This window comes from Lissotriton vulgaris, chromosome 5 (genome assembly GCF_964263255.1).
Source record: "Lissotriton vulgaris chromosome 5, aLisVul1.2, whole genome shotgun sequence".
NCBI lineage: Eukaryota > Metazoa > Chordata > Amphibia > Caudata > Salamandridae > Lissotriton > Lissotriton vulgaris.
In genome coordinates, this window is record NC_141693.1 from 1,310,082,002 (window position 1) to 1,310,154,090 (window position 72,089).

A 72,089-nucleotide genomic window follows, 5' to 3' on the forward strand; every position below is an offset into this window, starting at 1 on the left:
TCTGATAACATTTCTTATGTTCAAAGTGTTACCCTGCACTTACTTTTTTCTTTTCACTACCTGAAGTGCTGCGCTTTGAAAATCACACGCGCGCACACTAGCAGGTGAAATGAATCTCCACCCAGCTCTGTCAAGCACAGCATGACGGCGAGTATCGGACATTATTTAAAAGAGCCCTGCTGAATAGCTCAGCTGGGGCTCTGATGGGCGGGAGGGAGCTGCAGAAGCGGCGACTCGGCTGCCAGTGTCATGTCCCACTCCGGCTCACCAGCACAACCACGAGCAGACCTTTTCATGAGTACCGGTACTCTCCTCGGGCAGTGGAGAAGTGCCGGTACTCAAAGTGATAAATTTAGGAAGTGCCGGTACTCAGTACCGGTGAGTACCGGCCCATTTAAAGCACTGCTCATGGGCTCCCAGGTGCGTTCCTCGGGGCCATACCCCTTCCATCCCACAAGATACTGTACCCCGGCTCTCACCCTCCTAGAATCCAAGATTGCCTCAACCTCATATTCGTCCTCACCATCTATATCTATAGGGCCAGGTTATGTTATGTTATGTTATGTTATTGGTTCATTTTTATAGCGCACGGCTACTCAAAAAGAGTGTCCCGGCGCTTTTATTGGAGAAGGCAAGAAAACTGCAACATAACAACATAACACCAAATGAAAGACTAAAAGAGTAGTGAGCCACAAATACCAAAAAGAACGGCTACTGAATAAAAAGCCACGTCTTAAGGCCTTTCCTAAAAGCCAATAAGCTAGTGGCACCCCGCAGGGCCAGCGGCAGAGAGTTCCATAGCTGAGATGCCAGCAATCCAAAAGAGCGCCCACCAAGGCGCGCTTTCTTTACCCGAGGGACGACAGCAAGGTGCAGGGATTCCGACCTCAGAGACCTGGTCGGATGATAAAAGACCATTCTCTTTTGGAGATACTTAGCTCCCCCCTTGTGAAGAGCTTTATAGACCAAGGTCAGAGCCTTAAAGGCGATCCTCTTGCGAATGGGCAACCAATGTAACGTTACCAGCAAGCCCGAGGCACTGGAGCGCCTACTAAGGCCGAAGATAGCCCTGGCCGCGGCGTTCTGCACCACTTGAAGGCGCTGCAGCAGGTACTCTGGAAGGCCCAGGTAGAGAATGTTGGAATAATCCAACCTGGACCCAATCAGAGCCTGAACTGTCAGCGTCCTATGTTCCACGGATAACAAAGGAAGAAACCTCCGCAGCATCCTAAGGATGCCAAAGCACATGCCAGACACCCCCAGGATCTGCGATTTCAAGGTTAACCTGTTATCCAGCTTCACCCCCAGATTCTTTGCAACCTGAGAGGAGCAGGATGGAGGGAACATATCCTGTGGCCACCAAGTCTGCCAGTCAGGCTCGGTGTCGCACCCAAAGAAAAGTACTTCGGACTTGTCGGAATTGCACTTGAGGCTGTTTAGATGGAACCAATGAAAAACAGCCCCAAGGCAATCCCGAATACTCTCCCCATCAAAGTCGCCTCCTCTCGTACAAGAGAAGAGGAGCTGGGTGTCATCCGCATAGGATACGATCTGGGCACCACGCGACTCCACCAGTGCCGCCAACGGGGTCATAATGATGTTAAAGAGGGTCGGGCTCAGAATAGAGCCCTGAGGGACCCCGACTCCCAGAGGCGGCATCACGGCGGAATCAGGCGGGGCCCAGATCGTTTGCCGGCGGCCGGCAAGAAAGGAAGAAAACCAGTCTCACAAGCACTCTGGACCCCGGGAGGCACGGCTTAAGAAGGGATACATGAAACACTGGATGTATCCGCCAAAGGGAAGGAATCTTCAACTCCATAGCTACAGGGTTGATAATCCTAACAATGGGATAGGGACCCACAAATTTAGGCTGAAGACGTGTATTGCCCTTAATCCTCAAATGATTAGTACACAACCAAACCCTGTCTCCCAGTTGATAAAGTGGCTAGGGTATTCTCTTCCTATCTGCATTAGATTTGTCTCTTGCCCTGGCTGTTTCCAAGTGTGTTTTAGCTTCCGTTAAAACCACTGTCAAGTGAACATGATGTTCTTGAATAGTGGGATTAACTGATGCTTCAGGCAATTCCAGTGGCATCATATTAGGATGATAACCATTTATGCAAAAGAATGGGGAACAACCTAGTGAGGAGTGCTCAGCATTATTATATGCAAACTCAGCAGTCCATAGTAATGTTCTTCATTCCTCACCATGTTGCAAGGTGAAGCATCTCAGATATTGCTCTAGGGTTTGGTTTAACCTCTCTGTTTTCCCATCGGTTTGTGGGTGGTAGCTGGTCGAGAGTCTAGCGTCTATTTTCAATATGGCGCGCAAGGCCTTCCAAAATGTGGACGTGAATTGAGACCCCCTGTCTGTGATAATAATGGCAGGAATACCGTGTAGTCTCACTATGTTCTGTAACACTACCATAGCTAATTCACCTGAAGTGGCGAGTTTCTGTAACGCTATAAAATGACCCATTTTAGTCAAATGATCCACCACCACCAGGATATTAGTATTACCAAGGCTGAGAGGCATTACGACTATGAAGTCCATAGAAATGGTATGCCACGGAGCAGGAGGAATAGGTATAGGCCTCAGTAAACCACTAGGCCTTTGATGTGAAGTCTTAGCTTGAGTACAAACTGCACATTCCGAAACGTACTTTTCAGTGTCTTTTCTCATAGAGTCCCACCAGAAATACCTTGACAATGATTGTAACGTTTTCTGTTGTCCTAAATGCCCACCCAGGACTGAGTCATGAGTCCATTCAAGAACCTATTGTTGTAAAGCTCCTTTTGGCACATAAAGCTGTTTGTCATAAAACAACAAACCGTCCTTGCATGAATGATGAGTGGGATTCACAGCAATCCAGGTGTCGGTATCTTGCAAATTCAGCTGTGTCTTCACTGCGTCCAGAAAATCAGTGCTCGAAATAACTGCCACTGGATCTCTCCGAAAGAATGTCTCTGGCAATATTAAGGGAGGTTCCTGTAGCACTGTAGTCTGTTTCACTGTTGTTGAGGGATTCCGAGACAATGCATCGGCCTTGCCATTTTTAGGCCCTGGTCGGTACTTAATCAAGAAATCGTAGTCAGCGAAAAACAAAGACCAACGCAATTGTCTTGGTGTTAACGCTCTGGCACTTTTCAGAAAGAGTAGATTTCTATGATCGGTATAGATCTCAACCGTATGTCTGGCCCCCATTAAATGATGTCTCCATTCTTCACAGCCTTTCTTTATAGCCAATAGCTCCTTGTCTGTTATGCTATAGTTGACTTCGCTTAGAGTCAGTTTTTTAGAAAAGTAAGCTACCGGGTGAAGTTGTCCCGTGTCCGGATGTCTTTGGGACAATATGCCTCCCACAGCATAGTACGAAGCATCGGTTTCCATCAGAAACGGTTGACTTACATCCGGATGCCGTAAAATAGGAGCACTCGTGAATCTGGCTTTCAATGCTCGAAATGCTTGTTCCGCTAACTCATTCCATCGAAAAGTAGCTCCTTTTCGTAATAGAAGCGTCAATGGCTGAATGATTGTTGAGAATCCCTGGATGAATCTCCTATAAAAATTTGCAAAACCAAGGAAACTCTGGAGAGATTTCACACAAGAAGGGGATTCCCACTCCACTATCGCTTGAGTTTTCTTCTGGTCCATACACAACCCTTGAGGACCAATTACATACCCAAGAAAGTCAACCTCAGAGGTATGTAACAAACATTTGTCTATTTTGGCATACAGGGTATGTTGTTGTAGCCATTCCAGTACCGCCAGCACATGAGCATGATGTTCTCCCAAGGTTTTAGAGTAAATAAGGATATCGTCTATATAGACGATGCATGAAACATCCAATAGTCCCTGCAAGACATCATCCATAAAATACTGGAAGGCAGCAGGGGAATTGCAGAGACCGAATGGCATCACCAGATATTCGAATAGCCCAAATTTTGTACGGAACGCTGTCTTCCATTCGTCCCCTTTTCTTACCCGGACGAGATGATATGCGCCTCTAAGATCCAACTTAGTGAATACCTTGGCTCCTTTCAACTGGTCCGGTAGGACTGGAATTAAGGGCAATGGGTACCTGTTCTTCCTGGTTACCCTATTGATAGCACGATAATTGATGCAGGCTCTCAATCCTCCTTCGAGTTTCGGGATAAAAAATAAAGGCGAAGAAGCAGGGGAGGATGAAGGTCGAATAAACCCAGCTTTTAGCATCTTCTCCAAATATTGCTGTAAAAAGGTGTTCTCATTCTCTGTTAAGGCATATATTCTACTGCAAGGGATATTAGAACCTGGTTCAATATCGATGACGCAATCATAATCTCGATGCGGAGGTAACCGGCTAGCTTCTTGTTCACAAAACACATTCCGGTACTGTTGATATTCCTCTGGCAGGGTAGAAGTAACACAAACACTGGGAGTACAACAAGCACTAGCCAGTAGCTTCACCGGGCTGTCTTCTTGGGCTTTTTCCTGTAAATGGTCCTGATTGCAAAGTTCTACACGATACGAGGAGATTAACTCTATGGTACGAACTGCCCATTTCACCAACGGATCATGCAGTGTAAGCCATGGCATTCCTAATATCAGTTGGAATGTTGGAGCATCAATTAAATCAAATTAAATATATTCACAATGATTTGTTCCAGTTTTCATCATTATAGGAAGTGTATGGAAAGTCACAGGACCCGATGTCAGATCTGTTCCATCTACAGCCTTCACAGGTTCGGGTATAGTCTTTTGTATACATGGCACACCAATGTGTTGGGCATATTTACGATCCATGAAATTGCCAGTAGCTCCTGAATCCAATAAAGCGTGTACAAGCACAGGAGCGACAGCAGCCCTTTCCAAAGTCACACAAACGTTCATCGTGTTAGCCAGGGAAGAAAAGACCTCTTTATCATATACACTCAGACAAGGGGTCTCCAACTTGTTTGAGAATCCTCGTTTCCCGACGTTTCTGGAAGACGTTCTACCACTGACACCTTATTGGAGTCCTTCACTTCCTTATACCTGACACTTGTTTTGCTCTTACAGTCCTTAATAAAGTGCCCTGGTTTTCCACAATACATACACAACTGATGTAAGCGTCTTCGGTTCCGCTCTTCTATACTCAAAGGGCCACGTATTCCACTGATTTGCATGGGTTCACTTATTGGTGGAATTTTCTCCATTGCATAAACAACAGACGTAATTCACCATCGTTATTTCGGTACAAAATGTTACTGTAATATGTATCACCTTTTCTGAGTCTTTTAGCTGGCACTGTGCTTTTATTTTCTTCGAGTGTCCTTTTATTTTCATTAATTTGTGGCACGCATTGAATTTTCTTGTCTTCAGATTCCCTCTCTATCTGACTTGGCCCAGGGCATATTATCTTTGCTGTTTCTGCCTGGATGTGTTCTTCTATACTAATCTGACCCTGTTCAGGAATTTGTTTGTTTTGACTTTGGCTTTCTTTTTCTTTTTCTTCCTGAACTTGTTTTTCTTTACCTATCTGGTCCTGCTCATGTCTTTCTATTTCTTGATTGTCTTCTGCCTGGGCGTTTGCTCTAGTGCCTATGTTGGCGCTGCTTTTCTGAGATGTGAGTTTTCACTGTCTGTACTCACCCCTCCTTTACAATTTTACCTCAGCTACACATCCACTGTCTCAACCAATCCCAGCGCGGCTCTCTGTTACGTCAGTGCAGCACCTGCGACTGACCCCTCCATTGCAAGGTAATATGACAACTGAAATTCTTTCAATTTTAAATGCACATTTCATCAATTAACAACATAAAACATTTGCTACTGTGCCTGATTGACTAAATTCAAAGGAAAGACAATTTCTCTCACAGTAAGTAAAACCTTTCCATTTACCCTTCACACACTGCGAGTAAAACCTCTTCCGCATACTCTTCACTTAAGCATCAAAGAACCTGCTACTCCTTCAGACTTACCCTTTCTAGGTGATATAAGACCAAAGTTTCACCAGCGATCTTCTTTGCTATCAATCACTCTCACTTTTATACAACAAAAATAATCCCTAACCAGTGCTTCAAGTTCTACCTAACTATCTGCACTTACTTCATCAGGCCAGTAACCTCACTGCAGTGTGGCTTCCATTTACCACCCGCTATTCAATATCGCCGGGGAATTCCAGACAACATATAACAATACAAACGGGTTTTGGTTAAAACATAAATCAATATAAAATCAATACGTAATTAACTACCTATCTTAACTAAACACTAACACCATAGCTCTGCTACTAAGAAAATATTGATGGCACGAGATTACCAGTTCAGAATTATTTCTAAAACACCATAGTCACCTGGGCCCATACACATTCACACTTTGAACCGGTAATCTATTTTCCTCTGCCTAATTAGCAACATAAAACATTCGCTACTGTGCCTGATTGACTAAATTCAAAGGAAAGACAATTTCTCTCGCAGCAAGTAAAACCTTTACATTTACCCTTCACACACTACGAGTAAAAGGTTTCTGTAGGGCCCTGAGCCGGAAATCAGTAAATCCAACTCTTCGTACAGTGGCGAACTGCACAAGGCAGCAGTCCTTACTTCGATTGCTCGCTGAGGCGGACTGAAGCTGTGCCAATAATTTGATAGGAGAAACAGATGCAAAAGCAGACACCAGTAACGCTCCAGCCTGCTTCTAGAACGGGACCACTTGACACGCCCCTGGCTGGCATGGAAATATGCAACGAACCCTCCATTCACGAAGGAAGCAGCCACACGGGGAAATTCCATCGCATACGTTCCAGCCTCTTTGAGCAGGATATATATATATATATATATATATATATATATATATATATATATATATATATATATATATATATATATATATATATATATGTATATATATATATATATATATATATATATATATATATATATATATATATATATATATATATATATATATATATATATATATATATATATATATATATAACGTGGGTGTGGTAACAACCGGACATTAACGGCATCTGAGGAAGGCTTATTTTAGCCGAAATGCATCATGCCCAGCTAATTGTCCAATAAAGTGTTTCCTGATGGAATTTCCCCGTGTGGCCGCTTCCTTCGTGAATGGAGGGTTCGTTGCATATTCCCACGCCAGCCAGGGGCGTGTCAAGTAGTCCTGTTCTACAAGCAGGCTGGAGCGTTACTGGCGTCTGCTTTTGCAGCTGTTTCTCCTGTCAAGTTATTGGCACAGCTTCAGTCCGCCTCAGCGAGCAATCAAAGTAAGGACTGCTGCCTTGTGCAGTTCGTCACTGTACGAAGAGTTGGATTTACTGATTTCCGGCTCAGGGCCCTACGGAAACCTGCTCAAAGAGGCTGGAACGTATGCGGGGACCAGAGGGAACACCACGGACACTCACCTGACCGGTCTCCTATCACCAGGACACATCGCGTTCAGTCCTGCACAGCACACGTCCATGGAGACGTTTATTTCCAACGAGGGTTCCCCGCGCAACATCTTCCCATCAAGGTGAACTCTGGGAGTTGTAGTCACCACCTGGCTACAGCAGATGGGCGATCATATGACCAGGGGCTAAGAGTGCTGGCACTAATGGGAGCACAGCGGGACTATTTTAAACGTGGGTGTGGTAACAACCGGACATTAACGGCATCTGAGGAAGGCTTATTTTAGCCGAAATGCATCATGCCCAGCTAATTGTCCAATAAAGTGTTTCCTGATGGAATTTCCCCAGGTTCGTCGCATATATATATACATATATATATATATATATATGTATATATATATATATATATATATATATATATATATATATATATATATATATTCTTTACCACACCAAACTTCCAATCAAAGAAGGCGCTGACTCCGTGAATCTCAGTTCAAACGATTTATTTCATGCTCAGTTTCTGCTCAGACGCGTTTCGGCGGCTTACTCCCGCCTTGATCCCTAACATCTGTATTGCTCAATCATAGCATATATATACATGTAAGAGTTGTCATGTGATTCATTAGTAAACCAGTTTCAACTGGCTGTTACTATGGTAAACATGGTTACAACCCGTGAATTAACATAGACAAGTTGGTGACTTGCACATTTCAGTTTCATGTTAGTCTTTCTTCACTTGTCATCGTTAACATACATTTTCCATTCGATTTGTAAAGTTATAAAATTAAATGAAAATAAAATAAACCATGTACTCAAATAAACACCTTATAAAATACGTGTAACTTTAGTTGCCATTTAAACGTCACCTCTTGCGATAACAAATTCATTAATCTGTGTACATAGTGTCTGTTTACAGAAACATGGCCCCTGGTACCAAAACATGTGCATAACATACGAGCCATGATTGGCTTATGTCTGCTATGTTGGGAGTATGTGGGTCTGTAATTGGGAGCTCATACCGGAGGTGAGAGCACAAAAGTTTCACTGATCGAGGAGGCGGGTGATTTGTTTGTTTCAATTCGGCCTGGTAACTCGTTCGTGCAGCGCACTAATCGCGGTAAATGTTTAATCAGTTTACACCTCTCTACTATGTTATTAGCGATTTATGGCCAGTGCCTAATCTTGTGTGTCACATCTGCGAGCTGCTCACTGTTATATGATATATATATATATATATATTCACTGAAAAAACCATAGGTTATAGACCATATATAGTTAGGAATTCGCATTTACAAAACCTTATTTTACTCACACAAAACCATTGAAATTCCATATATAGTTAGTTGCACTAACTATATATCGCGCACCCGCAATCCACTGCTGATGATGTCACATATTACATCATTCATGACATGGTCAGTGACATCACTGATGACATCACTGATGACATCTCAAATGACATCACTGATGACATCTCAAATGACATCACTGATGACATCTCATTTGACATTACTGATCACATCACTGATGATATCATTCATGTGATAATACGATGAACCTCTTCAGACTCTAATATAACCTTAGATACAATCAGTGTAAACAGACACTCACAGACTGTCACTCATCCATGGAGTTACTCACACACCTAGTCAGTCATGCAAAGAATCAATCACACCTCCATTTCCTCAACTATACAGTTATACAAACTTTACTTATTCAAACATATACTAACACATGTTTACTCTCTTATACAATCCCTGATACAAGTTCACAATGATCCATACAGCCACTCACACATTCACTGGCTCTTATGCACAGTTATTTATATATGTCAACTCTCACATGTACTGTGTTTTACATATGTACTTACTTTGACATGTAGCACTGAGATATCCATTCACTCAGCAATACACTCATGCACACAGTCAACCGCCCATACAGCTGTTTCCACATGCACTTTTGAAACCATACATCTAGTGAATCAACTGCTCACACATCTATGCACAGAGTCATAAACCTCCCAGCCACCCACACACACACTCAGTCTCCCATACAAATACTTGGGCAACCAATCAATAACCCATATAGTTACTCATATAGCTACTTATCAACACATGCAACAGTTTACAGAACAACAGACACAATGATGCACAAATTAAGACAGTTTAGTCACTAACCCATGCACTCAGTGAGACACATTTAATCACTCACTCATACAGTCAGTCATGCACCTACTAAATCCTTCATCCAGACACTTATACATCCACTCATTCTTCAATATGTAAGACATATTTTAACTTTACAGAAACATACAGTCACTGGATGTTGTCATCAGTGATGTCATCAGTGATGTCATTTGAGATGTCATCAGTGATGTCATCAGTGATGTCACTGACCATGTCATGAATGATCTAATATGTGACATCATCAGCAGTGGATTGCGGGTGCGCGATGTATAGTTAGTGCAACTAACTATTATATGGAATTTCAATGGTTTTGTGTGAGTAAAATAAGGTTTTGTAAATGCGAATTCCTAACTATATATGGTCTATAACCTATGGTTTTTTCAGTGAATTTTCAAGGTTTTGTAAATGCTAATTCCTAACTATATATGGTCTATAACCTATGGTTTTTTCAGTGAATTTTCAAGGTTTTGTAAATGCTAATTCCTAACTATATATGGTCTATAACCTATGGTTTTTTCAGTGAATATATATATATACATACATATATAAACATATATCATCTGTATATCTATATAAATACAAACATAAATGCATGCATACATATACTTATATGCATACAGATGCATGTTATTTACATGAAAGTTGAAAAAACACTAATAAAAGCAAAGCTAAAAAGCCACCTCATTACAAACAGAATGGCTTTAACTTAAACGAGGGCGAGATCTATTGCATTTTCAATGCTTGTTTACTTTGGTTCCATCAAGAAGGCATTCAGATGTGTCACACATTTGCCATAAATTCTGAATGTTAGCACTCTAGTTGCACATTAGATCACTGTAGTAAAGCTACTGCTCACCAGGGACGTCTGCTGCTGGTATTCAAAGTGCATGTTTCAGTCTGCATGTCAGAATTTTTTTAATGAAATTGAAGAGGGTTTGAGAAGTCACTCAAAATGTGCCCTAATTTTTCTTTCTGCAGCACTAATCATAATTCATATGGCAAAATATACCCCCTCATTTTGTTCCTTTTTAAATTAAATGTTTTAAGAGTTACCACTTTATTCCAATCAAGATGGCTTCAGGTGTGCCATACCTTTGTAATAAGTAGGACTGTTAGCGCTCTAGTTGTTCTTTAGAACACTCTGGGACATTCTGTCATTGGGCTATACTTGGGCTACATCTGGGTGATATTTGGGCTACATTTGGGCTCTTTTGTCTCTGGTGGCCATTTTGGGAGACTGCATGTCAGAATTTTTTAATGAAATAGAAGAGGATTTGAAAAGTCACTCAAAATGTGCCCTAATTTTTCTTTCTGCAGCACTAATAATACCTTCTATTGCATAATATACCCCCTCATTTTGTTCCTTTTTAAATTAAATGTTTTAAGAGTTACCACTTTATTCCCATCACGATGGCTCCAGGTGTGCTATACCTTTGTAATAAGTAGGACTGTTAGCGCTCTAGTTGTTCTTTAGAACACTCTGGGACATTCTGTCATTGGGCTATACTTGGGCTACATCTGGGTGATATTTGGGCTACATTTGGGCTCTTTTGTCTCTGGTGGCCATTTTGGGAGACTGCATGTCAGAATGTTTTAATGAAATAGAAAAGGATTTGAGAAGTCACTCAAAATGTGCCCTAATTTTTCATTCTGCAGCACTAATCATACTTTCTATGGCAAAATATATCCCCTCATGTTGTTTCTTTTTAAATTAAATGTTTTAAGAGTTACCACTTTATTCCAATCAAGATGGCTTCAGGTGTGCCATACCTTTGTAATAAGTAGGACTGTTAGCGCTCTAGTTGTTCTTTAGAACACTCTGGGACATTCTGTCATTGGGCTATACTTGGGCTACATCTGGGTGATATTTGGGCTACATTTGGGCTCTTTTGTCTCTGGTGGCCATTTTGGGAGACTGCATGTCAGAATGTTTTAATGAAATAGAAAAGGATTTGAGAAGTCACTCAAAATGTGCCCTAATTTTTCATTCTGCAGCACCAATCATACTTTCTATGGCAAAATATACCCCCTCATGTTGTTTCTTTTTAAATTAAATGTTTTAAGAGTTACACCTTTATTCCAATCAAGATGGCTTCAGGTGTGCCATACCTTTGTAATAAGTAGGACTGTTAGCGCTCTAGTTGTTCTTTAGAACACTCTAGGAGGCTGCAGTAGAACACAAAGGAATCAACTGACAGTCTCTGTCCTTGTTGGATGTACATGTTTTACTGAGAATGTCAGACTTCATTTTCACATGACTGAGAAAGATAATGTGAATTTACAGAAAATATGCTTTCAGTTTAGCTTATAGATCCCCTTCCAAACCACTGTGGGAAAATCATGAGATATTAGTTTTCTTTCAAACAATATTCATGATATCACAGCAGAAGGTTTCTTCACATGGTAAAATCACCTTAGAACCCACCACAATTCCTAAAACGAGTATGGTACCATCAACAAATGATTTATAATGTAACTAAAGTCCTAAAACCCTCTATTAACTACAATGCTTTTTAATGAGGTGCTATCATGTATATTGGTCCCAAGATGGCTGCCAACACTTCTTGGATGAAGTGCTGACAGCCAATCAGATCAGATGTGTGGTTAGGCTCCGCCCAGATATATATCTTTTTTTGAACCTAAATTACTCAAAATCCACTGGAGCACATATATTGAGACCTAGCAAAGGCACATCGGGCTAACAGTCCCTACAATTTTGCCAAGTTTCGTGCAAATCCATTCAGCCGTTCGAGCTAAAAGTGAGGCCAACCGCCCTATGGAAATGAACATGGGAAAAACGCGTTTTGGGACCCCCCTTTTTTCTCATCCCCCCCTTGATGAAACCCCCCCAAATTGTCAGGGGCTGCTCAGAAACAAAATGTTCCATTTTCCTGAAAATTTCAGCCAATTCCGTCCACAAACGCCAAAGTTATTAGACATAGAATTTTCAAAAATCCCATAGAGAAAAAATCCTAACTATATATACCTACTGGCGACCACCAGTAGGTAATATATATATATATATATATATATATATATATATATATATATATATATATATATATATATATATATATATATATATATATATATATATATATATATATATATATATATATATATATATATTGCCACAGCTTCTTTTCTCCACTTCTTGTAGATCAAAGGACACGGCACAGCAACAGATGGTTTTAACGTTTTTTATTTACACACCAGTGCAAATGTAACGTGCATCAAAAAAGGACGGTCTACGCGTTTCGGCTCCTGCCTTCCACATATATATATTGCAGCCAGGGTACTTGTTCAAGCCTTATTTAGTTACTGCTTCACCCCACCAACGCGTTTCAGCCACAACTGGCCTTGCTCACGGTCGGTTAGTCCTTCCACAGTGTTACTTTTTATACTATCCCATTTTTGCCATTAGGAGGCATTCTGGGAATTGTAGTTACAAACATTTTGAAAATAATATTAAAAAGAAAAGAAAGAAAACGTGTGTGTTTCTCAGTTACACCATTTGTATGTCGTGACTTATTGTTCACTGTGGCATATACATTAATGCTTATCAATGTCAGAGTATTGGGTATAGTACCCATATCGTGATTGTTACAATTTTAAGCATTTATTCCAGATGAATGTGGAGGTCTTCCCCAAAGTTCATTCCTCTGGGGTGTTTTGTTCTGAATCTGATTATCATCCGAGACTCCATTTGACGGAGCTTTCGTATTGCGTCACCTCCTCTTTCCATTTTATCCAGCATTTTTGCTCCGTAGAAATGCATTTGCCTCCAATCGCCATTCTGGCACGTACTTAGATGTTTGGCGGTAGCGTATTGCATGTTCAAATTTTTTACTGCTCGAATATGTTCCAAGATCCTCTTTTTCAACATACATGTGGTGCATCCAATGTACTTCATGCCACATTTGCATTCCACGATGTATACCACATTTTTGGAAGTACATGTGATGTGTTGGTCTATTTTCATTAGTTTTCCATCTGGTTCTTGAATTACTTTCATATTTTTTCCAATCTTGCAAGCTTTACATGTGTTGCATGGTTGAAAGCCTTTCCGCTGGTCTTGCAACCAGTCTGATTTTGGTTTTGCTTGAAAGTAACTTTTGACCAGTAGATCTTTCAAAGAGGTATTTTTCTTGTACGTTATTGATGGTACTTCGCCAATTATTGCTCCAATGTCAGGATCCCCTGATAGGAGATGCCAGGGAGCTTTGAAAATGGGCTCTCAGTGGCACAACGGACTCTTTGTGTAGAAATTGAAACTGTAAACATTTCCTTTCAGCCTGGGAACCATTACAGACTACAAAGACCAGGAGTCTCAGCAGCCATTGGGGGCGTGTCAAAACGGAAAAAGTATGAGAGCATGGTTTCCATCAGCTGAAAGGACAAGGACTCACGGCGCACCTTTGAAAAAGCTCGAAGGTCGAGCGAAACATGTCAGGACTGCCGGGTGAGAGAAAGTACTTTTAATAAAAACACAAAGGCTCCGCTGTTGGTGTGCGGCTTACTTTCTTTCTTTGTGGAAGATGTTGGGGAATATGTAACGGCGTGGTTCTGCCGTAAAGCGACGCACCTCCAGCAAAGAGCGCCATGCCTGCCCGAAGGGAACCGTAGGTGGAGTTACAGAAATGTCAAGGGCAGTGCGGTGACCGCCAAAGACCGACTTTGGTAATGGACCACAGGGAGCTTTGAAAATGGGCTCTCAGTGGCACAACGGACTCTTTGTGTAAAAATTGAAACTGTAAACATTTCCTTTCAGCCTGGGAACCATTACAGACTACAAAGACCAGGAGTCTCAGCAGCCATTGGGGGCGTGTCAAAACGGAAAAAGTATGAGAGCATGGTTTCCATCAGCTGAAAGGACAAGGACTCACGGCGCACCTTTGAAAAAGCTCGAAGGTCGAGCGAAACATGTCAGGACTGCCGGGTGAGAGAAAGTACTTTTAATAAAAACACAAAGGCTCCGCTGTTGGTGTGCGGCTTACTTTTTTTCTTTGTGGAAGATGTTGGGGAATATGTAACGGCGTGGTTCTGCCGTAAAGCGGCGCACCTCCAGCAAAGAGCGCCATGCCTGCCCGAAGGGAACCGTAGGTGGAGTTACAGAAATGTCAAGGGCAGTGCGGTGAACGCCAAAGACCGACTTTGGTAATGGACCACAGGGAGCTTTGAAAATGGGCTCTCAGTGGCACAACGGACTCTTTGTGTAAAAATTGAAACTGTAAACATTTCCTTTCAGCCTGGGAACCATTACAGACTACAAAGACCAGGAGTCTCAGCAGCCATTTGGGGCGTGTCAAAATGGAAAAAGTATGAGAGCATGGTTTCCATCAGCTGAAAGGACAAGGACTCACGGCACACCTTTGAAAAAGCTTGAAGGTCGAGCGAAACATGTCAGGACTGCCAGGTGAGAGAAAGTACTTTTAATAAAAACAGAAAGGCTCCGCTGTTGGTGTGCGGCTTACTTTCTTTCATTGTGGAAGATGTTGGGGAATATATATATATACATACACACACCATGACTTACCAAATTCTTGTCACTTTAGGTCTAATTCTTTAGGAAATTGGATCAGAAAGTTAGAATAATAGGTAGTGAACAACAATATACTTTACTCATGGAATAACCACAGACTCTGGAAAGTTTTAAACATTTTATCAATGCAAGATTTTTTGAGTCAATTACCAGATAAGAGCGGTTAAAGACTTTTTAAGCAGAAAAATAATAGAGACTTTTCAAAAATATTTTTAGACATTGGTACCTTGGAAGGGTGAGAAAAGGAAACGGTACAAGGACATACCACACAGATTTATATTTATCTAGAATGGTGCGAGGACCAACCCCTGGCCAAGGGCTGGGATAAGGAAGGGCTCCTGACTAATCAGGTGCCAACAGGCGAGGATAGGTGCAGGACAGGAGAAGTACCCTCCGCTAAGTGTAACACATGCGTCACACCCCTCTCTGCAGCTACTCTCGTTCCTTTCTAGATAACAGTCTTCTCCTTCAGCAATCTCCTGATTCTTCTTTCAGAGTGCTCGACCAGCTCTCTGAGGTCTGTGGCATCCATGATTCTTCTTCAGCATACGTTGGGTCAGTGACAGGTCTGTGACCAGTCGGACAATCTAACTGACTAAACCTACCTTAGTTATACCAATTTCCAGGGTATATACCACCTCCAAAATGTTGCAAATTTGTGTATTCCCTTCATTTGATTGGTCAAAAAGATGAGCAGAGGTCATCACACCATACCAGTATGAGATCATTGTCATTTGGTGTAATTGATAAATGTTCCAGCCCATATTTTACTTTCTCATGATTTTATTCCATCCAACATTATTTCATTTCATTTTGTGTGCAATGTATAACTTTTCATTCAGTCTCTGTTCTTCTCCGGGTCATAAGGTGATTTTCCCAAGCACATATCGGGTAAGATTGGACTTGGCTGCATTTCAATGACAGAGTTTCAAGGGGTTCAGTGTTCGAATGTGCACACATACCAATTCAAGATGGAGTTTTGCGGCACCCTTTAGGCCCAAATACGAGCTATTAATAAAGTCAAAGAAAGACACATTAGAATACAAAAATAAATGAATGCACTGTATACCACTTATTTCTACACTAACCTCATTACTTTATTTTAACTATAGCATTAATGGATGAGCATAACACATGTGGTTTAGGTTAGGCAAGAGCATATGCATTAGTATTGTCTTATGAGTGTGTTGCACAAATACTTTACACATTGCCTCTTTAGATAAGCCTGACCACTCTGTGCCAAGCTACCAGAGGGTTAGCACAGCTTATCTTTTAGTTTCTTTTCAGCTTACCCTGGCTAGGATTGTGGCTTCTGCTTAGACAGGCTGCATTCCTTTGCCAACCAGAAACCAAATTTCTAACATTGGTGATCAGAAGGTCAGGATATGACTTGTGTTTGTGCAATACCATATTGTAACTAATTGTTCACTACAACTCTATACTTGGGCCATTTTTCACTTCTCCATGATTTGCCTTTTGATTTTTCTTGCGAAATTATGTCTAAATCTGGAAAAGCTACACTGGCACCTCAAGTTTTGGAGTTTGATCTGGCCAGGTTAGAGTATTGTACTGTGGCTCAGATGAACACTTTTTGCAAAGATTTTCAGGTCTCCAGGAGATTCATTACCCAGGTAGAGCTGCAGAAATCCTTGAGGGCCTGGGCAGAGTCCCAGGTTGCAGGGGATGGCAATCTAGATGAGGAGTAGGAAATTCCTGATGAGGAGGAGCTTATTCCGGAGCCAACTGTGGCTCTGGACCTCCATGTAGAGAAGACCAACAGGAGCAGTAGTGAGTCCCAGAGCAGGGAGCAGCGTTTTCTCCAAGAAACTGTCCCCAGAGGAGCTGGAAGACAGGAGGGAGGAGATAAAGTTAAAGATGGAGTTTGACAAGCTAAAGCTAGAAAAGGAGCAAGCTCTAGAGAAGAGGAGGATGGCTCTGGAGGAGAGGAAACTTACCCAGGAGCTCAACCTCAGAGAGCTGGATATCAGAACCCTGCAAGTAGGGTCCAGCAACAGAATCGTGACAGCATAGCTGCATTGTTCTCACATGAGTCAAGGGTCAGAATATTAAATGATTTGATGCCTAGCTATGTGGATGGGGATGACGTGGACAACTGGTTTGCAGCCTATGAAGTGCCCTAAGAGTGCACATGGCCCCAGAGGAGTTATGGGGTAGTAGTCTATGGAGGTACATGCCCACAGTGGGGAGGAACACTCTTCTTACACTAGAGGTAGGAGACCAGATGCTATGAGGGCTATGAAGGCCGTCTTGTCCAGTATGTTGGAGCTGACACCTGAGGCATACAGACAGAGTTCAGAGCCAGTCACAATCTATTCACACAGAGCTGGGTTGACTGCTTAGACTATGCTGGTAAGAAACGAATGGGCTGGGTGAGGGGCAGCAAAGTAGATGATTATTTAGGGCTGTACAACTTAATTTTAAAGGAGCACATGCTTGATATTTGTTTTACAAATCTGTGCAAACACCTGTGGGGTATAAGCTTATTGATCACAGGAAGCTTGCCGAGGAGGCAGACGTCTGGGTCAGCACCAGAGTGTCCAACTAAGCATCTGGGAGGGGGGAGCTCCAAAAGCATGGTCAGGGTTCCCACCAGAAGGTGGGGGAGATAAAAGGACATAGTTCTCTTCAGTCCACCAAAACAACCAACAGGGTAAGGGGTCTGGTTCTCGTTCCTAGTCTGCCACCAGAGGAAAAACTACCCCGACAAACTTCAGCAGCTCAAGCCAGTAAGCCTTAAAGTGCTATGAGTATGGATACTGTAGGAAGGTGGATACCCGACTATGGTTACCCCCAACTTTTTGCCTAGTGTTTAGCTGGTTTTCGACTTAGTTGGCCTGGGATCCTGCTAATCAGGGCCCCAGGCTATCTGCATGGACTCCATGTACTTTAGGTACATCTCCAATTGGATATTGGGTCACCTTATGAGCCCCTGTATAGTGTACCTTGGGTACCCAGGGCATAGGTGCATCCAAGGCCTACCAGGGGCTGCAGCATGTATTATGCCACCCCTGGCTGGTCATCCACATTGACACAACTGGCTGATCACTCAGCTGGGGCAAGGTCGTGTAATCACCCCTTGCTTAGAGATAGTATTCCTATATCTAACCATATATCTAGACACATATACACCTATAAGTCACTCCTATGGCAGGCCTTAACAATCCTGGAGGCAGAGTGCTTGGTTTTATGTGAGATGAGGTTCTAGCATGAGCTGAGCCTGTCTGCAGCTTTCGGAACCATGTCCTTATAGCTGTTCTAGGATATAGCCATACCATATACTATTAAGTGCATTATGAACCTCCCGGTTAAATGCTAACTCTGGTTTGGCTTTATCAAAACATGTCGTGTAAGGTGTCATACGCTTTGGAATACTACCCCCTCATCAGTTCTGGCGATGGGGGTAGCATTCCACCCTTCTAGAGGGACAAGACATGTTGTTCCTACTAATCACGTTTAAAGTTAACCAGAGCCTCAGCATCACAAAATGGATGCTGCTGCCACAGACACAAGTCCGGCCTCCTGCTGCTGGGAGTCCTTCCAGTGAGGGAGGCTTGGACAATAGGTTTCCTGTCTTGGGAGGTGCTAGCACCACTCCAGACAGGCTATAGTGTATTGGGGTAGGGAGGGCTGAATGAAATGAGACACTGCCCGGGGCATACAAGGTGTCCCATGCATAGTCCTGTTCAAACCGGTGCTGGGGCACTCCAGCCCCAGCTCTGGCGTGAAACTGGACAAAGGGAAAGGGGTGTAACCACCCCCTTCCCTGGTCCCACCCACAGGAGGGACCTAGCAGGTAATCCAGCCCCTACATTTGGTATATAGGTAGGAGCTGAGTACCAAGACTTTAGATTAATCCTGACTGAAACTTGAAATGAAACTCTGGACCTTCGACGTTCTACTTGAAGATAGAAACCTGAAGAATCTCCCTTGTGGTCAAGGAGTGACCACCGTGCACAAGCAGGCAACATCCAGCGGTCAACGGTTTGCTTTGTCGATGCTTCCGCCGGAGCCCGAGCACAGAGCCTGACAAGACCTGGACTTTCAGACTTCCTTTAGACCGATCCACAGCCCCAGCAAAGTTGTGACCCGTGGAGGCGACGCGAGACGTGGGACCGGCCATCTTGGAAAGCCAGCAAATTGCTTTCCGTGCAACTTCTGAGGCACCCTCGAAGTTGTGCATTGGGGACTTGGAAGCCCTAGCCCCGAGCATCTCCTGCACCGAAGATCAGCCCTCCACACTCCACGAGTGCCGCGTGGGGCCCTTCTGCATTTTTCTGCTAGACGCATCTGTCCGGTCACTTTCCCGTTGGCTAGTGGCCATCTTGACGATGAACCTTTGAATTTCCACTGCTGGTCTGGTTGTTCCAGGCTGGCCCTTGCTTCCCTGCAAAGGAGAAGCCCACCAGACCTTGCTGGTCTGATTAAGAGGCCATCTTCGATTTCTGCGTGGGTTGCCTTAGCCAAGGCTTGTTGACTTTAATCCGGAAGCCGACACCACCGACAGCGAGATCCTTTGTGGGACAGTCCGTGCCAAGCTCCTGGTCATCGTCGACACCTCCTGGTCCACGTGGCTGCAGAGACAAGCTTCACAACATCACCTGATTGCTTCATGACATTGCCTGGTTCCTTCCTGGTTCCTTCCTGGTTCCTTCCTGGTCACTGGCTAGTGTCCCAGACTCTGTCCCCTCTGCTTTCAGGTACTCTTCATCTTCGATCCGCCCTTGGATCCAACCGTGCACTTCTCTCCTGGTCGCCTGCAGCATCTTTCTTCAAGGCTCCATAGTATTCAGCGACGAAACCCGACACACTTTGACACCTATGCACTCACTTCCTGTGGGAGAGGTACCGCGAGTACTCTGGTGCTCCTGTGGGTATTAACTATCCTAGTGTCCCATTTTTCAGTAGCTTTCTCCTAGTCCATCCGGAAGTGACCTAAAAGAACTAGTTTCCAATTCTTTCGTTTCTTTTCTAACTCTATGGTAACTTGCGTGTGTGTAAAGACACTGCACACGCCTCCCGTGGGCCTCCTACCTCCTATCCTTTGGTAGTACAGTGTAGCCCCAGCGAATCCCTAGGCCCTAGGCCTATCCTTTGTTTGTGACGTGGTTCTTAAATCACTATTTTAGTACATGGTTTAGCGTGCCCCTAGGGCACTACTGTATTTTGTGCAACTTATTGTATGATAATTAAGTATCTTGTTATGTGCTTGTGCCTCTGACCTCATAAAGAGTTCAGAGGGGTTGTGTTAGAAATAAATACATATATATTTTATATATAACCTATGTGGTGTCTTTTCATTTGGTATTAAAGGGGTTACATATGGTAAAACAGCTGGCTTCACATGCCCTCTTGAGTTTAGCCTAAGACTGCTTTGTCCATGCTACCACTAGGATAGCTGGTCTATAAGGTTGACTTTACAACCATCACCATAAGGGTTGTTTGGACTGATACAGGGTGCCCACTAGAATAGTGGACATCACATATCAGGCCAGCTTCTCACAGATACTACAACGAGGATCCAAAGTGTCCAAAAAGAGTACAACCTCCTACTGAAGGAAAGGCTCCAGGGGCAGCTAGTGTTGAGCTTGGGAGGAGTTTGCCCAGTTAATGTGGGGGGCTTTAGTTACCATAGTGTCCCTGGGAGACAGTGAGATGGTCCCTAAGATCCATGTGTGCTCTAATACTGCAGAGTATAGGGAATGGGTCACCACCAATGTAAGGCAAGCTGTGGGGCTCTGAGGGATATAGGAGCCAGTATGACTATGGTAAGAAGTCATCTGGTTTCCCCAGAGCAGGTAATTCCCTATGCATTCCACCAGGTCATGGTGGCTGACAACAGAGAGGTTCACTATCCGGTGGCCCTGGTTCCAATTGACTTGGGGGGGCTCAGGTCTTCATGTCTTCTAAAAGTTGCTGTGAGCCCTGCCATGCCTGTGGACTGTTTGTTATGTAATGACCTTCATGACACTACCTGGAAGGAAGTGGAGCTCAAGACTCATGTGGAGTTGTTGGGGTTACCTGATTGGATCTGTGCTAGGACAAGGTCCATGGCTTCCCAGGATGGGAGTCAAAAAGGGTTGGAGCCTGGAAAAATGGCCCAGCCAGCTGCCAAAAAGGGGAAAGGCAAGGGGCTTGGGAAACCAGCCCCTGAGTGTAATCTGTAGTAAATAGCTTAGTCAAGTCCAAGTAGTAGTTGAGAAGTTTATTAAGAGAGACAGCTTGAACAACCACCTTCAGCAGGATACCAGTAGAGACTGTTCAGATCAGCACACAGAGAATGTTACAGTGAGAATGTACAATAACAATTCCAACATGGAATACCACACACCTTCCCCCCTAAAAAACCCAAAAGATAAATAGAATTAAAAAAAATAGTAAACAAAATAGAAAGAAAACTTCAACACAAGTAATCATGTAATTTTACAGGAATCTGCTTGACACGAGAACTCTTCCTCATAACTAGGCCAGGAACATCATTGTCTCGGGAAACAGGATTTTGAGAAAAGGAAGCAGTTTTTTGGACAATTGAGTCACCAACATTACCTTCATTAGCAAGTGTGGGAAAAACATCTTGAGGAAAGGTATCAACAACGGGAACAGGAACATTTAAATCTTGACTCTCCTGCATAAAAGTGTCTAACATAGCAGAGTAAGGCACATGGTCTTCAACAACAGAATTCTTTGGTATGTTATCTGAAGTGGAATCATGGGTACCAGAGGAAGATGGTGAACATTGACTTCCTTCAAAACTCAAATTTTTACACAGAGACACTCTTCTGAAATTCCATACTTTACCCCCCTCAACACGAACTGCTTTAGAGAAAATTTCAATAACCTTGCAAGGATCAGACCATTTGTTCCATTTATTCCCAACAGACCTTCCAAACTTGACACGTACAAAGTCACCAACTCTGATCTTCCTACTACGGTTGTTTGAGGATAAGAAATTGCTTTTAATTTTTTCTTGGTATTTCAAAACTCTATCTTTAACTTTATCACTGTCAAAAGAAGTTTCACCCGGGAATTTAATTTTCATCCACCAAGGAAGAAATTTTGAACCGGGCTTTCTACCTCTAAGCATCTCAAAAGGAGACAACCCTGTGACCGAGTTGGGCGAGGTTCGATAAGACAATAACGTAGCACGCAAAGCTTTTCTCCAATCCAAATCACTCTTAATGGCCAATTGGATGGATTCCTTAATGACCCTATTAAAGCGTTCCGTTTGACCATTGGCCTGGGGATTGTAATTAGACACCCTTTTATGCACAATGCCACATCTTTCAAGAAAAGACACAAATTCTCTACTGATAAATTGTGGACCATTATCAGACACAACTTCAGCTGGAATCCCTTCCCTACAAAAAACTTCATCTAGGAACTGAATAACCTGTGTAGAACCAACTTTATCCACGATCTTGAGTTCAGGCCATTTAGAAAAGTAGTCGATTAAGACTAAAGCAAACACCTCTTTGTTAGGAGACAACGAAAGAGGTCCAATAATATCAATGCCTAATTTTTTCCAGGGACAGGTGACAAACTCAATGGGAGAAATATCTGTGGACAAAGGTTTGACAGTCTTGTCACCTTTGGCACACGGAGAACAAGAACTAACCCACTTATCAATCATTTTATCAATCCCGGGCCACCAGTAAAATTCACGGATACGTCTCTTGGTACTGGACATTCCCATATGGCCTTCATGTGCCATAGAAACAATCTTTTCTCTCAAAGTAAAAGGAGGAATAATCTTATCACTTCTAATTACAAATCCTTGGTCAAACATAAGTTCATCCTTAACTTTAAAGAAAGAAAGAACATCACCAGAGAGGTACCTTTCTTGGGGCCAACCATGCTGCAAATAATCCACAACAGCAGATAAACAAGTATGATTACACATTGCTTCCCTCCAAGCAATCTCAGATATGCCATCAGACAGACCTGCACTGTTGCATTCATTGATATCATCAATGTGAAAAACTACATCAGAATCAGATTGGTCAGGACAAATGGAATTGACTAACGGTAACCTGGACATGCAATCGGCATGTACATTCAAACGACCAGGGATATACTCCACAATGCACTGGAATTCTTGCAGTTTTGCAGCTAGGCGGGCCAAACGCGCAGTTAAAGTTCTGCCACCACCGGCTGCCAACGTATTTATCAAAGGCTTGTGGTCGGTCCTTAATCGAAACCTAGTTCCCCAAATAAACTGTCTAAAATGCTCACAGGCCCAAGTACATGCTAAAAGTTCTTTTTCTATGGTGGAGTAGTTATATTCAGCCCCGCGCAATGTCCTGGAAGCATACGAGACTACATGTTCATCCCCTTTACCGTTCTGGATTAGCACAGCACCCAAACCTACATTGCTTGCATCCACACATACTATGCATTCATTACCCAACTAAAACGGTCTAAGAAAAGGAGCATTCGCCACTTCTTGCTTCATTAAATCAAAAGCAGATTGTTGGTCGTTGCACCAAACAAATTTTACATCTTTTTTTAACAGAGATCTCAAAGGATGAACTTTTGAAGCATAGTTCTGAACAAACTTACTGTAAAATTCAGTTAGCCCTAAAAATGACACCAACTGTTCCTTGGTCGACGGTGCTGGTGCTTTTACAATGCTCTGTATGTGATTGAATTTAGGTTTGATACCTTCTGAGGAGATCTCGTGACCAAGATATTCAACCTTGCTTTGTCTGAATTTACATTTTGACAATTTTAATGTTAAACCCTTTTCTTGAACACACTTTAAAACTTTCTCAAGATTTTCGTCATGTTCCTCATAATTCTTACCATAAATGAGAATATCATCTTGAAAGGCGATGGCACCCAAACAACCCTCTAAAACAGTCTTCATGAGCCTTTGGAAGACAGAGGCCGCACTGGCTAAGCCAAAAGGCATTCGGCAATATTGAAACATACCTTCTGGTGTGATGAAGGTTGTTAGAAACTTTGACTCTTCATGCAACAATACCTGATGATATGCACTAGTTAAATCTAGAGTAGAGAAAACAGATGCACCTGACAGGGTAGAGATAAGCTCATGAATATGAGGCAAAGGATGTCTGTCTATCCAAATCTCCTTGTTTAAACTTCGAAGGTCAACACACAGACGAAGTTCACCATTGCTCTTAAGGGATAAAACTACTGGCGAAACCCATGGGGAGGATTCAACAGGTTCTATGATTTTCTTATCAACCAAATCAGACAAAATCCCCTTCAATTTTTCACGATAAGCAAAGGGAACATTTCTTACTTTATGCCGGACGGGGATAGCTGATTCTTTGAGAACGATACAGTGTTTAAACTTATCAAAAACTCCAAAATTATCAGAAAAAATGGATGAAAACGTATGCTTCAATTGAACAATAAAATCATTCTCAGGAGGGACAACATATACAGGATGAGAGGCATGCGGATCAAGTTTAATGCCAAGGTCATGTTGATGAGGCCAACATAATATGGATGATCCTTTGGTGGCAACATAAACTTTTCCTTTGGTCGTCCTGTCTTTAAACTTAATATCTGCCAACATGTACCCTACAATATCAATTTTCTTACCAGTATACCCACCAGGATGTACGTCTGGTGGTAATAATTTGGTTGAGTTCCAATATCGGTTAAAAACATTTTTGCCAATTATGGTGTACCATGCACATGAATCAATGAGCATGGGAATTTCCTTACCATCGATAATGATAATATCAGTGGGAAACCCCTTACATTCCTAATCACCAACACACAATAAGGTATTGATTTCAGAAGGTTGTTCTTTGTCCTCACATTCTTCGTAAGACAAGAAATTTACTTTTTGATAAGATTTACACATTTTGCTAAAGTAGCCAGATCTTTTACACTTTATGCAAATCTTGTTCCAAGCAGGACAACCTCTGTAGTTACCTACGTGGTCATTTGCACCACATCTATAACAAATAATTTGGGATTTTTTTACAGGAAATTTATTTTCTCTTCCAGAAAAATCCTTTCTGGGAGGAAAAGAGGTCTTCTTATAATTAGTAAAATGTTTTACTAATGATACTTCAGGAATAACTACCTTACTTTTGGCACCCTGACTTCTGATTTCATTCACAAATAATTCAGATTGTTCGATGCCTTTGGCAATGTTTAACACCGCACTAAGAGTAGACTCAGTACCCATCCAAAGACGTTCTTGAATTTTTTTACTTTTTGTGCGCATCATAATTTGGTCCCTTAAAACCTGTTCAAAATTAATGGTTTCAAAAGCGCAAGACCCAGCCAAAGTGCGCAATGCAGCTACATAGTTTTCTATAGATTCATCCTCTTTTTGTACTCTAGAATAAAATTTCAATCTTTCCATTACAGTATTGATCTTCCTTCCAAATCTAATGCTTAATTGCTTTATGACAATATCAAAAATATTTAGATCACCAGCACCAACATTTTCAATAGGAGGTAAGTTTTCTAATTCTTTGAGTCCTGCACCACCTAAACAGTTCTTTAACAAAGCTAATTTTCTTTTAGGCGAACACCCATCTTCCTCAATTACATCTACATAAGCTAGAAATGTAGGATACCAACGATCCCATTCTACTTTAGGATCTCCAGCTGTAGGCAGAAAATGTGAAGGAGAAGCAATGTTATTTGACATTTTTAGGTAAAAAGGTAAAGTATGTATACAATGAAAATGGTTTCACAAAATAATAAAAGTAGTCACCGTGGTCTCAGTAGAAGTAGTCACCGTGGTCTCAGTAGAAGAACAGGAAATGCAGAATACATAAGTAGTCACTGTAAAGTTCTCTTTAAAAAAAAAAAAAACGAAGAATTAAAAATAAGAATGTAACTTGTCAAGTAAAAAGCATTGTAAACCTCGTTATCTTCAATGAAAACGAAGGGAAAATACACGCTAAATCTAGTTGCTTTGCTTGAATTCGTTCGTGGTTGTTGCTATGGAACCAACATGCAACAAAATGGCCGCTGGAACGCACACGCAATAACGTGATGCGTGTGATGACGCTGTAGTGACACTTCACTGGAACGCACAAGCAATAGCGTGATGCGTGTGATGACGCTGTAGTGACGCTTCACTGGGAATTAACACGTTGAAGAAGAACGGGAGACAGCGCGCGTTCCTAAGCCTCGGTGAGTTTTCAAATGATGCAATCAATGTTTTGAGTACAATGAAAATTGGCAAAATGACAAAAATCAAACAAAGACGCCTTCACAAGCAAAAAGGAACAGCGTGTTAGCAAAACTTTCAACAGTCATAAAGGGGAAAGAGGTTCAACTCCCGCTGGTGCGATCAAAGCACACAAATAACGCAGCCTGCCGCTGGTGCAATCTCCATACACATATTAAAAGGAGAAAAAAAAACCGATACCTTGAATTATTTTAGTTGTGAAAGCGAACGCTGTCTCAATCTCTTGACTTCTTAAAAAAAAAAAATTCTTGGAAATAAAAAAAAAACGTGTGTTGTATCTTACCCATGCCACCCCTCCTGCACCCCAGCGCATGGTACCATCCTCTCCCCTGCGCGTGAACCTCTCCTAGTTCTCCCCTTCCCATTGGTTCCCCCACATTCCATTCCTTCCCCAGCTGATAACGTTGACACCAACTGTCATTACTGATGTTCCGTTTACCTACGGCTGTTGTAATAAACCTATCTTTACACTTCTTCAGCTTGCAGACTACTTTGTAACAGTGGCGACGAGGTTATCAGCGGAACTACAGCCTCACACCGTGGCACAGCTGATGGACTTTCACTTTGCTGTAATCGGTAATCTATCGATTCATTGGAGCAATTCTTCTCACCAGGGGAATTCCGGTGCCCTCTCTTCATAGCGAACGAAGACGTGGACCGCATAGCTGTCGAGGGTGAAGTGGCCGTGTGTCTTCTTTCGAGATTTGAGCATCTCACAACGACCGGCTGCTGCGCGACACGGAGGTAGGACCGCTACTGTACTTGTGGGACTCCCCTTCGTGTGTGCCACCTGAACGTGCTCGACGCTCTTCCCTGGCTGAGGTTCCCTGGCGCACTTCGATTCCTGTCAGTGGTGTATGCGCTTCCCTGCGCATTCGAAACGGAAATTCCTGTCAGCTGCTTTCGCGCCTGTGATTCAACGCATCTGCGCATGCCTGGTGACGCGTGACGTCACTGGAACGCAACGCTGGGGGCCATTTTGGAAAAAAAATACTTCATTTGAAATCGTTCGTTTTCTTCAAGTCAGTGTTCGAGCCTGGCCTAAGCTCTGAATTCGTTTGACTTTGCCAGATGTGTTTATGAAACAAAAAAAAAAGGTCACAAATTACTGAGTAAGCACTTACTTGAGCCTAATCTTATTGATTGAAGACAACAGGTTTACCCTTCACAAGTATAGTGTACAAAGTGACATTAGAATCCTCACAGTGTGAATCTTGAGCCTATAATTCATCTATCGTCATGTGTGCTCTCAGTTCCTTGAATCTTTCGCAACCTCAGGCATTTCTACCTCTTAAAGGTGCACCTTGCATGCCTTGGAAAGAGTGGAAAGAGTATTTTGTTAATTACATTGAGACAGTTGAGGATGATGACTTCACTGCTGTAAAGAAGAAAAAAGTACTTTTGTACTGCTTGGGTCCTGGTGGACTTAAGACCTATAATAACATAGAGAAGAAGGTAAGAACAGGTGATGATGTTTACCAACATGCCCTAGACGATCTGGACGATCACTTCTCGCCAATTGTGTGCGTTGCTGTTGATCGGTACAAATTCTCAAGAAGAAAGCAAGGAAAAGATGAAAGCGTTGATGATTATGTTGCTGCTCTGAACAACTTGGCCTTAACCTGCAGATTCGGAGCACTGCAGGAAGAGTTTGTGCGAGATCAAATAATAATGCACGCGAGCAACCCCAACATCCAAGATAAACTTTGGGTCAATGGCGAGGCTTCCTTGAAGGAGGTTGTTGCCCTTGTCAAGAAAGCTGAACTTACTGGCAGATGCGCCAAAGCAGTAATTGATGAACCGGCGGAAATAAAAGCTATTAGGTACTCCAATGCAAGTAAATTCAAACAGAAAGGAAACAAAAAAGAAATGAGTCATGATCATTACAAAAGAAGTGAACCAAGCAGATCGAAGCGTAGCAATGATAGACGCAATACTACAAGAGACAATGATTTTCCTGAACTTAAATGTTATCGCTGTGGGTCCCCAACCCATCTAGCCGACTCTAAAAGGTGTCCAGCTCTACATCAAAAATGCTTGTCATGCGGAATGACTGGTCACATCGCCAAGGTTTGCAAAAGAAAAATGTACAAACAAAGCAAACAGGTACGACAAATTCATGAGGAAAGTGATTCAACCGAAGAAGATTCAGAGTATTCTGACTCCGACAATGTCAGCTATGTTTTCTCTATTGAATATGACGTGTTAGAACTCACGCCAACAAAGAAAAAAAAACCCATGTGTGATGTCAATTTGGGAGGCGTGACAGTCAATCTGATGGCAGACTCTGGTTCTCCCTTCACGATTATCAACGAAAATGTTTGGAAGCAATTCACGGATAAAATTGGCTCAACTTTGGAAAAACCCAAGGTCATCGCTAGAAGCTACACGGGAAACAACATAGAATTCCTAGGAACACGTGATCTGGAATTTGAATTTAAAAACCGGAAAGCATTTTGCCGACTTTATGTTGCAAAAAAAGGCCCCTCTGTCCTTGGCTGGAGTGACCAAGCTGATCTAGGCATCATGCTTGATCCCAATAGTGATGATCCCGTCTTGTCCATAAATGATTCCTGTAAATTGACAATACAAAAAGACTTCCCCGAAGTGTTCTCAGGTAAAGTTGGTCTTCTTAACAGTTTCGAACACAAAATTGGGCTCAAGGACTCAGCTGTTCCTTGCATTCACAAGGTAAGACATCTACCGGTGTCAGTGAGAAGTGATGTTCAAACTGAACTAAACAGACTTGTCAAGGAGGGCATTATAGAAGTTGTGGAATCGGCAGAGTGGGTTTCCCCCTTGGTAGTTGTTAAACGTCCCAACGGGAAAATCAGACTCTGCATCGATCTCAGGGACCTTAATAAGAACATTATTGTTGATCAATATCCTCTACCACGCATATGTGAAATGTTCAGTGCCACCAATGATATGTGTGTATTTTCCATTATTGACTTGAAATCCGCATACCACCAGATCCCTTTGCATGCGGACAGTAAAAAATTCACAACCTTTATCACACCCTTTGGTTGCTATCGGTTTACCAGGGTACCATTTGGCTTGGCCTCTGCCGCAGCACTTTTCCAAAGGGTCATGACATCCATTCTGGAAGGTGTTGAGGGTATCAGGTTTTTCCAAGATGATATCCTGGTCATGGGCAGTAACCAATCGGAACATGACACACGCCTTAGACAAGTGTTTTGCAAACTGAAAATGCATGGTTTAACAGTAGAATTAGACAAATGTAAAATCTCACAGGACAAAGTGGTTTACCTTGGACACACCATCAGCCGAGAAGGGATCAAACCCAAACAAGGTTTGGTGGATGCCATCCTGAATGCCCCATGTCCCTCAAGCAAAGAAGATGTAAGAGCCTTTCTCGGCTTGACGGAGTATTACTCCAAATTCATAAGGAATTTCTCTGAAAAAACCTACAGCATAAGACAATTACTGAAAAACAAAACCAAATTTGTCTGGTCACCGGACTGTCAGAACACCTTTGTTTCCATCAAAAAGGAAATCAGCGAGGCGCCTTTCCTCAAAGGTTTTGACCCCAAAGCAGATATCTACCTAACTACAGATGCAAGCAACAAAGGTATTGGAGCTGTGCTAGCACAGAAGGACTCATCTAACCAAGAATGGGTCGTAGCCTTTGCCTCCAGGTCGCTCACCTCTGCGGAGGAAAAGTACTCTGTCATTGAGCGTGAAATGCTGGCTTGTTCATGGGCGCTCAATTACTTCAGAGCATATGTGTGGGGATACAATATCCATCTCCGCACAGACCACAAACCGTTAATCAAGATACTGACTGCCTCTGGTCTACAAAATGCTTCACCAAGACTCAGCAAAATGTCAATCAAGTTGTTGGATTACAACTACTCAGCTGAATATTGGCCAGGGGTGAAAAACAAAGTTGCGGATTTCCTCAGCAGACTACCCCTGCCTCACACGGAAAGCATGATCGCCCAAGAAGACGAGGAGAAGGTAGCTCTGCTCTTCAACACTGACCTGGATGGAATATCAGCGGAAGAATGGGGCCAACACATGTCGCGCGACTCCACTCTGCAAATGGTATGCCAATTCATCAACTCCGCATGGCCAGATAAGCGCAACCTACAGGACAATGTCAAGGCGTACTGGGAAACTAGGAATGAACTCAGTTTGGAAAACGGCGTGTTGTACAGAATGGGTAAAGCCATAGCCCCAGCCACGCTCAGAGACAAAATCCTAAGTTTGTGTCACGTTGGCCCCCTTGGCATCACCAAAACTAAGCAGCGAGTCAGGGCAAGTTATTGGTGGCCGGGCATTGACAAGCAAATTGAGGTCCAGGTCAGGAACTGTATGGAATGCTGTGACTCGGACAAAACTCTCAAAACTTCAAAAGTCGGTCTCTCTCCGATTCAACCCCCGCAAATGGCATGGGAGAAATTGGGTTTGGACATTGTGGGGCCCATAGAAGGACATAATGGAGAAATCAAGTACATCCTGGTGGCAATAGATCACTTCTCCAAGTGGCCAGAAATTAAGATCGTAGAGGAAATTGACAACTCCAAATGTATAGACTTCTTGGACAAGCTCTTTCTCAGTGAAGGTTTACCCAAATCCGTCCTCACCGATAATGGCCGGCAATTCTGTTCTGAGGCATTCAAGTCATTCCTTGCTAGGAACTGTATCACCCACCACACCACTTCAATTTATCATCCAGAAGGAAATGGCCTCACAGAACGTTTCAACCGTGTCTTGAAAGGACACATACAACTATCCAGAAATGCAAACTTAAACTGGGAAGAGGAATTATACAAACTTATCTGGGCATTCAGGATTGCTCCTTGTGCAAGCACACGCACAGCACCATTCATTCTCATGAGAAGCAGACAGCCCATGAGCATTGATCTTGGGTGGATGTCTGAATCCAAACAAATTGAATGGTCACCTGAAAACATAAGGAATAACATCATCAAGGCACAGAAGTACTACAAAGAATGGTATGATTCTAAACACAGCGCAAAAGATCATTCATTCAAGGTTGGCGACCTTGTGAAAGTTCGTTTGGAAAAAAAAGTAAAGAAAGGAGAAAGCAGATATACCACCCCACTTCACATTGACGAACTGTTTAACAATGCGGCAAGACTCAGTGATGGGAAAGTCTGGCACATGAGCAGACTGGCGAACTATCATCCCAGTGACAAGGCCCAGGGTCAACAGCAGCATGTTACCGTTAACAATGATTTGTGGGTAGATGTCGATAGATCTAGTGTTGATGAGAATAATAGGTCTAGAAACAACAGCACACGTGACCTCCAATCTGACTCTGACTCTGATGATGGTCAATCGACAGATCGGTCTGCAGGTGTCAATCCCAGCACTTCGACTTGTAATCGGAGTTGTCAGGATGACCCTCATTCGGATTCTGAAGTTGCGTCTGATGGTCACAGATTCAGTGGTAGGTTCGGCAGAACTAACCTTGACTCTCATTCGGACACCGAATGTGCACCACACTTACCCGTGGCCTCTGGAAGGTTTGGTAGAACCATCCGTAGACCTAAACGTTTAGATGATTATGTGTGCGACTAACTACCCAACTGTTTATGCACCCTCCTGCTTATTGCCACCGCATCCTGTGGCACTGTTGCCAAAACTCTCAAGAGAGGAAGATGTGTTGTATCTTACCCATGCCACCCCTCCTGCACCCCAGCGCATGGTACCATCCTCTCCCCTGCGCGTGAACCTCTCCTAGTTCTCCCCTTCCCATTGGTTCCCCCACATTCCATTCCTTCCCCAGCTGATAACGTTGACACCAACTGTCATTACTGATGTTCCGTTTACCTACGCACCACCACCGTGTGGGGCTGTTGTAATAAACCTATCTTTACACTTCTTCAGCTTGCAGACTACTTTGTAACACCGTGGTTCTGTAAATCCTTAGGAATGCGTGGTTCTCTTGAAGACCTTGTAGATTATAGATCCGATCGTCGCCAAATTTGTGTAGTAAATAGCTTAGTCAAGTCCAAGTAGTAGTTGACAAGTTTATTAAGAGAGACAGCTTGAACAACCACCTTCAGCAGGATACCAGTAGAGACTGTTCAGATCAGCACACAGAGAATGTTACAGTGAGAATGTACAATAACAATTCCAACATGGAATACCACATAATCCCAGTGAGGTGGATGGGGCAGCTGAGGTGGCTGTCCCAGAGACCAAGAAGGAGATCACTGTTCCTTTTGTTTACCTGCCTTTCAATGCTGGATGGCATGTAGAAGGAGGACCCACTGAAGAGGAGGTCTGTAGGACACAGAAACAGTATCCAACCCTTGAGGGACTGAGGCAACAGGCTGAAGCCCAAGCCCAAGCAGCAGGTGATTCTTCTGGTAGTCACCATATTTACTGGGAGGACAGCCTCCTTTACAGTGAGCCTAAGGCTCATATGCATGGGACAATGGCCTTTGTGGTCTCACAATGGTACAGGGCCTTCCTACAGGAGCTGCCTCATGAAATTCACCTGGCAGGACACCTGGGCCAAGAGAAGACCGTTGCAAGGTTTGTCCCACACTTCTATTGGCCCAAGGGGTGGATTCTCCATTAGGCCTGTGGGGATGCGCCCCCCTGATATTCCTTCTTATTCCTGTGCAAAAATGAAATAGATCAATTTATTTAGTGATAAGATCATATCTCCATACAAATCGATGTATTTAAGTCTGGGCTTTCTGTTCCAGGCTGCCTGCCCCGCCTCCCTCTGAAGCAGGAGACGGAAGCCAGGTGGAAAGACGTTGACAGGGTTTTCGTAAATACTAAATAATAACTGTAACAAGGAAAATAATGTATTAATATGTGCGTTCTTCCCCATTGACATCATAATGGAGACAGAAACCGGGAACAGAGGTGCCGGGTTAAGGTGCCCAGTAAAATCAATAAGGTGAATGCCCTCGCTGTGGTCCGTCACACATTTACAGGAACTGTGGGTGCTGAATAGCAACTGAATTGAACAATAACACTAACATGTGCAGTATCAAGGGGTAGCTGCTGTTCTGCCAGTTACACAGTGTACATGGGATGAGCAGCAGGGTTTAGAGCTATATCCCCAGCTGCCTCTTTTGAACAGGAGAACCAAGTTCAAGTCTTGGCGTCAGTTAAACCATCCTGTGACTTTGGGCAAGTCAATTAATGACATGTGCTTAAAAAATAAATCAGACCTCATGCAATGTAACATGCTCATTTAAAGTGCTCCAATATCTTCAGATCAAGAATGCGCAGTATAAAACTGTAAATGTATGTATATTATATTATATATTTTTGTATATGTGCATGCAGATAGGGTAAGTTAATGTAGGTAGGTAGCCCTGTGAATGTTCTGTTCCTGAACATAAACCACAGCACAGAATTTCTCATGACAACACATGATGACATATGTGCAATCAATGTGCCGTTTGTAGAGAGATGTCACCACAGAAGCACTCTGACAAGGACAAAGAAAGTCTATGCCAAATGTCTTTGCTGCTTGTGTTCCTGTTCAGAGGGATTGTGATATAGTTGAGTTCGCTGGAGTGCAAACAGGACAAGGCAAATATGGTCGAGATAATACTAACCTCACTTGCTTTTAAAATAACTCTTGTTGGTTTTTATGTTAAACCAGAGAGCAGTACTTTCTAAGCAAAAAGAGGGATCTTCAAGATGTCCTGCAAGAAAGCAAGTTTATGATGCAGAAAAAAGCATCCAAACATGACAATTAAAAACCTTAGTTGTAGCACTGTACAGTTGCACACTAGAGTAACTGTTGAAGAGATTTGACCCCTCCCACGCCCATGACGAGCTCAGCTCGTCATGAGCCACGGTGCTCCGGTGCTCATGACGAGCTGAGCTCATCATCGCCCGTGGAACGCTCGCACGCTGGGCTAATTCCCCTGCTGTGCTGAGCGTTCGATTAAAAGGGGCGTGGCCGTGATGAGCTCAGCTCGTCATGAGCACCGTGGCTCATGACGAGCTGAGCTCGTCATGAGCATGGGGGCGCTGTGCGTGCCCCCGCCCCTCCAGCACAGCAGGGGAATAGCCCCAGCAGCCAAGGGGTTAATGCACTAAGATACAGGGAAGTCTTTAATGCTTTTAAATAATTTAATAATTCAAGACTACAGGTTTAGAATTTTTTTATATACCTTGTTGTCTTACAAAATTCTATATGGAAAATAGCTTTAAAATGCCCCATTTGCCAAACATTTCTCACAAGGAGAACCCACTTAATTCCCCTCATTATAGTCGAGCTTGCTCATTTCATTTGTTACATAAAACTCATCCCAGACTTTTACGCCGCACTACTTTGAAATATCACCAGCCACCACTGATTGGCCCAGGATCGAGACTTCCTCAGACACATTCTGTAGGACTTGTATGACCTGCCAGGCTATTGGGAAGACTGGACAGAGGCTTAAAGTACCCTTTAACCCACTGCCAGTTGTTGGCACTCCCTTTGAGAGGGTGGGAATCAATAATGTAGGGCCTATAGATCACCAAACGGCTTCAGGCAACAGCTTCATCCTTGTTCAGGTGGGTAATGCACTAGGTATGCAGAGGCAATCCCTCTGAGTACTGCAACTGCACCTGCAGTGGCAAAGGTCCTGATGGGGATTTTAACCCTACTGAGTTTCCCCAAGGAAGTTATGTCTGACAAGGGCATCAATTTCATGTCTGCATATATGCAGTCAATGGGGGAGGAGTGTGGGGTTACTTACAAGTTCTCCACCCCTTACCATTCACAAACTAATGGGCTTGTTGAGAAGTTCAACAAGACCCTTAAAGTCATGATTACAGACCTGCTTGAAGCCTTGAGGAAAAAGTGTGATATCCTATTACCATGTCTGTTATTTGCCTACAGGGACGCACCACAGAAGGAAGTGGCCTTCAGCCCATTTGAACTTCTGCTTGGGAACCCTGCTAGGGACCCCTGAGTTTGATCAAGGAAGTCTGGGAGCAATCTTCAGGGAAATCTTCCGAGGATGTTGTAAGATACATGCTGGCCTTCAGGAGCAAAATGGCTAAGTTGTGTAAATTACCTTCCAACAACCTAGAAGCCAGCCAAGCTGTCATAAAGGAGTAGTATGACGAAAATTCTACCACTCTGGATTTGCAGGCTGGTCAGAAAGTGTGGGAAATGGAGTCAGTGGAGCCCAAGTTCTCCAGGACCACTGGACTTTGCCAATATGATGCGATTGATAGAAATGGGGGGACCACCTACCTTGTGGATCTCAAGACCCCTAGGCAACCCCGCCAGGTGCTGCTTGTCAATCGCCTCAGGTCCCACTTTGAGAGGTCTGGAGGAAGAGGAGAGTGAACCTGTCCCTGAACTCTTAGCCTACCAGGAGAAGGATGGGTCTGTGGAGGGAGTAATCCTTTCCCCCACTCTAACTCCCGAACAACAGAGAGACTTCCACCAACTGTTGGGGAATTACTTATCTCTGTCCCCTCTATCCCTGGGACTCCCCACCATGATGTGGACAGAGGGGACAACCTTGCTGTTCAGAATAAGTCTTACAGGTTGTCAGATAATGTGCAGTCCTGCATTAGGGCTGAAGTTTCCAAAATGCAGAATTTAGGAGTTATAGAACCCTCCAGTAGCCCAATATCCAGTCCTGTGGTTCTGGTACAAAAATCTGCCCCGCCGGGCACCACACCTGAACTTAGGTTATGTGTGTATTACAGAAGACTAAGTTCTGTGACTAAGACTGATGCTCACCCCATCCCATAGGCTGATGAGCTGATTGATCGGTTAGGGGCTGCCAGTACCTCAGTACCTTTGATCTTACATCAGGGTACTGGCAGACCACCCTAACAGAGGAAGCAAAGGAGAGGTCAGCCTTCTCCACTACAGAGGGCCACTACCATTAAAGAACAGCCCTGCCGCCTTCCAGAGGCTGGTGAACCAGGCCCTTGCTCGTATGAAGGCCTTCTCTGCTGCTTATCTGGATGGCATAGCTGTCTTCAGTAGCAGCTGTAAGGACCACCTTTTTCACCACCAGGAAGTGCTTCAGGCTCTGCAACAGGTAGGCCTGACTATCAAGACAAGTAAGTGCCAGAAAGGGCAGCAGTCAGTGGTGTACTTGGGACACCTGATGGACAGGGGGAAGGTGCAACCCCTTCAGGTCAAGATACAAACCATCATGACCTGGCTGCCCCTTAAAACCCAAAGTGATGTCAGAGCATTTTAGGGCCTCACTGGGTACTATGGGAGATTTGTGATAATCTATTTTTACAAACACGTGTGGAGTCTTTTTGTGGTGTATTCATTGTGTCACTGTGTGTGTATTGCACAAATACTTTACACATTTAGATATGCCTGGCTGCTCTGTGCCAAGCTACCAAAATTTCTAACACCGTGTATCTCACAAAATAACATCCCTTCCTTTGGGCATGTTGGATCTTCCCAAAAATGCCGGAGAGAAAATTGCAGTTGACTTCTTTGAACTCCTTGAAAATGGCCATTACCTCATTACCTCATGGTAATCTTAGATGGGTACTCCTGGTTTCCTCAGGTGGAAGACCTTTCGTCAATCACTCATTTAAAAAAATATATATCTTTATTAATTTTTTTCATTTTTTTCATGCACTTATACATATAATGATATTTGCAATACACAGATCAAAGAGAAAAGAAAGAATTGCATTTTTGAATTCTACACATGCAAAGTCAAGCATATCCAGCTTGCTTACACAGCTATAAATATAGCTTATAACATATATATTCGCATTTCTGTGCAAAATAACATTGACTGCTCGTGCTAACAGGCACTGTTACCTCCATTGACAGAACAATGTATGACCAATACCTACTGCATATTTACCTCATACCAGAGAGCTACGGGTAATGACACGTATGCAGTTGTCATGTGTATCTGTTAAAGGCGAAAGATATCATTTTTTTAATATAAAAACCACAACTGAAAAAATAAAGAAATAAAGAAAAAACAAATGTGATGTCAATAGAGAAAAACAACCATTACCATTACATGGGGCGCTATCCTCAGCGTGCTGTTTCTGAGCCGAGCCGTTCCTGGGTAGTGCAAGTTACATTGCATATTTTGTTTGTGGCTTGACGTGTATCTGGATGGTGTATGGCAAATTTACTGTTGTGGAATGTTTCTCTGGGCATATATGCCCTGATCTCAGCCTGACAGATATGCTGTGTTACAACAACACAATTAGCACTATAGACTCACTGAGCGTTATGTCCATAATTTTCTCCTGCCTGTTGCAGCAAAGGTGGGTGCGATGCAGCTTTAGGATGCATAAATGCTTTAAGAATGCCTTCCCAGGATTGCGCTATTATACTTACGCAGCCCCGCCGTTTCCTCGCTATGGAGGATGGTGTTTTCCGCCTGTGCCCATATCTCTAAGGACTTCGACCAACTAGCCGGTTCGGGGGGATCCTTGTGCTTCCATCGTTTAGTGATCAGCCTTTTTGCAGTAATTAGCCCCAAGTCACAGAATCTAGCAGTTACCCTATCGCCTTTGGCACAAACATAAAACCCTCCCATGTATTGGGCACTTGAGTGCCTGTGCATTTCGCAAGCGTCTATGTAATCGTGCACCAATATGTTCGGAGTGAGGGACAGGACCACAGCATATGTAGGAATTCAGCTACATTAAGTCGCCATTGCGGGCATTCAGAGATGTTGGTATTGAAATATTTGTTTATCTTATCTGTTGAGAGGTACGCTCTGTACAATATGTACGTTTGTATAAGTTTGAACCTGGAGTTACGTGGCATGTGTGTGGCGCTGGCCAGTATTTGTCCCCACTCCTTATCAGTCCAGGGTCGGCCTCTGTGTTCAGCCCAGTGTGCACGGAAACTCACTTCCTTCGCTTAAGGACGTGGGCAAGCAGCGCTTGCACCAGTCAGTGGATCACATGCGATCCTTCCCCCATAACGTGCAGGTACTGTATCAACAGATGTGTCGGCGGCTCGGTTGTCAGATCCCCCCATGCTAGCATCAAAGTCCGTATTATGGCCGCATGTAGGAGAAACTGGCCCATAGGCATGGCGCTCTCTGCGGCCAAGGATTCAAAGGATGAAAGTATGCCCTCTACGTATAAATCTCCCCACGTTTCTACTCCTACCTCATGCCAAGGCGCCAACGCCACATCCCTCACAGTGTCTCTGCATCTAGGTGTTCGGGCGAGTGGCAAGGCCGGGGCCTATGGTACCATATATCTGGTGAGTAAAAGGCTTCTCCGGTAGCATCTATGGGCTAGCTCAATATGTATCTGAGGTGGGCGGCGACATTTCGTAAGTGGGTGGATAGACTGTACAGTTGGGTCTGTGTCCATGGAGGCGAACCGTCTGCCGTGTCCATTAGATTCCTGTCACTCATCCATTTTGTGACCCATTGCAGCTGGGCTGCTAAATAATAGAGCTCCATGTTTGGAACCGCCAGACCTCCTTGTTCAGGTGTCCCGTATAATTCCTGTTGTGCTATTCTAGGCCTACCCTTGTTCCAAATCAAGCCTCTGAGCAGGCCTTCCAGCTCTTGAACTATTCTGACTGGAACATAGACTGGAAGGTTTGCGAAGTAGTACAACAGTCTTGGTAATATTATCATTTTAACTAACGTAATGCGACTCATCACTTTTAATGGGAGGGTCTTCCAGAACTGTATCTGTGCCTTAACTGAATAAATGGCTTGTACTAGGGTACCGTCTAGTATATCCGTCGGGGTCCTATATATGTAGATACCGAGATACCGAAATGCGGTAGGATACCAGGTAAGGGCAGTCCCGTTAATAATTCTATCCACCGCTGTCACGTCCTTATCAAAAGAATAAACAACCAAATTCGACCAGTTGACCCTGAGGCTAGACATCGCCTCGAAAGTACTAAAAAGATCAGATAGAGCTGGGGGAATATTGTGCAGGTCTTTTACATACAATAGCAGATCATCCGCATATAGGAAGACCGCATGTATCCTGACTCCTAGGGGGATGCCCCAGTCCACGCCACAGTCCCGAAGCATGACTGCTAATGACTCCACAGCAAGAGAAAAAGGCAGTGGAGATAACGGGCAACCCTGCCTGGTTCCCAGCCTCACACGTATAGTGTCAGAGATTAGTTTTCCTGTGCGAGCCCGCACCCTAGGGGATTGATATAATAATTGCACCATTTGCAGATATCCGTCTCCCAATTCGTATTTGCTTTGCACTTCTGCAAGATAGAGCCACTCCAAAGAGTCAAAGGCCTTTTCCAGATCTAGCACCCGACAGCCGGAGCGTAGCCAGCAGTCCAATACATATTTCTGGATTCTGAACAGCCTTCGTATGTTTAAAAAGGTTCTCCTGGTTGGTACAATCTCGTTTTGGTTTTGGTGTATCAGAATCTTCACTAATGGGGCTATCTGCTTGGCTAACATGGAAGCAAAGATTTTATAATCAGTGTTGAGCAGCGCTAGCGGGCGATAAGAGCCCAGGGACTCAGGATCTCTGCCCGGCTTTAAGAGGGAGGCCAACAGCACCTCATTTTGCATAGTTGTAAGAATTGAGGTTTCTATTGCTGCTTTGTACACCCGTAGTAGCTCCGGGATTAATATGTCTGAATAAGCTTCATAAAATTCCACTGGCAGCCCGTCTGGGCCTGGAGATTTACCATTCGAAAGGGAGAAAATGTTTTCTCTGATTTCGTCCGGTAGAAGAGGACCATTAAGTTCCTCTTGTTGGCGTTGTCAATTGCGGTAGTGTTATGTCAGCGAGAAAGGCCTGTATGTCCATTGCTGCAGTGTATAAGTGTGACTTGTAGATTTTGGTATAATGTTCTACAAAGGCTTTATGTATGTCACTCTGTGTATGTACAGTGGCGCCTTGTGTAGCGCTTATAGATGTTACTGGCGTGGTCACCGCATCTTGTCGTTTCAGCCATGACAGCAGTTTACCCGGTTTATCTCCCATATGATGTGTCCGCGCTGAGTGTGCCGCATAGTTTAAGTGGCGTAGTTGTTCCAATAGCTCGGAATGTTCCTCTCTATTCTGCTCTAGGGGCTTCATGGACTCCTGTATCTCCTAATCTTCCTTTTGAAGCAATTTGCTTTCGAGTTTTGTTAGCTCAGTCTCCAATTGCCTTCGCATACCTGCCTGTGCACCTAAGCAATCTCCCCTGATCACTATTTTGAATGCATCCAATTCAATCTGAGGCATTGTGGCTGTACCTACATTTTCCTCAAAGTAGTGTGTGATGCCAGTGGCTAATAGGTTACGAAATGGTGCATCTAATAGGACATCAGGTTGAAGTCGCCAGACGGGGATCGGCAGCCTGGTATGCTCCCAATCTTCCTCTAGTATGTGCGGGTTATGATCCGAATGTGTCCTCCCCAAATAATACACCGCAGAGATGTGGAAGCAGCTCCTCTGATAGCATGTAACGGGCCAGCCGCACAAGCAGCTCATTAGCACCAGAATAGTCGGAGTACACAAACGTCATTGTGTTGCCCAATTATTCAGGGCTTTCATAGCATTATGTGTACTCGTGCCTGGAAGGGGAGGAAAGGAGTGATCCAGGAAGACAGCTAATACACTATTGTAATATCCCCCAAAAGCATGGGATTATCGTGCCAGGGCACCAGTACACACAATAGAGTGTCTAGGAAAGCAGCCTGCTCAGTGTTGGGGGCATAAAGCGATGCAATGACGATCTGCTTGCCATCTAGTATGCTTCGGACTATAACATATAGACCCTCTGTGTCCACCAATGTGTCTGTGATTTTAAATTGGACCCCTGGCTGAACCCATATAAGTGCTCCTCGCGCAAATGTAGAGTACCTTGTAGCATGCAATTGACATCACCAGCGGCGATGTAAATGTGCAATTTCACCTTTAGCTAGATGTGTCTCTTGAAGGAGAGCTATTTGTATGCGGTATCATTTAAGATATGATTATATCTGGTATCTGCGCGATGGTGTGTGCATGCCTCTCACATTCCATGTGCCTGGCTGGAGTTGGAGACTTCTTCGGTCAACAGGGAACAACTAATTTCAGCTACCGCCTGAAAAGCATCCCGATGTACGCTTAGGACCAGTTCCGAGTGCGGCCCACAGTGGGCGACAGTCGTGTCCGCACCCTCGCAAACCCCAGCTCTCTTCTTCAGCGACGGAAGGGGACCTTTGACTTCGGCATCTTAGCCGCAGTGTCTGAGCCTCGACTTCCCACGTTGCAAAAGGTGTACATCCAGTCCTCTGCTTCTTCTTATGTTGAGAAAAAGTGCATTTTGCTGATGGCAACTACTCGTAGGTGAGTCAGAAATAGCAAAGAATACTACAAATTACTCTGTCGGAGTCGTTTTTTCACTGCCATGAATGAAAAGTTCTGTCTCTGTATTTGTATGGTGTAGTCCGGAATGAACATTATTTTGCGTTTGTCTATTTGGATATCCTGCTGTTTTCTGGTTTCTTGCAAAATAGAATCCCTGTCTCTGTAGCAGAGAAGCCGGATAAGAAGAGGCCGTGCATTCGAGCCTGTGGGAGGGGATCTCGCTGGAACTCTATGTGCACGTTCTATTATGAAGTGTGAAGAAAAAGTTCCCTCAGGCAGCAGATCGCGGAGCCAGTTTTCTACGTATTTGGTGGGTTCTCTTCCTTCCTCGTTGTTCGGCCTTGCCCACTATGCGTACGTTATTGCATCGTGCTCGCCCTTCAGCGTCTTTGGCTCTCTCCTCTAGGAACGCCACTTGGTTTAGTAAGTTTTGTACATGCTTATCTGTTTGCATCACCTGTGGTTTCATGTCGGCAAGTGTAGTCTACCAGTTTCCAGTGATTGGCATGGAAGTGAGTGAGATCTATGGCCACCTTATCTATTTTGGTCTCTAAGGATGTGCGGGTTTGATTAATTGTTTCTTCCAGTCTTTCCACTGCAGCAAGCACTGCATCTAGCTTGGTGGAGGTTTGATCCACAAGTCATTGTTTCGCCATCTTGTCTGGCTTGGATTTGGTAGGGAAAGGTTGCATCTGCGCGCCTCCTGTACCAGAACGCGCACAGGTGCCACCCGACATTAGGCACAGAATATGTATGTTGGATGTCGTGTACTGTATGTGATGGTTCCGATGCTGCGTTTCCGTGCCAGCAGGACCCATGGGCCGCCCCGCACGCATGCCAGGTAGGACCAGGAATTCTGCGTTCCACAATCTAGGAGGTTGGCCGAGGAAGCACAAGCGCACTCCTGACTATTCTTGTTGCAATTTAGCCACCTCGAGATCAGCCCGGGGCTCAGTTCCAGCGCCAAACAGCACGTCACCAATCCACTGCATTAATGGCTGTGCATCCAGCGAAGTTGGGCCGCAGTCCAACCGCAAGCTTCCATTCTCGCAAACTCCGTCACAGGAGCCTAGACAACTCTTCTCAGGGTCAGGGTGCACCTAGGGATGCATGACAAAATCTCGTTTCACAGCCTGCGCTTCTTGCTGCATCCCAAAGGCATCCCGACAGTAGAGACATTGCGTTATAGGTTGCAGTCCACATCCGCCATCGTAATTGCAAGCGCCAATGATGACCACCCCAGAGCCCATGTGTACAGTCCCGGTTTATGGTTCCTCAACCAGCATATACTAGAAAGAGATCCCTACGGGATGGAGGTGCACTCTATTATTATACTTGAACTTTTTAATCAAATTACAACAAGGGTGCTACACTACTAAAGTGTGTTGGCTTCACACTAAGATAAACTAACGAGACAAAACAGGAGTTCCCCTGCATGTAGTGTGCACTGTACCTCATGAACCTAAAGTTCACTTAACTTAATGTATTTCTCACAATCACTTTAAATAAAATTATCATAACGCACAAAACCTCAGTCCAAACCTTTTGAAATTTTTATCATTTCATATTTTCTTTTTTTCACATAACATTAATGTGTTCAATATTCACATATCAATGTGTAATACATTCTATTCCATGATGCCAATTTATAACATAACTATTTTGAATAATAAGTTGTGACTATTTCATATTTCACATGTATCACATTTTCAATTGAAACATATGTTGAGACTGGCCCAATGCATTTCGGAACACACCGGCTCCTTCTTCAGGGGAAAAGTGCTGTGAACAAAGTAAAACATTACTCATGTGTACCTTTGACACACTTATTAAATACAACTTAACCACTTGGATTTTGGGGGGTCATCATGTGACATAGCAAGATGGTCACCGCCAGATGGTAGTTGAATCTTCCACTTAATATGGAATGTTTAATTAAATTAATGGTATTACTTCACACCATTGTGCAACCTTATATTCCAACAGAAGTGTCTTGTACAAAATGATAATGTACTAAGAAAACCCTCAGGGTGTATATTGAGAAACCAAAAGGTAAATGATTGCTAAAAGGGAAACGGAAACTCTTTACCTATTAGGTCTTGCTAGAAACTCCAAACGTGTACCTATGCCACTGTCTGACAGCTGCTGTCCCTTCATGCATCTCGAGAGACAAGTGATCTACGCGTCTACCAATGTTTATGGTTTACTCACCAATCGTGTATACAACGGAAGTGAACCTGTCGGTAGTAACTTCAACATCTGCTTTGAGCTGTGCCGTATTCACTGTAATTAAAATGGATAGTTTACCGGTTTCTGCACCTACGAGAGGCACAACCTGAACTCAAAACCAACGTGCACTCACCAAACTTATCTTCACTGTACTGGCATCAAAATATCAGTGTCCTCAACAAACTCGTACACCTTGTTGTTAACCCGATGTCTGCAAATCAACCGAAACAAAGTTTTCTGTTAATATTTGTAAGAAATGGGGGTTACCCAAATCTCCAAAGGGGTAGCATGACATCAAGCGGGCAGGCCAAACTTGGAGGACATGTGAAGCACTCACGCAGTACCCACAGTCAACACACCAGGCACACCACAAAAGAGGCAGGACACCAGTTTGAGTTGGAAAAAGAGACGTAGTTTAGTAGTGTTTCCAACCTGCAAGGCAAGAGAATGCAAAACGGTAGTGTCACAACAGGACGCCAGTTGGCGCCAGAGCCAAGTGAATGATGGGGGGAATTATTTACATAGGAAGTAGTCCATGCTGAAAGGAAGAAAAAGGATGGGATCAAAATGACGTTAGATCTGGGTCCAATCTGGCGGGGCCAACTCAGACTCTCATCCTTAGGGGTAGGCTGGAATTGCAAAATTCTACATTAGCATAGAAATACATCATGCATAATACCGCCAACCCAACCCCTGTAAGGGAAAAACACATTAGGGCATCTCGGCACATCATAGACAGGAACACCTGTAATAAATCAGCCCGTCTGGCCCATTAACCTGGTACATAACTAGTGCCTGGAATAACACATCAGGCCAACCTATTGACCCACATTAGGCAGAACATACCCCGCCCAGCATCAATATCCGGTAGGGGCCCTCCTCATAGACCAGGAACACCTGTAAGGAATCAACTAGGCTCCCTCTACCATCAAACTAGGGGTATCAAACATCAGGGTGAACACAACAGTCAACCCTCTTTACTTCTAGACTCCCTTAGACATTTCCTTACTCAGACTTCCTTAAAAACTGGGGACCTCAGGGCAACCCATAAGGTAGGTACCTATATTTGCAATGAGGGGGAATAAGACTCTCTACCCCAGAATATGCAATAAGGATGACCGGCTTGCTCCCGAGTAGTCTAGTAGGGCAGTTAGTGGTAGGAAAGTCAGGGCAGTTCAATAAATCTGGAGCCCAAGTCACAGGTGCCCGCCACAATACGGGCGCCTGACAAGGCAACACAGTTCCCGGGGCGGGCACCGGCAATGTACTCCGTTGCCCTCTCTGTCCCCCACACAGTTAAGAGTAGGCCCCACTCACCGGGCTCTCCTCGATGGCTCCTGCGGGGACTCCTCTGCAGGGAGGAACCAGGCACCGACAATGTGCCTCGAGTCGCGGGACTCTCCGGTGATCTGCGTGGTCACTCAGGCCCACAAGGCCTCACTCAGGCCTCAGTATCGCAACCGGGGCTCCCTCTTCACTATGGGGGGCCCCGCTACACAACTCCCGCTGGCTTCGGCCTCCTCTAGGCTCCACTCCTCTCTCAAGGACCCGGGGCTCTCCTCATCAGGACGCAGGGCTCCTTTCCAGAGGAGGGGGCAGGCACCGGCAATGTGCCTCGAGGCCCCTCCCTCCTTGTGGCATCACTCGGGCCTCCCCTCTCCTCTCGGGGGCCCGGGGGGGGTCACTGCATCTCTGTGCGGCCCCAGCGGGGCTTCCTTCTCTGGTCCCCACAGGTCGGGAGGCTGGGCTGGCACCGGCAGTGTACCCCGGCCCCGTCTACCTTACCGGCCCCTCGCGTGGGGCACAGACCGGCGGGGTGGCCTCCCCCTCTGGTCGCTTCTCTCGGGGCTCCCTCCTTGACACGGGGGCCCCGCAACGGTGCTTCGCCTGGGTCCTCCCTCCCACACGGGGACCCAGGGCTTTGTGTCGCTCCTCGCGGCCTCCTCAATCCGGGCCGCAGACCGTCGGGGTGGACTCCCGCTCCGGTCGTTCTTCACAGGGCTCCCTCCTGACCACGGGGGCCCTGCACCGAAGCTTCACCCGGGTCCTCCCTCCCTCACGGGGACCCGGGGCTTTTACTCCGCTTCTTCCTGTCTTCTCGGCCACCCGGGCCGGCGACCAATCCCTGCGCGGCGTTGGGCCGATGACGCGGCTGGGCGCCCCCGTCACGTGACGCGAGTGCCGCGGCCTCCGGGCCTAGTGCGGCCCCTTCCTCACTTCGGCGGTCCTCTCCTGGTACCGAGGGCCGCCGCAACGATGCCCACAGCAGTGGGGGGATCCCCACAACAGCGCCGGGCCGCGGCGGTGATTTACGGCGGCAATAAGGGGTAGGCTCCCTTTTAATTAATTCTTTATATCGCGGCAAAAGCGCGCCTCACAGACAGCGCTATTCACAGCGCACTGATCCTTGCGCCCACACAGCAGTTCTGGGGCAGATTAGCGCTTCCAAATTATAGCGCTTCCTAGGGGGAGCACAGCAGGCCCTCAGAACAAAGCGCTTTTCTTCCCACAGCGCTGGGTAGGCAGTCCAGGGCTTCTAGGGACACGCAGCTCCTCCCAGTCCAGCGCTTAAAGGCAATGCAGCAGCAGCACTTCCAAAGGGGCCACAGCTTCCTGGGGGCACCAACCTCCCCAAACAGCGTCTGACAGGCGCACCTCAGGGAGGGGGGCGAACAGTTCCACAGCCAGCCCCAGGGGCACACTCCTCACCTCCTGGGGGGTTCAAGCCCACAGCATTCCTCCTCTTCTGGGCACCTCTTTCCCTCAGCGCCGGCGTAGTTCAAGGTCCCACAGCGTCAGGGACCTAGGGGAGGCTCTCCTTTTATCAGGGACCCTGGGGGACAGTGGAGGGGGGGTGGAATGGATGCAGGGCCCAGCTCACAGGCCCCTGTGGCGGTAACACCTCACAGCAGGTCCCCTCTCTTCCTTGTCCCAGCGCTGACTGACTCTCTGGTGGCACTTCCCCCTTACTTATACCCTTCTCCCAGGCAGTGCCAGAACCCTCTAGAATGTTGGCAAAGCTGGCCTAAACTGGCTCAAGGGGAGGGGGTGAGCACCCTGGGTGCCAGGCTTTCCCTCCAAAAGCTAGGGGTAGCTGGGTAATATTATCTAGACCGCTGACCTATGGCAGTCCAGTGGCAAAACCCATGGCCATGGCATCCATTTTACATACAATACATTTCAGTCAGGTGCAGTTCTAAAATGGGGAAATTTACAAGTGCTCACATTATTACATGACGTTACATTTTCAACAAGGTGTCTCTCACCACTCATGGTCTATACAGGTTTAATCCCATGGGGGAGACATCCTAGGCAAGGGGGTCAAAAGCGAAAAATTTCGGGGGAAAAGGCCAAGTCCAACAATATTCATGTTTCCAAAAGCCGAAATCATACACCGCTATCTGCAATCATCTCAGTAGACATACCTATAAGACGCCTCTTACGAGTCTCTCTCAAGTTCGTGTTGTTCAGAAAAATGCCGCTACCGCCATTGTGAGCGTAATGAACGCACGGACTATGTCGTCATCAGTCATGTGATCTGAAGAGGATGGGAAATGTAGTCCTAGTTGAACGTGATGCAATCTTCCCTAAATGGCGAGTGGTCAGTATCACCATTCACCTGACACCTTATACACAGGCTGCCTCGGGCACTGCTGTATCTGTGAATTACCGTTCTCCCACACGCATGCTGAACACACAAACTTGTCGTCGCCAGTCACATGTTCCCGGATAAAGGGAAATGTAGTTCTAATGGAGTGCCCGCCAATAATAAGGAGTGAATTGATCTAGAGTGTAATCAATATCACAAGACATACCAAGATTACAGTGTCTACAAAAACTGCTGGGTTCTTACACTTGAAAAACAAACTTACACTGCCCTTATTGTGTGTATAAAATGATGTATTCCCTCTCATAATATACTCCTCTATTCCTCTATGAACGCTAAAGAGATAGAGAAAGTAAGAACAAAGATTATGTGGAGACCACCATGTGATTCCAGTGTAAGTGGTAGTGTCTAGTATTATTTCAAATAAATGTACGAAGGTATCATGCATCTAGTTATGCATTATTTATGTATGCTATAGTGTGATAACCATGAATAGAAAATAGACATTATTATAAATACATATTCATGATAAACTACTCCCTTCTTAGAAGGGAGTAGTTTATCATGTACTGTGTATCATAGGCATGAGTTGGCACATTGTATATTAATGTCTATTTTCTATTCATGGTTATGCCACTATAGCATACATAAATAATGCATAACTAGGTGAATGCATGACATTGTTCTGCATTCTGTCCGTCAACTGTGGTTTTTGCTACTATCAATATACTACATATGCATATTCTACAACATGTCTTTATATAATTTCTTTTCGGTTTTCCAGTAGCTCTATTATCAGCCATCTCTGACTGAGGAGATGTTACCCCTCTTTGTAACATTTACACAGATTATGGACTGTGAACTAAAATTTAAAGTTGGTCTCACTTCTTCGTCAATTTGATCAGCAATTAATTCTTCATCACTTTCTCCACTTATTTCCAAATTCTCAAAGTCCTCGAGAATCACATGTGTCCATTTTAGACCATTGAATTTGTTATTCAGTCTTTTCAAGCGTGGACTTCTCCTTTTGGTTTCTCTGTGGATGGTCCAAACTGACTTGTTACTTCATCTACTTGGTCTGGTTCTTCATTTATTGTTTTAAGACAATATTTCAGTCTCTTGATAATACTAGGCCAAGTATCACCTTTTCTGAGTCTTTTAGCTGCACATTCTATTACGAAGTGTGAAGAAAAAGTTCCCTCAGGCAGCAGATTGCGGAGCCAGTTTTCCACGTATTTGGTGGGTTCTCTTCCTTCCTCGCCCATTCGGCCTTGCCCACTATGCCTACGTTATTGCATCGTGCTCGCCCTTCAGCGTCTTTGGCTCTCTCCTCTAGGAACGCCACTTGGTTTAGTAAGTTTTGTACATGCTTATCTGTTTGCATCACCTGTGGTTTGATGTCGGCAAGTGTAGTCTACCAGTTTCCAGTGATTGGCATGGAAGTGAGTGAGATCTATGGCCACCTTATCTATTTTGGTCTCTAAGGATGTGCGGGTTTGATTAATTGTTTCTTCTAGTCTTTCCACTGCAGCAAGCACTGCATCTAGCTTGGTGGAGGTTTGATCCGCGAGTCATTGTTTCGCCATCTTGTCTGGCTTGGATTTGGTAGGGAAAGGTTGCATCTGCGTGCCTCCTGTACCAGTACGCGCACAGGTGCCACCCGACATTAGGCACAGAATATGTATATTGGATGTCGTGTACTGTACGTGATGGTTCCGATGCTGCGTTTCCGTGCCAGCAGAACCAACGGGCCGCCCCGCAAGCATGCCAGGTAGGACCAGGAATTATGCGTTCCACAATCTAGGAGGTTGGCCGAGGAACCACAAGCGCACTCCCGACTATTCTTGTTGCGATTTAGTCACCTAGAGATCGGGGCCGGGGCGCAGTTCCAGCGCCAAACAGCACGTCACCAATCCACTGCATTAATGGCTGTGCATCCAGGGAAGTTGGGCCGCAGTCCAACCGCAAGCTTCCATTCTCGCAAACTCCACCACAGGAGCCTAGACAACTCTTCTCAGGGTCAGGGTGCATCTAGGGATGCATGACAAAATCTCGTTTCACAGCCTGCGCTTCTTGCTGCATCCCAAAGGCATCCCGACAGTAGAGACATTGCGTTATAGGTTGCAGTCCACATCCGCCATCGTAATTGCAAGCGCCAATGATGACCACCCCAGAGCCCATGTGTACAGTCCCGGTTTATGGTTCCTCAACCAGCATATACTAGAAAGAGATCCCTACGGGATGGAGGTGCACTCTATTATTATACTTGAACTTTTTAATCAAATTACAACAAGGGTGCTACACTACTAAAGTGTGTTGGCTTCACACTAAGATAAACTAACGAAACAAAACAGGAGTTCCCCTGCATGTAGTGTGCACTGTACCTCATGAACCTAAAGTTCACTTAACTTAATGTATTTCTCACAATCACTTTAAATGAAATTATCATAACACACAAAACCTCAGTCCAAACTTTTTGAAATTTTTATCCTTTCATATTTTCTTTTTTTCACATAACATGCATATTTGCGATGCATCAAGTCCAAAGGCATTCAATTGCAGTTAGGGAATCACAAATTGCGTGTACCTAATTGTGAGGCATTATGCAATCGCAAATTGCATTTTTGCAATTTGGAATCACAAATTACCATCAACTTAAAGCTGATGGTAATTTGCAATTCCTTAGAAACATGCATAAAATTGCATTTTTCGAAGTGCAATGTGAAGCTCACTCATGCCCTTGGGTGCCACATGTGCACAATGCATGTTTTGGGGGTGCATCAGGGTGGCCTTTAGCCCCCCTAGCACCCTTGAAATTGCATGAGCAATTTGTGAGTACCTATTTGGCACTCTCAAATTGCCAATGCTGTCCCATTCCTTCCTAGTGACCTCTAGGCCCATAGGAATGAATGGGAAGCCATTCCTGAATTGCGATTAGCAATTAAGGAATGTGTAGGAATCGCTAATATTTTTGCAAAACCTAGTGCATAGGAATTGCGATTCCTTAATAGCGATTCCTTAATAATCGCTATCAAGGAATTGCAATTGCCTAGCTTAATGCATGTGCCCCAAAATCCTTTGGTCTCTGGTATATGAAATACATGGATGACACTCAATCAAACAATCAATCAGGGGAATTGTAAGCGCGCTACTCACCTGTGAGGGTCTCAAGGCGCTGAGGGGGTACGCAGATCTGTATAACCGAAGAGCCATGTCTTGAGGGTCTACCTGAAGGTGTTCAGGGAGGGGGCGCATCTGATATCTGCCGGTAGCTCGTTCCAGGTCTTGGCTGCAATGTGAGAGAAGGATCTTCCGCCTGCTCTGACTCTGTGGATGCGCGGGGTTTCGGCCAGTTTGAGGTTTGAAGATCAGAGTTTTCTTTTGGGTACGTGGAAGTTGATTCTGTTGTTGAGGTATTTGGATCCGTTGTTGTGTAGGCATTTGTAGGCGTGTGTGAGGATTTTGAAGGTGACTCTTTTCTCCACGGGGAGCCAGTGGAGTCTTCGTAGGTGTTGGCTGATGTGCTGGTGCCGGGGGATGCCGAGGATGAGTCTAGTGGCAGTGTTCTGTATTTTCTGGAGTTTGCGGAGTAAGGCTTTGTTGATGCCGGTGTAGAGTACGTTTCCATAGACCAGTCTGCTGGTGATGAGTGTGTGGGTGACTGTCTTCCGTGACTCAGGGGGGATCCATTTGAAAGTCTTGCGGAGGGTGTTGAAGCAGCTGAAGCAGTGGCGTAACGAAACTTGAGGGGGCCCCCCTGCGAAGTACATGGAGGGGGCCCCCCATTTTCTGTGCCAGTCAAGAGCTCTCAGGCCAGCTACCCGCCATACTGCCCATGAAACACATAAAAACGTGCCTCCCTATGTCTTTAGTCGACCCTCTTTGAAAACCAGGACATGTGTTTTAAATTGTTGAAATCTAATGGGACAGCTGGTGAAAAACCTGGACTTTTCTGGCGAATCCAGGACACCTAGTCATCCTAGGCCCTCCAGAGGTTTGTGTTTTGTGCTCTTCTGTAGTAAGTCAGTACTAGCTGCGAGGCAGGGGCTCCTAGTGAGGCCCTACAAGAGAGGCAGGAGCCAATGAAAAGTACCAAGAGGAAGGATGCAGCCATGGACTATCATTTAGAAGTCGCCAGGGATCGCACCTGCGACACCTTGCTACCAATGGCACTCCCCTTGTGACCCATGGCACTCCCCTTTCAACCCATGGCACTCCCCTTGCAACCCATGGCACTCCCCTTGCGACCCATGGCACTCCCCTTGCGACCCATGGCACTCCCCTTGCGACCCATGGCACTCCCCTTGCGACCCATGGCAGGTAGATGAAAATGAAGAAAAGAAGGGAAACAGGATGCCAATAAGAACTGTTTACTTTCAGAAACTTCTTGTGTCAGCCGCTTTGTGTTTTGCGAAATAAATATATTCATCCTGGCAATGTATGCTCTGACAAACTTAACTTAGTTGTCTTGATTGCAAAGATTAATACAATATATGATCCTTAAAATGTAAAGCCTTATTTCTCTATTCTGGCCAGACAGATAGCTTCCAAATGACAATGCTTTGTAAAAGGAATATAATGCCCTGAAGAGGGTGCCCCTGGTGACTTGGCCTATCTGGTAAACTTACTATACATTAATACCAGCCTAAGGGCCTGAGGAAGTGGAGAGTATATATCTGATAGATATTGAGAATAGAGCCAAACTTTTCAATTATAAATTAACTTTTTAAAAATAAATTATGCGACACCCCCGCCAAGTCAGCTATGGCAGGTTTGACAAACTCCAGACAGTCCTGACCTTCGAGCCAATAGCAGGTTGCGTTTTTGGAGATGTTATTCATTTCCCTCATGTATGAGGTTGGAAATCCCACCATTCAGTGTGCTTAGCTGAAGAGCTGGAAATGGCCGAGGGTATCACACTTGCTACACATCAATCTCACATGGATGCAGATATTCACTTCCTGCCTCTCTCTAGAGTACGCACAAACACAGCCTGGCTATTTGGAACTTCGTGATTCTGGTTGTGTGGAGTCAAGGGATGCCTACTCGGGCTTGAGGCTAGGCTTCACAGGTAGGAAAAGACAATGAGGAGTCAGTGAGGTAAGGCAGAGGGCAAACACATGCAGCAAATAAAGAGCATTATGGAGAAGTTGAGTGAGACGGAGACAGAAGAACAAAGAATGGAATAGACAGGCAAAGAGAAAAAAATAGACTTATAGAGGGATATTGAGGAGAAAGAGAATCAGACGACTAAACAGAGAGCAAGAGAGAGTATGAGAGAGATAGAGGAATATATATGGAAAGACAGAGAGGGCAAAGTGAGCCTGGGCTAAAGAACAAGAAAGTGGAAAAGACAGAAAAAGAACAAAAGCATGAGAGAGGGGTACACGCATACAGTTTCTAAGCACTGTTATTAAGGTTCCAACTCAATGCCAGTATTATTTATTCCGTTTTTTTAACTCTTTTGTTACAGCGCTGGCATTTCTAGATGAAATAAGTGCATAACCTTAAGATGAGCAACAAGAACAAGCACACTGATACACATAAGTGGGTGTGTTTTCATTCTGGGCAATGAGGACCTACGTGTTTTGTACATGACTGCAATCCCTTCCTTGTTTTATGGTCATTGAGACCCTCAGCTGTCTCCGGCTGTGCACCTGATAACACTTAAATTAAGCGCCCACATGCAGCTTTCAAGCTGAACAATTTGAATCAAAATAACTGGACCCTCTGACAAGTCTGAATCAGAGCTTTCAGCACTAAGACATTAGTAATGGAAAAGGCGATAGAGCACATTGTATGTGGGAGCTATGCTGTTGCTGAAATCTGCCAAGTATCTGCAGAAGCGGTCAATAAAACCTTATTGATAATATTGTCCAAACTTGGACCCCGTGGACTCCTCAAGTCTGAAACAGCCTCACGCATCCATGACGTCACCAGCAGGTGGTTAGCCAAAGCGGAAGTGTGCAAGGATTTTAGGAGCATGTGGTGACAGTGAGCTCATCCAATCATGTTGGACGAGTCCCTCGGGCGCGTGCTGATATAGACATTACAGGGGATTGACTCACGAGTGGCACGAGGTCTTGTTAGTGAAACTGCTCTTCAACACTTGCTTACATGCTTTCATTGCTGACCACAGGGCAATAACTTCTAAAAGAGTTCCTGTTTTTACTATTTGTTTTGTAAATCGTTTATAGGTGTGGGTTTTTAACGTGGTGTGAAATAAGCTTTTAGTTCTATTAACAATCATATATTGAAAACTGAATTAAAAGAAAGCTAACTGGTCGAACATCTACTTTGACTGGTAGAAGACAGAACCCTGCCTGCTCGATGTTATGTCCCCTTCTTGTCCTTCCTCTATTTCTCTACACAGTCCTTCCGTCCCCACTCTTCAGTTTCCCCCCTCTGCCTGACCCCTTCCCTTCCATCAGGTCTCTTGCATCTTCTGTTCCTCGCCCTCCTAGCCTCTTGGCCCACTAGTGAGAGGGAGTCACTGGCCCTGGCACAGAGATGTGCCCTTTGGTCCATGAGCCCTGCAGGAGAGGCCTTACTGAGACACCCCTCGCTCACCCCTCTCTAGTGACCCTCGCTTCAGGATCAACTGCTTATTCCTGTGTTTACATCTAGCCCAAGAAAAGCCATTTAATGAAAAGTTCCAATTTGACCAGAATTGCCTTATCAGGCAGCATGACAATACAGCTCTTCCTGCCTCACTTCGGGTGTTTCTAAATGCTGTAAATAATGAGTGATGGCATTATCCAATGTCATAATTCTCAATTTCCGGCCTCGGAAGGATGTAGAGACAAGTGAGTCTCGCAAGGATTCAGGCTATGAACTGCAGGTCACTGAAGTACCATTGAGAAAGTTCTTTTAAAAGTAGATATAATAAAACTTTGTTATAAAAATGGATACTTTTAAATTATTTTTATACTTGTAAATCTTGAATATTCCTTTTTCTATGTGGAATACATATTCAATAATCTTATACCGTAATCGGCTGTATGATCTTTTAATAAAAAAAATTAAGCTAAAAAAACATGGACAATTCCTCGGAAATATGACAAACAAGCGTTTTCACTCTTGGTTTGTATGTGTCGTTTCCGAGCTTTCAACATTTAGGCCTTGAATACGAATGCGTCATTATTTTGCGATCCCTGCGCAAACACCTGTTTGAAAACATTGAAGATACAGGAAATTTGCCTTGTTATGTTTCAGCAAATAAGACTAGTGGAAATGCAGCGGGTGAAAACAACACAGTGAATAACCAAATGTGCAGATGTTGGTGCAGAAAGCTTCAAATTCCACAGTTATTTCCTATTATTCGGGGAGAACTTGTAATCGGGGCTCTGTTTGTCACAGCTGCTAAAATCAATCATCAGGACCCAGTGGCTGTACTCACAGGTTTCCGCTAGCACTGTCCCATGGCCATTGGGGTACTCACAGGCTGCAGACAGCACCCCTTCCCTTCCCTCCCTGTACCCTAGCGGAGGCTGCAACCGCAGGAGACGCACAGGACACCTTAACCAACCCTACCTTAGCTCGGAGCTAAAGTAGGGTTGTTGTGGGTACTCACAGACGGGCAGTGTGTGTCCTCCAGGGCCCATGTCCCTCTGTCCTCGAGTCAAGGGCTGAGAGCACAGGTGCTCTCCCACAGGGTAAGAGAGGGCAGAGAGTAATGCCTGGCATCGTGAAGAATAACTTGCCCTGTCTTGACGGAGAACGGAGTGAAACCTTCCGCATAATCAGTCTTCCACTGCAACATAATCCTGGTCCCCCCCCCAAACACCACCCACCCCACACCGAAAGATCACTGGGTTAACACGCCTATTTACAGAGATCCCTCAGAGCAAACCTCTCACAGGTCTCTGCAGATGAGCTGAGGAGGCCCCCTTCATATACTGAAGACTGGGGACCGCCTCAACACGGGGGCTGCGGGGTGTTTGTTACGCCCCTGCCTCTCTCACGTGCATTTCAATTGTTTAATATTGATACTCATACCAGTGTAGGGTGTTGGAGCACTTTACATCACATATATTTACAGAGACAATGAACCATACGTGTGTAAATCAGTCTATAGGAAATGTTAAATAAAACAATGAGGATTAAAAAGTGTTGGACCTGCGTCATCTATACTAGAAAGCAGTATATTTGAAGATTGTTTGGTCTGGAGAAGCACAAGCTCAGGATTTATAATCGACCAAATTGCTTGGGGTTGGCTTTACTAATACGAATTTATTTCTATCCAAACAAACCATTTTAGCTACATTAGGATAATTAAAGACTGGGGAAAAACATAACACATTAACCCATGCAATCCAGTTTGCAGGCCGCTCTGTTATGACTGTTAATAGGTCACTGTGCTATATTAGGACTGCAACTTATGAACTGCAAATAACAAAAGGATCTCTGTGATAAAAGCAGTAACCCACTGAGCTAGCCACATAAAATACTGCTCTGTGATCTGCATAGTACTTGTTCTTTCCAGCAGGCACATTAACCCTCTTTTTTTGAGATCAAAAGAGAGAGCAAGGGATATTGTCACTTGGAAGTGAAAAGAGATACCTCCTATTCCCCTGATAGGATTATTTATGCAAACAAAAAGAGGAGTATCCCCTACGTCGAGTTTTTGAAGAAAACTTCCGGAGGGTGAATTGTTTGGCAAAAAAGGAAAGAGTCAACCTTTTTGTTTAGAAACCCCTCACTCACCACCTAGTGGTGACTTGCTTCATCATCGGGGTCCACCCCGGTGACCTAGCGTCACCAGGATGTGCTTCGACACCTGTATTACAGTGGAGCAGGTTGTGACTGTATGTGCAAAAAAAGGTGTTAAAAATTGTCCTGGTTTAACTTAAAATCGAATTTTTATTTTAAAGTAATCAGAACAATGTTAAAAATTGCTGGCGAGATACAGGTAGGTGAGTTACGGCCCAGGTATCTCTATATGTGTCTGTGTGGCTTGGTCGACATGTTTCTACCATCAGGGCAGTAGCCCGGTATTCTTCAGGACCATAAAACAGGTGGACGGGAGGTGTGTGCCCCCTAAAAGGCACACCCTATCCTGATCCCCTGTATACCAACTGGAAAAATAACCAGTGGTAGATGTGCTCATTCAAAATAATGAGAGCCGTCTGGTTACAAAAAAGGAAAAAGAGACTTATTTTTAGCCTCTAAATTGCTTCAACGGGCAGGGGGTAGGTTCTTCTAACCGACATAACATATTAGTTTGCGGGAGAAGTTACAGGCCATTCACCTACTGCTATCCTCCTCTGCTCGGCTAGCAGAGGAGGATAGCAGTAGGTGAATCTACCACTGGTTATTTTTCCAGTTGGTATACAGGGGATCAGGATAGGGTGCGCCTTTTTTAACATTGTTCTGATTACTTTAAAATAAAAATTCGATTTTAAGTTAAACCAGGACAATTTTTAACACCTTTTTTTGCACATACAGTCACAACCTGCTCCACTGTAATACAGGTGTCGAAGCACATCCTGGTGACGCTAGGTCACCGGGGTGGACCCCGATGATGAAGCAAGTCACCACTAGGTGGTGAGTGAGGGGTTTCTAAACAAAAAGGTTGACTCTTTCCTTTTTTGCCAAACAATTCACCCTCCGGAAGTTTTCTTCAAAAACTCGACGTAGGGGATACTCCTCTTTTTGTTTGCATACATTAACCCTCTTCACTACTTTATGATGAGTCAAAACTGCCACTGGAGTAAAAATGTGGATCTCTCTAATCACCAGTTATTTTGACATTTGCCTGAAAACTGCCCCACACCCATAAATCTTGCAGCAGTTGCTTTATAACCCATGTTATTTATTAACACAGACCCCCATCCACAGCTCAGTGCCAGGCGCAGCTGCACCAGTCGCTCTGCCTTAAAGTTGGCCCTGGTGCCAGCGCATGCCACTCAGTAGCCACTGTATTTGGGCTCACCGCTTTATGACTGGCGCGAAGTCTTAGTAACCTAAGTGAGTAGCCCTGAGAGCAGCAAGTGTGGGTCCCTATGTCGCTGTGTTGTAGGGCTGGGACTATTCATCAAGGATGAGGCTCACCCGGGCAGCGCTGGATTTGAGCGTCACCACTGAGTGACGTCCTACTGGTTTACACATCCCTAGGCCTTCGGGCTCAGCCTGCCCCCGCCTCGCGCCAATGATGCCCCTGTACTGTTCTTGACATTAAACCCCATGTAACAACCCACCCTCTTGTTAGCCCATCTTCATCACACCCCGGGAGCATCCGAACAACGGCGGGTAGGACTCATGATAGTAAGTCAGTAGGGAAAGGTTCTCGTATCTGCTTCTCGCCAAACACCTTCGTGAAGAACAAAATTACAGCCCTATTGAGAGAGTCTGCATTTCTGTGCGCCCCCAGACCTCGTATGTGTCATCGTGCCCGCACCCCCCTCTAAAGCAGCACCCCTCAAGGACAGACACTCAGAACACTCCGCAGCCGAACTTTGCAGATACCTCGCTGGGCTCAGGCACCTGCTGGACTAAACCTCTAAACCTTGCTAACGTGTCCGGTTTTCTAACACTTTCTGCAGACCTGACCTACTCCTGGATAACTGCAATAGTTGTCATATCTTGTTGAAGAATCGGACTTCGAACTCACAGGTTTCTTGGCAGCTTGCTGTCTGGCAGATGGTATTTGTTTAGAGTTTTATATAGCGTGAACTAGACCCGAAGATATCTGGGGCCTCATTTATGAAAAGTGGCGCAACGCTTCGAGAAAACAGCGATGTGTCACTTTTCATTGCGACCTCCTTGCGACCCCAATGATGCGTCATATTTACAATATGACGCATCATTGCGCAAGGAATTACAGATACGTCAATATTTCTGACGTATCTGTAAGCGCAAAAGTGACGCATTGCTGGAGTATGTCACAAAAGTGACGCAACTCCAGCAATGCGTCCTTTCACATGGGGAAAGCCCCATGTGAAAGGGCTTGCCTCAGTCTTACGCCTGCTGTGAGGCAGGCGCAAGATTTTGACGCAACAGCGTCCTAAAAGTGACGCAGTGAAATCTCATAGATTTCACTGCGTCACTATTACGAGGCTTACTAGCTTGGGAATGCCCCCCCCCCCCTGCATACATTATACCTGACGCAGGTATAATATAGCGCATGGGTTTACAAAGTGACACATCAGCTTAGATGCGTCACTTTGTAAATAGTGCGCAACAGGAGGCATGTTTTACGCCGCCGATGCGTCACAAAAAGTGACGCACCAGCGGCGTAAAAGTGACGCACGGCCTCATAAATAGATCAGAGCGCTTTACATGAGCACCAGTTTCATTACAGATTAACATATTCATTTTTGTTAAGCACAGGGAGATTAGGTGATTTGCCCAGAATCACAGGATTTTGAGCGTTGTTACCGAGACTCGAACTTAGGTCCCAAGCTTTGAGGTCGACTGCTCTAGACATAAGGTTGCATCTTCTTTACTTGAGTGCACAGCTATACACACAATGACCAAGGGAAACCAAGTCTTGCAAAACTTCCAAGTGAGCATTAGCGTGTCTCCTGGCAGAAAACACAAAGTCAACACTTCACACGAGGGGCACGTCACAACAAAGCATTTGCCTAAATGCCTATAGCAAACTCAGGAGAAGCACACAGGAACTCTCTGGTGAAGTAGCAGAGCAGAAAGACCTACCGCATTCTTTCTCTGTCTTTCGTTCTCAGGACTGCAGAACAGTGGCGGCTGGTGGATTTTAAAAGTGGTGGGGCGAAAATGTTGTACCGCAAAGTAATAAGCGAGCGTGCAAGCCCGAACTGCAAAAGGAGGGTGGGGGGGGCAAGAATAGTCCTGTCTTTGATGTAGTGGTACTGGTTTGGAATCATGTCATGTTGTAAATATTTTGGCAAACAAGCTGCATTTCAACCAGGCTGTAGAGCCTATATACTGTACATTGGAAAAATCCAATAACCTGTGTGAGATGACTTCAAAAACGAAGTTGTAAATTACACTGGGGTGAGAGAAGTGACCCAGTCACAACTCAGACATGTTTACTTACTTTATGGCAGTGTAGGCGTGCGTCACTTTGCTGGAGGCAGTTAGTCCTATGCTTAGGTGCACATATTGGAGTCATGCTGCCATGCTGAATGGGCAGTGTGTGCTGATGTGATCAGACAGAATGGTTGCATAGGGTGGTTCAAGTGCAAAAGAGGGAGTCTAGTGAAATGTGGTTTACACAAACAGAAGATTTTTGTACTGCGAATAATACATAAGGGGTTATTTTAAAAAGTACATCCCAGCATCGGAGACAGGGAGGAACAAATCAAAATACTCTTATCTTCATATTTCACTTCACTTTATAGAAACATTATTTTGTGCCGTTCATTATTTTTGTTAAGAAACCATTTTATAACACTGCCGGCTATATTGTTTTCCTAGTTCAAGTTTTTCATCAAAGCAATAACAATTTATTTCACGCCACCAAGGGTAGCGAGGTCACAGCAGACAAGATGTGACAACTACATGTTAACACAGACAGTAAAACGACGAGAGAGAGAGAGATGAGCTACAGACGGCCTCCAAAACCAATACTTTCACTAAGCATTTGTCAGTCTGCAGAATAGTCGTAAAAGATAACCTGTTTTTTAAAGATTAAATGCACCGGATGTCGGTTTAGTCAGAACCAGTCCCTGCCGAGATCCCTGTGCAAAATTTGGCCACAATACATCTCTTCTTCGCTGGATTCAATCGACATCAATGATGTGCTTGCTCTGCTCCATCAACATTGGGAGCGGTGTTATCTAACCCAGCTGCTGCTTCTCCACAAGCCATTTCAGTCACCAAGGCCTGAACTGCTTTCTATGGCCTCAAACTCAGAATTCTGGCAAGCACATGTCCACATCACAAGTGGAAAGAAAATGCAGGGGGACAGAACACATCAACATTCAGGCACGTAACTGTACTGACAGGAATACACGGAGAAAGATTTAAAAAAAAATGTTTTATGGGAATGTTTGCATCTCTTATTTTTCTTTTTGTACCCAGACACCAGTCAGAAAATGAAATAAATCACAGTCCTCGAGACACAGACCTCTATTCAGACTCCGAGGGCGCTTTGCCGGCCCCAGAATCGGATCTTTAAAGCAGCCAAATATTAAAGGAGGCCTGGCTGGAACTGAGCGGTACAGATGTCCGGAAGGAACTTACAAGGAAGGAGGATCTAGAAGTAACGAGGACACGCCGTTCTGCTAGACTCTCTCCCGTGACGCAGATGCATGCTGTTTTAGTACAGGCCAGGCCTGATTGTCAAGCCCGAACAACAGATACCCCCTGCCTCATGGAAGGTCTGGACACACCCGAGAGAGTGGGGGGTCTCGCTGCAGAGGGGATGGGGGGAGGCGGGATAATTATAAATAATAGAATTTTCAAACTTACCTGCTTCCCGCCTTTAAGTTCCCAGCAGACAGACTCCCGATTGCCGCCGTCCTATTTTCGAAGAATTCCCAGGGTGCTGCTCGTCAGCAGGAAGGCTGCAGGCAGCCTCCCTGACCCTCCCCTCCATGGCAGCCGGCGCTGATTGGTTCGGCCGGCTGCCCTAAAAACGTCATTCCTCTTAGTCTGCAAGCTGCAGAACGGAGAGTGGGAGGAGGCTTGGGGGAGCGGCTTGCCCACTGTTGCTAATACTGTCTGTTTGGGTAGCCTCTCAGGCTGTCCAAACAGTCCGTATTCACAACAGTGGGCAAGCCACTCCCCCAAGCCACTCCCCCTGCCCTGAGGCTCGACTCGTAATCAGGAAGTTAGTTCTGCAGTGCTGACTGCTTTCTCGCCGTGCGAGAAGGGCAGGCAGAAACAAATGGTAGTTATAAATAAATAACTACCATTTGTTTCTGCCTTCTTCTCGCACGGCGAGAAAGCAGGGGGGGCGGCGCCCTAACGCCCCCATGGTAAAACCGCCACTGCTGCAGAACCCCAAACCTTAGCTCCAAGACGTGTCGGTGAAGCTGCAATAATCCGCATGTGGCTGAGGGCTTGGCAGTATTTAAAGGAATATCACATACAACAGCAACCTGTACGAGAGTCTACCACGTGATCTTGAAAGCGCTAAAATGATATTATCTTATCCCCAATTGCATTACAACAATAACGCTTCTGTATCACGTCAGAAGATCAAGGTGGCTTTTCGCTTACCTGGGGGTCTGAGAACAGCAGCAGCCCTGTGTCCTCGAGGGCTGCAGCATTTCCGGGGACCTTCCTCGCCAGCACGGGCACCCCTTCGATCCATGGCATACAGAGGGGGGTGGAGCAGACACAGAGATCAGAGATGTGTGCATTCAGCGTGTCACAGGTGTTACTTCTCTACATAGAAAGACCCATTTCCGTCTTGCGCTTATTTTCTCTGAAATCAACAGACGAAACTTGGGCTGCACATTGGCACCAGGGCCCCCACCCCCTCCCTTTTCCGGCCTGACTCTGGCTCTGACTGAAGAGAAGCAATGTCAGTTGAAACATTGTTTCTCTTCAGGCAGAGGGAGGGGGCTCGGGGCTCGGAGCAGGCTGCAGCCTGCACCTGGGTCAGAGGGAGAGAGGCTTCAGCGCAAGCCTCAAGCCTCTCTCACAGCTCTTACTCACAGCTCTTACTGAAGAGCTGAGGCCAGGGGGGCCCCCTTCATTTACTGAAGAGAGTGTGGCCCCCCCCCGCACTGCGGGGCCTGCGGGGGCGTTTGTTACGCCCCTGAGCTGAAGGTGACGCCGTTTACCTGTCGGTTCATGGTGAGTGATGAGTTGAGCATGATGCCGAGGTTTTTGGCGTGATATGAGGGGGTAGGTGGGCTCCCAAGGGCGGTCGGCCACCAGGTGTTGTCTCATGCTGAAGGGGTGGTTCCAAGGATGAGGATCTTGCTGGATGGGTAAGGTGCCAATCCTATGAAGCCATTTCATCACTGTGTGGCAGCGGTGTCTGACTCGCTCAAATTCAACTCAGACAAGACTGAGGTACTGTGGATTAAACATTCCCATGTACCCGAACCATTGCCATTTGATTTTTGGCCCATTAGCTAGGTGACTGCTCCAACGCCTGCTAAAATACTCAAAATTCAACTGATTTATTTGATCTTTCCCTTGTGAGCCAAATAAAACATGTTGCATCAACTTGTTTTTTCTTCTTTAAACTGCTCAGGAAGATCTTACCCTTTCTTACTAAACCAGCTCATTGAGTGGTGATACAGGCAACTCTATTAAGTTTGTTGTACTAGTGTATTTCCATTTTGAAGGGGCTGAATGGAGGTCTTCTTAAGAAGCTCCAAAGAATACAGAATGCATCACCAGATTGGCCTTGGGGCTCCCTCATTTTTCTATAACCGCTGAGGCCCTAAAATCCCTGCATTGGCAACCAGTGAAAAGTTGGTGCTCTTTAAGTCCCCTTACTTTGTAACTAAAACAGCTCATCACAGTGGCCTTGAGTACTTCATCCAGACATTTAGCAATCATACACATTCATACTGTGTGTGCTCCTCTAGAGTGCAACTTCTGAGTATGCCCGGATTTAAAATTACTCGCTCAAGTGTCAAAGCCTTTTTGGTGAGGGCAGCAAAGCTCTGGAATGAGCTTCTAGGTGCCTTGCGACTTGCCCCTTCCTTACTAAAGTTCAGGAAGGCTTTGAATATGTGGCTTTTCAATAACAAGGACCTGCTGTGCTGATCCCCAGTTGCTTTGACAGAGAAGTCTCTGTGCTTTGATTCGGAAGCTTCCTTCCCTCCATTTACTTAGTGCCAGGACACCTTTCAAGGTATTTTAAGGAGCTTTACAAATCTGGGAACATAATATAACCTCCCCTAACTGTCTCTCAGCCAAGACATCTTGGTTCTTGTCTTTTGAATTTGGGGCTACCATGCTTCCCCATCCACTTCACCTGGACTTTGCTGGCTTTTGTCACAGTTTCCACTTTTTTTCGCTTCGCACACTCTTTAAAAATGACTCTATGGGGCTTATTTACAAAGCCCCTTGACCACCTGTGTGTCACTTTTAATATGGGAAAAGGTGATGTACTGGTGGTGCAAGGGATTTGGAAATAAGCCCCTATGTGCCTGCACGTGGTCCCTAGTTGTCATCTCCCCTACATTGCTCCAGCATCCTTTTCAAACCATCCACCTCACCTGTGCAATTGTCCATGCTCAGCATCACTAGTTTGCAATTATAAGGTATGCGGATGTTAAAAATTGTAGGTAAATCTAAATAAGAGAATCGAATAAGCAATTAAGGGGCATATTCGGAAGGAGCTATCGCCGAATTAACGGCACTTTATCGCAGCCAAAGTCGTGATAAATTTACCTCCCATTCACAAGCTGCTATTAACAGCCCACAATTTACCCACAATAGCAGCTGCAAAAAAACATCGCCACAGAGGACCCCCACAACTATTGCTAATGAGATGCAGAGTAGGCATTCCTGTGCCAAAAGCTGTGACAACACCACACCACAACATTCACAACAACCAGACAGAACCACGATAAGAACACAAAATAGGTGATAAGGCGTGTTAGCAGCAGGAAATTAACACCTGCTCTGACCTGGTGTAAAGTCGGACCACCGTCTGCACTACAAAAGGGAGCACAGCACAGAGCCACACATGAAGAACAACAGGTGCTCCGAGTAACTGAACATGCAGCATGGACACCCAAGAGGGCCACAACACCCACCAACACCACACCCAGGCCCGCAACACCACCCCCGGGCCCAACCCCGGACCAAATGAACTATCCGTCTTATCCACACTCCACACACAGAAGCTCATGCCTGAGGGACCGCTGCATGGGATGGCCTTGACACTCACAGAAACAGCAACCCATTCAGCCCAATGTTGCACACACATTCGAATCATTTCCCAGAGCTGTGGCACACCCTCCACGCAACTGCCGCAGTTCAGAAGGGTGCCGGTTCCACAAGATGCACCAAGGCAATGGCAGGCCATCCAGGGCACATGCACAACCCCTGTCACGTATGCTGCATTTACTGGGTGCAGTGCCACTGTCAGTGCTGCGGATCAGTTACCAGCTCAGCTTCCGCATTGACTACATCACCTGCGTCCAGCCCTGGTTCCACTGCCGAACATGCACATTCGATTGTCCCATGGAAGTCTGCCTATCCAACACAACCGTAGATGAATTGGACTCTGACTTTTGTCTGCGCCCCCTGTTGGATCACGAACAGGAGTGGAACCGAGACAGCTGTGCATGGGATGCCTTGACATACCTCATATGTATTGGCAGTTGTGCATGGGAGATTGCACAATTCCTCGTGTGCAGAGACCACATCGAGGCGCTCCCCTATTGGGCTGTGTTGCGGATTGGTGAAAAGGCGTGGGCTGAGCACACCTGCCGGACCAGGTATGGATTGGCCCACCCTGGTGTTCCTTGAACACGACAACGACGTACTATTGGAACACATTGTACATGAAGCTGCACGGGCATTCATGGACGAGTAACTACGTTCCTGCAGCCACATCTGATTGTTACCCGCAGCACAGGTCCCAACAACTTGTTGCATTGTGGGGATTGCTCACATATCCCACCACAACAGTGGACATGTCTGCCATCATCCGGACTCTGGAGTCATGTGCGTGGAACAATACGTGTGTACACACACCTGTGCAAGGTGATGCAGGTCCATGGTCAGAGCAACACAGCGTCGTTTTGCAATGTTGTCAATCCGGACAAACTGGGAGAGCACACACATGGCAATGTAGCAAGACATGTGAACCTGTCGGACCCTTTCACCTGATCACTGTCAGCAGAGCAGACAATCGGCGCACTCCAGTGGCAGAACACTATGCAGATACCATGGCAGTGAGTTGTGCCCCCTCACAAGGGGCAATGGGCAGACGCCAAACACATGACTCATCCAGCAAGGCAAGGTGGGGTGGGGCATTGCCATCCGTGATGATTGTTGTCCATTTTCGCACCAACATTTTCTGAACCTCATCATGTACCCATGCTGTGTGTGTCTTAAGCATGTTCCGGCCTGTTGTGGCCGTTGCCTCGTCCGCACTGACAAGCACATGCCAATAAAGTCTATGCCACCCCACTGGTGTCTAACTGTGAGGTGTGTTGATTAGATTGTCCACTCGTGTGCCACAATGAGCATCGTCCCTACACAGGGAGGAACTGACTGACGCATGTGCAATGGGGGTGTGTCTCTTTTGCAAGCTCAACCTCTGTGAGCCAGACATTGTTTTGCGATTGGTGCTGGCCGACATGTGCACTTACGTGACTTCAGCAATGTGAGTATGGTGTCCAGCCTCTGGCCATGTGGAGCAATGTCATATATCATAACAAATGTGTCCACACAGATGTGTGTAAGTAGGTATGCGTCGTGAAGTTCTGTTGTCACATGAGATGTAGGACACTACTCCTTGCCTGCTACCGATTTGGTCACTCCTACACCCAGCCCTATTCAACACATGGGCGTGGGCCTACGTTGGGGGTCGTGAGGTTGTTGTTGATGTGCAATGAGGACGCAGCTAGTACTCACCTTCACAGTCATCCAAGTTGCCATGTGTCTCAGGGATGCGCATAGATGTCAGTTACCATGGTGTACCTTCATGTGCAATCATTGTCCCTACATCCAGCCATACTACCATGCGTGAGTGAACATAGTTACAACACAACTGTGTGATTCAGAATGTTTTATTCACATTCAGGTGATTGACGGAGCTGGAGCTGTACATGGCCATACAAGCTCACTTCACATGGAAGCCCAGTGGTGGGGTAAACAGAGACCTTTGGGGATTGTGAAGTGATTAGGAAGTGGGAGAGTGCAGTCCACAGCAGGATTGCTGTATATATGGCCAGCAGTGATGAAATGGGAGTCCGTGTCGGGGTCTGGGTGAATGTCGCAGAGTGTTCCGGGGGTCAGTAGGAGGTATTTCACAGGGCATGATGCATAGGACATAACCAGGCAGGGACAAGGCATATGTCAGTGATGGATGCTACTGCCTCCTTCCTCACACAGTAATTCCCATCCCCTTCTTACTCCCCTGATACGAGTTCTGTGTCCGGTGTGTCCAGTGTGTGTGGTGGGATGATGGCTGCATCACTGTGTGCCACGGACTCATCAGGGGTCGGGGCTGTGTGTGTCGCTGTTCCTGCTGCAGTCATCTGGGAACGGCTCAGTGGCAGCACTGGCAAGATGAAGTACTGCAGGACATTGAAGTTCTCAGATCCTACTCGCTGGTGTCCAGCCATGGCAGACATACTTCCAGCCTGTTTCTGCTCCATGGTCTCCATTGACCTCCGCATCTGTGCCAACTCTGTGCTGTAATCACTGGTGCCTGTCTGACCAGACAGTTCTTGTATTCGATTCATGGTCCCAGCGAGGTAAGCCAATGTCTGTGGCTGAGCATGGTGCATAAAGGGGGTGTCTGATAGGGACTGTACATGGTCCCTGATGGGACTCAGACACCCACGTATGTCATCGAGTTTGGCTGCCACGAGTTCGAAACCCACCCACAGCTGTTCAGCCAACTTTAACTGGCAACCCCACACACATTGTTGGAACTCCATGTATTGATCGGGGGTGCTGGGAGACAGCCGTGGTGGTGTGTGTTTCTAGCTGTGTGGTCTGTTCAGGTGGTGGGCTCACCTCAGTGCAGCTGGCCTGCCCTGCTCCTGGGGATGGGGTGCGGAGGCAGTCCATTATCCGTTGGAGGGTGTCTTGACATATGTGCAGGTTGTCCTCTTCATAATCAATAATGTGAAGTGTGTTGTGCCCTGCAGGAGGTATTGTTTGTCCCTCTGCAATGTGAAAGGGGAGATGCAGGTTAACAGAGTTACACATGTATGTTGAGGATTTGCAGACATTTCCATTCAGACTGCATGATAATGTACATTGTCACTGTTTTGGTGAAGCTGGCTATTTGATGGCAGTCAGTGTGTTTTTCGACTACATGACAGATGTTTGGTAGTAACCGTGCATTATCATCACACAATGTCAGGCAATGCCAGATGTGAGTGGACAGTTACTACTCATGTGCTGGACCTGTTGTGAGCTGTGTCCTGTAGTGTTGGTGTTGCATTTTGTACCTCATTGCTGTCATTGCTGATGTTCTGTGATTGCTATGTGTGTGTTTTGCATCGTGGGAGAGTTGCCCCTGCAGCTCTGATTTCGTGTAGCCTTCTCCCTTTGAGGCGGAGTGAGGTTCCGTGACAATTGTAAGTGGTGTTTTCGACTCGCACGAATATGGTCGAGTCTGGTATCTATGAACCGCAAATGACGAGTTTAGTAAGTGTGCGCAGTTTCGCTGTGCTAACTTAAACCGTTCGTTTGTTATGTGGGTTTTTCATCTGTACCCACGGGTTCCATCTTAGATACGGCATCCATTTTGTCTCTTGCCCTCAAGTAGCCAGCGAACGGACGCTGTCCGCTTCGCGACCCTGGGACTCCCAAGATATTTGCGGAAGACACATGTCCTTTGTAAGTGTCTTTATGACGAGGGGGATGATACTGTAAGGCAGATGGCCCCGCTCGAGGCTCATCTCGCCGTGCCGGTTTATTGTCTCAGCCGTGCATCTCATTAGGCACGTCCCTTTGATTCCTGCATCTCGTGTTTCCCGATACCTCCCCTTTTACACCCTTTCCGATCTCCCCACTGTCTCCGTCTTCCTCTGCACCTGTCTTTGTTCCTATTTCGATCTGTTTTACTACAGATTGGAATGCACTAATGTTGGGAAGATGGGTTTTTACAGTTGGGAACCGCCAAATGTTTCCGCACTTATGTTCCGGACCTTATGTGTATCAAAGTGACCAAAGCGACCCCTCTGGGGGATAATGGTGGGAACCGGGTTGTAAACCTTTGTGTACCATGTTGTCCTATGTGTAAAATTTGTATAAAAGGAGCGATCCACAGAATCAATTTGAAGCAGTCTCCCCAAGTTGCACGAGTTGTACTTGTCGTGATATCTGTGTTCCCTGCAGTAAATAAACCTTGAATCTTTGACGCCGAAGGAAGTGTCCCGTGTCTCTGTCATTTGTACGCCGGAGCAGGTTACCCACGAAGGTTTCAGGTGTTGTGCCCTGGCACCGCTGGGTCTTAAAGAACCCAGTCCTTCAGTTGGCGCCCAACGTGGGGCTGCATCAGTGGTACCGGTCCAAGCCCGACGATCGTGAGGAACTTCGTGTGAAATCTCCGAGGGAAGGTGCACTCCGCTTCATCGATCCTGTTGTCGAAACAAGTGGCCCGAAGACTTTTCCCGCGAAGATTCCCGCCTCCTGACGGCTGCGACGGACTGCTGCCCTGACTGTAGACCTGTTTTGGCGCCTGGCGTAGACCTTGGTATAGCGAGACGATTGACGGGCCTTCCTGGAGACGCCATCGATCTTTGAGTTAAGTATTTGTGGGTCGCTCCCAGAGTTCTTGGTTGTTGACACTTTAGCGAGTGTTTTTGTTGTTGACGCTGTGTGAGTGTTTTTGTCGGTGACACTTTGCTAGCGTACTTTGTTGTGTTATTTGACGACTGCAGCCGCCAAAAACCGAGGGTTTTGTTCTTTGCTGGGACTTGGTAAATCCCGTAACCCTTGAAGTTTGTGAAACTCGGCTAGTGTGCAAGATGCCTGGTCGTAGTACTTTGTTTAGTTGTTTCAGACCTTGTGGTACGGATTCCCGACTGGAGGACTCGTGTCCGATACCTCCGGTTGGAACTCCCACTTATGAACTGTACAGTAAACATGGGCTAGGCCCGATTACTTTTAATGATTATTGGATCAAATACACGAAGAAGGATGGTGACCTTCGCTGGCCACCACATGGTAGCTTCGAGGCCCCGATCTTAGATAATCTAGAGGTTAAATTGTTCGCGAAAAAGTCAAGGCCGGCCATGTTTGATGCCTTTCGGTTGTGGCGTAAAGAAGCCCGGCAGAAAGAAATCAGACAGACTAAGCGAAATCAGAGAGATAGTGCTGGTACCATTGTAAAGAAAGCAGAGCAGTTCCAGCATGATAAGGAGGTTAGGGAAAAGGAAGTGTTTGATAGATTACAGCGTATGACTATAGATAAATGCTATCCTGCTTTGCCTACGGAGTCGGAAAAGAAGGATGAGGCAGTTGAGGATCCTTTAATGTCTTATCTTATGAAATCGCCACCTCCGTACGTACAGGGTATCACAGCTCCTGTGATTCCCCCTGTACTTGTTCCTGCACCTATTCTTCCTCCGCCTGTTCCTCAACCTGCACCCGTTCTTCCGACTGTTCCTGCTCCTTCATCTGTTGCTATTCCTACTGCCCCTCCGCTTCCACATACTCCTGCTCACGCTACTGCTCCTGCTCTGTTAACCCCTGCTGTTGTTCCTGTTTCTACTCCTTCACTTGTTAGTCCTGTGTCCTATACTTCTCCCTCTACTCGTAGTCGTAATTCTCCTCTTGCGGCTAGCTTCTTTCATTCGCTCGGACCTGTTCTTGGGTCCGCTGGTTCAGATGGTCCTCAGAGACGTAGTCAGCTTCCTGGTAATAGGGAACGTGCTTCGCTATATAATATGGCGATGGGTTGGATGACGCATCCCCTTAGAAATCCACCACGTGTTGTACTCGACACGTTTTGTCAGTTCAATATACCAACCCAGAGATTTGTGTTCGAGGAAATGTGCAAGGTCCTTCGTGATCAGATATCGGCCGACGCACCTGACGAGGTGCTGACTGCGTTGTCTGATTTACAACTTCAGTTTTCGGCTGGACTGATAGTGGATACCAATGTTCGACGTGCTGTTGAACGGTTGCTATCTTTTCGCCCCACTCCTATACCTCAAGCCTTGTTTGTTGAGGATGTCGAAAGACAGCCAGATGAATCTGGTCAGTTTCCTATGCGTGAAGTTCCACCCGTATTGATGCCAGGTGATGCTGCTCACGTTCCACCTATCCTGCCGTATTTTCAGAGAGTGTGGATACATCTCCCATGGAAACGCTCAGAAGTGTTACAGGTGAAGCAATCCTTGCCTGACCCTCGCAAAAATCCTGCAGGGTATTACAAAGAGTTATCGCAGCTTGTAGACGCTACAGTAATGAATCTTGCCGATATCGATATGTTGTTCGGCAATGTCGTACCGCAACCGGTATGGGCTAAGATTCGTCAGGAAAATCACGCAAACGAATTAGGTGGTGATTGGGCGGCCATTATAGCGGCGGATGGGTTGCAAGTTGGTGGTGCTAAGCCTGAACAGTTGATTACCGCTCTCCCTCAAAGAATTATAACATTAATGAAAACTCTTATGCCAGCTATGAGAGTAAATTGGGACAAATTGTCGGCTTGTAAGCAGAAAAAGGACGAGAGTGTCTCCGACTTCTTTACGAGGTTCGAGGAGGCATTCATTGACCATAGTGGTCAGGATATGAGCACTGAGGGTGATCAAAGGTTGTTCGTGGATAAATTTGTTTCGAACTTATTGCCCGATTTGAGCAATAAATTAAAGAATTCGGAAAGTGCATGGGCCGTTTCTACCTCAGCACAGATATTGGCTACGGCACAATATTATGAGAATAGAGAGAAAGAAGAGAGCGACCGTGCTGATAAAAAGACGAAAGAGCTAAAAACTAAAGTGCTGCTTCAGCAAGCGTATCCTCCACGTTCGAATCAAAATAATTCGCAACAAAATAGATCGCAGCCGCAATCGAACCGATCCCAAACTCGTAATGACTCCTCTTCCCAAAGATCCTCGTTAGGGTACAATCAATGTGCCTATTGTAGACAAGAGGGACACATTAAATTCAATTGTCCTGTATTAAACGAACGTAGTAGTGGTAACTCATCTAGAGGAGGTCGTGGTGGTTCGCAGCAGGCACCACGTGGTAGAGGTCGTGGTGCTCAGAACGATCGTTCAGATAACTCATCAAATTCCGATAATTGTTTTGATCAACGTGGATCGTCGCAAGGACGATCTGCGTAGTACAATGTAGACGATTATTACGTCGATCAGGGAACTGACAACAGTAATTACTAGGACAGCCAAAGACAAGGAGAGGGAGTGGTATCAGTTCCGGTTGATCAGAGAGGGCCTTACGTTGCAGTTGCTACATCGGGCGTCGTTGAGCCTTTTCTGTTGGACACTGGTGCAGCGAAAAGTTCCATTAAGCATTCGAAACTCCCTGGCGCACCTTTGTCTGGCTTAACAAATGTTTCCGTTGGATTCTCTGGCGCCCCTGTTAGCAATCCAGTTTCGCGCCCTTTGCCCCTTACAATTGGGCCACGTGAGCTCCGAGCTCCGTTGATTTTGACTACGGGTTGTGGTGAAAATCTTTTGGGCCTGGATTTGCTCAAACGTTTGTATGCGACTTTGTATTGTTCTCCTGCGGGTGTAAAGCTTACGTTGGGAGAGAGGGTTGTCTCTCCCATGTACTTGTCTCTCGATAAGCTTCCACCGGAATTGAGTTCTCTTCCTGCGTCTTTGTGGGCAACAGGTCCCAACGATGTGGGCCTACTTGATATCTCGCCTTATGTTGTTCAGTTGAAATCTAATGTGCGGTTACCACGTATTCCCCAGTACCGTATTTCTCTTGATGGTGAACGAGCACTGTTAGCGATCATTTATGATCTGATCGAGAAAGACGTTATTGAAGAAACACGGGGAAACGTGTGCAACAGCCCTGTGCTGCCCATTCTTAAACGTACTGATCCTTCGAAACCACCTGTTTATCGCTTTGTTATCGATTTACGGGAGGTGGATAAAAT